The sequence below is a fragment of the Ictidomys tridecemlineatus genome, unplaced genomic scaffold (assembly GCF_052094955.1).
Source record: "Ictidomys tridecemlineatus isolate mIctTri1 unplaced genomic scaffold, mIctTri1.hap1 Scaffold_40, whole genome shotgun sequence".
Classification (NCBI taxonomy): domain Eukaryota; kingdom Metazoa; phylum Chordata; class Mammalia; order Rodentia; family Sciuridae; genus Ictidomys; species Ictidomys tridecemlineatus.
This window is the reverse complement of record NW_027522604.1, coordinates 161763-233851: the sequence shown is the minus strand read 5'-3', so window position 1 is coordinate 233851 and position 72089 is coordinate 161763. Positions and strand designations below refer to the sequence as shown.

Here is a 72089-nt window from a genome sequence, read left to right as displayed (position 1 = left end):
AGAACTTATTCATTAACCTGTTCCCATGAGGCCACTGCAATTCCCCCTCCCTTACCAAATTTTCTTTATCCATGATGTCTGCTTTATCCCCCATGACTCTGCAATCCATTCCAACCTAGAATCACTACCACCTCCACTATACCTCCAGACACTTTTTAAACAAGGTCACCAATAATCTTTATGTCAGGAAATATAATGAGCCTGTTATGGTTTAGATGTTGTGTCCCCCAAAAGCTCACATGTTACACAATGCAAGAGGATTTGGAGGAGAAATGATTGGATAATAGCTTTAGTCTAATCAGTGAATTAAGCCCTGATGGGATTGCCTGAGTGGTAAGTGGAGGCAGGTGGGGTGTGCCTGGAAGAATTGGTTCATTGGGGGCGTGGCTATGGCGCATATATTTTGTATCTGGAGAGTGGACTCTCTGTCTACTTCCTGATCATGACTTGAGCTGGTTCCTTCTGCCACATACTTCCTCTGAGATGTTCTGCCTCACCTCAAGCCCTGAGGAATAGAGCCGGACCTCTATGGATGAAGACCTCTGAAAATGTGAGCCCCTAAATAAACTTCTAGAGTTGTTCTGGTTGGCTTCTTTCATCACAGCAGTGAAAAAGCTGACTAAAACAGAACAGCTTTGTTTCTTTACTTGCTAGATATTCTACCTACTTCAAAAAAGTTTAAAACAGCTTTTTTTTTTAAGACTTTAGAGACCATTTTCACATTGTGTGGCCCCCATGCTCTCCTGCTGTTCCCATCTCCTAATTTTAACCTTCTTCTCAGTCTCCTTTCCAGGCTCAATTTCTTCTATTGTCTTTAAATCTTAAATTTCTTCATGGCACCATTTAAGATCTGTATCTCTTCTTTCTGGATAGCCAGAATGATGTTTTCAACACTAAGTGCATCGATTTCTCTAATAAGAAGCCATATATTAGTGGTTGTCACTGGTAAAATATCAAAAAAAAATATATTCCAAAAGCACACCATGTGTAAATACTATATAAATATTATATAAACTCTGTATAATACTATAAAAATGCCAGAGACCAGACACATGCAAGAGGCCAAATGTCCTGATTTCCTAGAGAGAATTAGAATCTACCATTTGTTTAGGAAACAAAAGTGTAGAAATACTAAATATGTGAGCCTAAGACATAGAACATATATCTGATACCTAAAACACAGCCTGTAACCTGTAAGTATTCAAGAAATGCTTTCTGGGTGACCAAATTAATACATTTAACCTTTAATTATATATATATATTTTTTTTCTTTATTTGGTGAAAAAAATATACATTAAGAATGGGCAGGCTGGGGTTGTGGCTCAGTGGTAGAGTGCTTGCCTAGCACATGTGAGGCACAGGGTTGAATTCTAAGTACCACCTAAAAATTAACACATAAAATAAAGGCATTCTGTCCATTTATTAGAAAGAAAAAAAAAGAATTGGCTAGCTGGAGCAGTTTGTATGATCAAATAATTATTTGGTAACATCCAAAGCATTCATAATCAGGAGGCAGTTGAATATATGCCTTCTCTCAAACAGACTTGATCAGGGATTGACCTTGACCATATCAGTTTCACAGAGCTTCTTCCCAGCACGGTTGATCTGGTCTTTTCCAGTCTTCACAAGGAACATCAGTTTGCCACTGTTTTCTGTATTTCTCATGACAGGGTCAGTAGTCAGGGAACACTTGATAAAGGTACGGTGGTCAAGTCTGTTTCTCCTAATGGTATTTCTCATTTTCATTGTGGCCTCTGGAGACACAATGTCTTAGACTACCAGAAAGTGGGTGAAATATATGGACTTACTCTCCCCCTGCTTCCGGGGCTGTATATGCTTTTTAGCACAGCTGCCTTCTTGGTCTTCAAAACATTTGCTTTCGTTTTTGCTTTGGGAGAGGCAAAAGTTTCCTTCTTCCCTTTCAGCACCATCTTGCTTCTGGTGATGACTTTGAAAAGTTCAGTATTAATCATTTTGTTCATGATGACAGAGGGTATTCCTCAATGAAATGTTTGGGTATGTTTACTGGATGAATTAATGTTCACTGTGAAAAAATTAACGAACGAGTAAATTTAAAAACTAGCTGTTGTATTCTGAATATTAAATTACATTATGGTGGGGCAAAAATATTACTAGACAGAGGAAATATATATACTTCAAATTGTTCAAGATTTCTAGTTAAAAAGGAGGATAGTGAAAATAAGTTCATGTTTGCATCTCAAAACCTCACATATGTTATAATAAGATTACACAAATTAATATTGGTATATCTGTTAAGAGGTTGGGAAACAAATAATATGTAAGAGTCCCAGAGAGATAGTGTATCCTCTTAAGAAGGTCCATTGTATTATGTAGTGGTGAAACTTGAGACTCATGTGACATTTTCAAGATACCAGTTTGGTTCTTCTACTGTTAAAATTTTGCCAATAAAACCTTTACCAATCTCTTGAACAATAGAAAAGATAGCACATTTAGGAACTGAAGAGTTAATGACATTATCCAAGTATCCTAAGTGATCAGTTCAAATCATCCCTAGAAGTACATTTCTTGCGTCATCAAATGGACTTCATATTCTAAAGAAGAGTTTTAGAAATATGACTCCTGATCATCAAGGCTGATTAGTGTAAGAAAGTTAACATAAACTTATATTACAGGAGACTCATATGTTAAACATACTAATTAGTAGTCTTACATTGGAGATTAATCACTTTCCGAACTATAAACTTTTCCTTTACTACACAGACCTTCTCATTGTTACAGAATGGGAAAACTTGAAACTGCAACTATAGAGTAATTTGTTATGGCTGAAATCAGAACAAGGGAAGTAGAAGGTTTAGGAATATTCTTTTTATATCTTGTATGAATTAACCAGTAGCATAACAAAGAATATGTCTCCAGAAATAGAAAATGTTTTAAAATCAGATGTGTTGGAAAAGTTAGAAGTATATTTAATAAATGATGCTCTGTGTGTGCATGTGGCATGTGTTTGTGTGTGTGTGTGTATATATATCTATATATCTATATCTATATATCTATCTATCTATATCTATATCTATATATATATATATATATATATATATATATTTCAGTTTCACAGATGTTCAAAATAGGAATGAGCTTAAATTATATGCACTGGTTATAGCCTTGTAATTGACTTAAGAATTCATATTTTAATTGGGTTAAAGTTTATTCCTAGAAAATTTTAAATTATCAAACTAAGCAGAGAGTTCATGGAGGTATCTGATACCTTGAGGGGAAAAAAAACTCTCAGGGAGCAGTAGATACTTTCATTCTAATCATTTTAAGGCAAAGCTTCAAACTTATATAGTTTTTTGTTTTCTGATGGTTACATCAGTTCCACTTATAACACCAATTGTCCTTCCTTGTTTATATAAACAACTTGCCCGAAAACCTTATTCCTGATTCATTCATTGAGCTGATCCATAGGTATCATACACTGGTTATCCAACTTTTGCATATATCAAAATTATCCAGAATATGTAGTAAAATTTCACATTACTGGGATAAGCCCTGCTTTTTCTCATCCTCATGATCTGACAGATATTGGCCAGGCACAGAAGCTCACAACTCAGGAGGTTGAAGGAGGAGGATCACAAGTTTGAGGACAGCCTCAGCAACAACTTGGAAAGACCCTCAACAACCTAGAGGGGCCTGTCTGAAAAAACAGTGAGACCCGGGAGCAGAGGAATGTAGCTCAGTATGGATCAGACACCAGGCTTTGTGAAAGACTCTCATACACTGATTTCATGACATCAGCCAATGTCCATCAGTCGCATTACCCTTTTATGTTGGCTGGGCTGGTGTCTGTTCTCATCCAAATGTCAAAATGAGTTATCCTAGAACTCCTAATCTGGTCTAGATGTCAAATGGTATAATCGGTGGTGTGTGTGTATCCAGCACATGTTCAAATGGAAAGACATCTATTCTCATCAGTGGTTGCTGAAGTACTGTTTAGCATTCAAAAATTATTCCTGCTACAGCAGTTCTTGATCCATCTATTTCCTAAAGAAGAATCCTTTCTTCAGTTTTTTTTTCTTTCTCTGGAGAAATATATCTGCTCAAATTTCTCAAAGAAACAAGGCATACTTTTTGCAAGTCAATAAAGCCTTGAAAGACTTGAAGTCTTTACTGGAAGACTTGGAAATAGAGAAAGACTCAGCCTTTCCTTGTTTTCTTTGTATGTAGGATTGACCTAGTCACACATCTGTAGTCAGGATTTCACATTTTAAATCACCCAGTTCCTTCTAAAAGTGTCATAAGTATTCTTAGGCCCAATATTTAAATATTGAAACTTTCTCTACAATTAATAAGGTTTGCATACAGAAAAGAAAAAAACAATCACTGAATTTAGAATTTTAAAAGAAAATTTCTATCAAGGGATTGTTAAAAAACCAAGATATAGGATCAGAAGATGCAGAATTTTTTTTTTGCATTACAGATTTTAAATAAGTAGTTTAACATTCTACATTCAGTCATTTTAAATAAAACGTTTAACATTCTATATTCAATACATGCTAAGTATACTTTCTAGCATGGTAAGATGGTAAGAATGATGGTTGGTGATGGTGATGAGCAATGAAGAATATAGGGACCATGGAGATCCAATCCATCTCAATGAGTGAGTTCTTTCCTCCTGTTCACATGTGCCAATGATGGATGTTCCTTGCATATGATACAATGCCTCCAGCTGGAACTTGCATCATGATTTTAATGAGGGAGGTGCATATCTTGGCTACTCGTCTGTTTAACATTAACTTTGAACAAAAGCATGTTAAGCACAAGTGCTTAATTGTTTTCATAGATATGCTTTCTCTCTGTGTTTGGAAAAGTACATTTGAACCACAAATTATATGTATTTAACTGATTTCAACAATCTAGAGTGCTTTATTTTATAATATCTACTATTTAACACATACTCCTTCTCTCTTCTTTCCTTACCCTTTACACTTTTGCCTTTAATTCAAATTATTACTATAACCTCTTCCATCTGCTAACTTGAAGTAATTAATTTTATGATATACTTGGAAGTAGTTGCATATCCAAACACTAATGAATCTTGTGTTTATCTCTTTATATTTTGTTGTTAAAAATTCTATCTAATTAACAAGGGGCACACTGTTGCAACATGTACCAAGCCTTCATTTATTTGTGCATTTGTTTCCCGTGGGGGCATATAACATTTTGAAGAGAGAGAGAACTAGGGTGGAGGAGTGGCAAAAGGAAAAAGAACCTACATATTTTTTTGTGTGCTTTAAAAATAAAATGATTAATAGTGAAAAAGAGATAAACATAAAACAACTTTTTTTCTCCCCTAGAAAAGCTGTTTTTGGAATTTGCTTTCTTCTCTCATCTTCTATTATATAGCAATTCCTTGGGGGCACTGTAGTTTGTCTCTGCTCATTGGTTTGAAAGCAAATCTTGAGCTCTTCCATCAGTGTACTGTACTCTGTTTTCCTATATTCATCATCATAATTTTGATGTCTGGGTATCGAAATTGTTTCAGGGCATAACTGGATAGGTCGTACAATCTCCCTGAAGGTGGTGTTATTCTGATGTGGCTGATGGTAAATCTGAACTCACCAACAAGGGTATCCATGCAGAGCAGTAAGCAATGACTTTAATAAAGATTCTAAATGTTCTTCTGATTAAACTGCTTTCCAAAATCCTTTGATTTTATGAAGTCAGTTTGGGTGCTTTTGTTTCTCTTTTGTTGTTTCATTCCCCCAGACTGATTTCTCTTAAAAGCTAAAGCTATACTAAGTCAAAAATTACTGCTATTTGCCTATAAATCACTTTTTGTTTTGCATGTGAAGCACATACTGTAACTGTTGCTTATAGTAGAAAAAAAGAAAATAAATGAGTCCTTGATTTTCCTTGTTACTAACATTTTCTTTTAACCTATAGACAGGGTGCTGAATAAAACGCTAATTATATTGATAAAATTTGAAATTTATCAATTCAAATTGATAAAATTGAATGAATGAATGTTGGCTCATAGCTGAATGAATGAGTGGTGGTTGATTGAAGGCTGTCACCTTAAATAATGGTCTCTCATTTCACAAATGCTGCAGTCCCCTTGTACACTTTTAATTCAAAATTTTGGAATTGTTTTTTAAAAATAGGTTATTTTTATGCTTTCATTTTTTCACTTCCTTGCATTATCTTCCTACTATCTCTTTCTTTACCTTCCCTCTCTCTCATACTTTTCTTCTGATTACTTCCTGGTTGGACTCCTAGAGGTAAAAGCCACAAAAATATAGCTGTTTCTTTTATTCTGGGTCCCATTGGAGTTTTTAATTCTCACACTTGTCCAAATTGAACCTTCAGCAACTCATCAATTACAGTTTAATCTGCCTACCCCAACAGTGGTTCCAACAAAAATTTTTGCTTCTTGGTTTTTATTCCAGCAAGGTGTGTATTTTTGTATTTGCCTGTATTTACTCTGATTGTTGAGGCATTGCATTTACCCTCTGACCTTAGTTCTCATTTGTATCTAGGAAAACTTATCAATTTTTAGTTTGCACAGCCCTTTTCTTATTACAAAGCCAGAAGTGATGACTGTTAAGCTTTTTTCATGCTAGACCAGATATCAGAAGTCTCTTTGAGTACCTTTGAATGTAAAGGAAATTTAGAGCTTTGCAGAGAGTCTGGTACATTATAAGTCTTCTCTCGTTTTTAGTTGTCAATGTTACTATAGTTAATGCATCATATCCTATTATTTTGAAAACTATATTTTTAGATTTCAACAATTCTGAAATTATGATATGGTGTCTTACATTTACTTGTATTTAATTCATTTTGCTTCTGACACTGACTCCACCAAAAGAGAAGCTAAGAGACTATTGATAGAGTGAGATCTAGGTATTTGCCCCCTCCTTATGTTATACCTCCAAGATTCAGTCTATGCAGTGCCATTCCACTGAGGCCTCCCTATAAAGTACAGCCTGTAACAATACTAAACCAAGTTTTACACAAGGCAGGTTCACTGGAAGCCCACCAAGATATGTCTGAGCCCTGTGTTAATCAGCTTTTCCTTATTGTAGCAAATACTTGAGATAATCAAAGATAATCAATGGTTTGAGAAGTTTCTGTATAGGATCAGTTGGCCCTCATGGCTTTGGGCCTATGGTAAAGCAGCATATCATGTGGGGAGAGCATGTGGAATTCATGTTGATCTCCTAGTGAAGAAATAAAGAGAGAGCAGAAGAGGAAAAGACCAGGGTCCCCAAATCCCCTGCAAGCGATGCCCTCAATGATCTAAAAATTCCCACAAGGCCTCACTCTGAAAATTTTCCTCACTTCCTAGTTGCAGCAGGCTGGGGATCAAGCCTTTAACACATGAGCCTTTGAAAAACATTTAATATTATAGTAGACCAAAACTTATTTTTGATATTTCTAAACTGTGATGGCACAACCATCTAAAACTTTCTCTTCTATTTCTCTTTGCATCTCTTTCTCTTTCTCTGAAGTTTAACAGAAGATAGGGAAATCTTCTAGGCCAGAGAATGTTTTTAAGGAGCCTTTCTAATAAATGCAAACATTAAAAATAAATGATAAAAAATTTTCATAGTTTAATGGGCAGCATTATTTCTTGCATATATGTGTGTGTGGGTGTGTGTATATATATATATATATATATATATATATATATACATATATAAAAATATTAGACAATTGGCAGCAAATTATATTTGATCAAATTATCCAGTGGTACACTGAAGACAGCTCTTACTGATCTGTGAAAAAGATCATGTGTGTCTCTTCCCTCCTGTGTGTCCAGTGATGTGAATTCATAACTTGAAGTTAGTCATGGAGGGAGTATTAAGTCTACATTTGCCGCAGTCTGGCTGGGCACAAAATAACTGAGCCACCACACAAATTTGTAGATTCAAACAGCAACTCTTTATTGCCAAACTCTCACTGACACTCTACCCACACTTCCCGTGAACACACTGCCTCCATCCAGCTCTGCGCACCAATTCTCAGAACACCCCACCCCCCACCCCCCAACTCAATGGGAACTCCAAAGGAGTGGGCTACTAAGGTAGCAGAACATGCCCTAATCTCAGCAGGATACACCCTAAACCCAGAGCCACTTTAATTCCTGATCAGGGTCACCTTTCAACCCAAAATGCCATGCGTCATTTCTACTTGGCTATGGCTCTCAGCATACATTAAGATGCAAACATTAGAAATTAGCATGCCAGCCCCAACAGCCAGTTGTAAAACTGTTATCAGAACACTACTGATTTTATCTCTGAGTTACCAACTTCACTCTGGAAAAACTTTATATGCATATGATTGATCTCATAAGATACCAACATGTGAAGTTAAAACATTTTAAAAATGTGCACATATCACCATTTATTTAGATGAGCCAGCTATATTCTGAGAATCTATGCTAATTCTCAGCATAAAGGTTTATACAAAATAAAAAATTATATTCAAGTTCATAATAAAGATATAACTCCAACAATTTTTTCCTCTTCCTTTGAAAAGCATTGAGTTTAAAAGTTTTTAAGCAATGTTTTTTAATAGCAAATCAGAGTTAGATTTGTCCATTGTTATAAAGAAGATTGATAAAGACTTTCTAGAACTTCCAAATTTATAGCAACTGAAGATTCTTAGACTTTTTAAAAAGGTGTTCCAGATTTAGCTGGTAGTTAAAAGATTTTCTTTTTTTCAGAAAGAAACTTTGTAAAGTTGAAATTTTTTTACAAAGAGCAGAAACTCCTTTAGCTAATATTATTCTCTTTGACTAATATTAAACCGTGACCTTAGAAAGACCAGTTTCTTTTCCTTTTGAGATATAGCAATGAAGAAGCAATGCTTTGTTTATGGTATAAAAGAAACAATGTCCTTTAGAGAACAGTAGGTGAGGATCCATAATTGTCTGTAGAAATCCAGTACAAATGAGTTATTAATATGAAGCTTTTATTATGGTTCTTATACCTTTAACTGAAAAGGCAGTAGAAATTAAACAATAAAATAAAGTTAGATACCTAAATCACTTCTAAGTCTACACACCACTTTAAAACTTTTGTGTAGGTCAAATGGATATCCTTGGAAAAGTTATCAACCATTGTTTTTACATCTCTAAGTTCTTATTGTTTATTTATTTTCAGTTATTTTCATATGATATATTCCCTTTGCTTAGGACAATATCCTATTATGATAGGAACTCAGTATATTTACAAATTTTGAAAATATGTGTGTATGTCATATATATAAATATATTGAAAGGGTAAAGTTTCTAAGCTGCAAGGCCTGAGTTAAAAAGTGAAGGACCAGGTATTGTTAAGTTCCTCTGCCACACTCAGAACCTGAAATTCCTGAGGCAGTTAATACAACGCCCTACTGGCCATTTAGCCTAGGGCCCTGTGCAGCTTGTCACTTAGGCATACAGGGCCCGAACCAATCAGTTTGAATGTGTACCCTGCTTAGGAGTGACCAATCACCCCCGCCCGACCTGTTCTCTCCAATGAATGTGCTAATCCTGTATGAGAGTTGTTGTTCAATTTTCCCGTGCCTCATGCTGATTTGTTCAGATGTATACAAAGCCCCCACCCTCCCCAAAAAGTGTACTTAAGCACTGCTTATCCTCTGCTCTGGGCTCTGGGCTGCTCTAGCTTCTTTAGTGAGCCTAGAGCCTCAGCACTCTGAATTGGATCCTCAATAAATCCCCTTCTGCAATTGCATGAGTCAGTCTCTTGGTGGTCTCTTCCTCCGACTTTTCACCGGACCCTTACAATATGTGTGTGCGTGTGTGTGTGTGTGTGTGTGTGTGTGTGTGTGTGTGTATAAATGAATTGCTGACAACATTCAAATGAATCTATGATAAGAAAAAAAAGAAATGAGTTTTTATAAATTATTAAGGACCTTTACTCTGGGCTAAATGAATTCTGTCCTTAATCACGTTCAACTTTGACTTTGCTTTCTTTCACTACAAGTCTTTTCCAATTTGTTTCTTGAATCTTTTTCCTATTCCTTTTGCTGTTTTATTCACTACTTCTTCAATTACCTTTTTTATTCATGTCACATCTTTGTAAGATTTGCTGAATCATACAGGCACATGAAATATTGACCCTGATTCCTTACTTTCTTTCATATTAAAATGTATTTCCTCAGTACAGGTCACAAAAATGATTGGTGACTAGATGCTGTTGTGCAGTTACATTTCTATGCATCAAATGATAAATACAGAGCAGACTGCTGGGAAGCAAGAAAACATTGAAACCATTGAAATGGAAAATCATACTGAACTGTCTGAAATGCTACTCTGACTTTATCAATGATAAACAATAAATTAAACTTTATTTTCTCAAAATGGCTTATGTCAATATTTTATAATGTAAATAGCATCCCATATTGTATACATGGATATTTAGTAATATATACATGGATATTTATTGAATAGCTAACAATTAACTTTTTTTTTCCTCATGCTAGGGATTAAACACAGGGCCTAATACATACTAGACAAGCATTCTTCAACTTAGCTGCCCCCTCAGCAATTTTTTTTTTACTTTCATTGTGACAGGGTCTCACTAAGTTGCCCAACTGGTCTCAAACTTCTGATCCTCCTGCCTCAGCCTCCCAAGTAGCTGGGATGACATGACAGGTGTATGACAATTTGACAAGCTACTTTCTTATTGTTTTAAGAGTGTATTTTCTTAATCTGAAAAGCTAATCTATACTTGTAGAAAGGCTTAATTCAGTTTTACTTATCTGTTGTTGTAAGGTTATTATTTTTTTCACATTTTATTTATTTATTAATTCATTTTTTTGGTATTGAGGATTGACTCTAGGGCCTTCAGCATATTAAGCATGAACTCTCCCACTAATCATAACCTGAGCCCCCATTATTTTATATTTTTAGATAAATAAAGAGTAATTATTACACATGTGGCATAGATAGTCACAAACCATATAATGATGTCATGCATAACCATTTTTGAGTCAACAAAGGATGGCATGTATGAGGATGGACCCATAAGATTATAATACAGCTGTAAAATTCTCATCACAGATACTTTTAGTGTACTGTTCCTATAGTTAGATATTTTCAGATATAAAAATATTTACCACTATGTTACAACTGTCTACAGTATTCTTTATAGTAACATGCTATACAGATTTATGGCCTAGGAGAAGTAGATTGTACCATACAGTCTAGGGGCACAGAAGGCTATATTTTGTGATGGTCATACAATGAAAAATATGCCTAAGAATGCATTTCTGAGAAAGTATCCCTGTCACAATGTGACACAAAATTGCATTAGGAAAAAATACTACAATTTAAATTGGAATATAGTAGGATAATTATCTTTTAATGAGTAAGATGAAATATTTATGTAAAAAATAGAAAGTTCAATATAATTAATAATATCAACCCTAATAAATTATATTAATTTGTTTATAAAATATTAAATATTTAAACACATAACACATATCAAGTGATAACATTTTGTCTGTAGGTTGCAGTATGGAAATGTTTATTAATTCAGAAGACAAATAGAACTAAGATTTAAGTGAAATTAATTGCATACTAATAATGGACATATCAGATTTAAACTTCAAAGTCCATCTTGCCTTCTGGTTTGAGATTATGGAAGCATCAAACATAGAGAAATGGAGGAAAATATCTGCTGTTCATCTGGCTGCATGTCCTAGAGGAATACTCTAAGCTTGTAGATCCTTGTCTAATTAGGAAATTCTGTACTTGAGTGGGCGCTGTAAGGTGATTTTTAATGTAAGAATTGAACTTATGTAATCCTGCTTCTATTTTATTAAACTATCTTAACCTAAGAAACTTCTGATCAGTTTATGATTATTTTAAAAAATATTCATTCTAAATGTGTGGCAATTACCTATGGAAAATATTAATCTTGAAGTTAATCTCCAGAGAGGAGTCATCAGGAGCCTTTGAAGGACACACACACACACATGCATGCAAGTGCACACTCACACACATACACACACACACACACATACACATTTAAATTTCTAACTCTTCATTTAGAAAGTCTTGGAAGACTGGTATTTGAAAAAATGAGAAGACTCTGGCTAGCAGAAACAAACAATAATGATCATAATGTAATACTTACTTATGATCTGGTCAATCAGGTCATTCATGGTGCCAATTTTGAACCTTTATTTCTTTAGGGTTGAGAATAGTGTTACTCACCTCTCAATAAAATGAATAAAAAAAAACAGAAATTAAAGATAGTACAACTTAATGTTTACTGCTTAGTAATGTTTACTGGTTAGTATATTCATTTGCAAAATATTTCTCATATAATTAAATATCACATATTTGATATTCATATACTCTTTAAATGTTTTTAGATTTTAAAATTCTATTAAATTTAATATATATCTTTACCTTTTCATTAGCCAATCTTTTACAAGAAATGTGCAGAAGATCACATGTGCCCCAGAAGGCTGACTTTAGTTTGGTGAAGGTAACAAACAAACAACAAAATGTGTCTTGAAGCTCTTGAGTTATAATTTAGCAGTGAGGATGAAGGGTCCTTTGTTTTCATTTAACCACCTGAAATCAGCAATCATATTATTAAAAGAGGCAGGCAGGTGATTTTTGTTCAGATTAAAAGAAAAAAATATCTTTCAATTCTAAAGATAAAATCAATCAGAGGGATAATATTCTGAACTGAATATATAATTAATATGATTAAAAAATTAACACAAATTTCGCTCAAGATTTGCAGTTTGCCTTCACACAAATGAGAAGAGGAATTTGTTTTTATTAATCTGGACATATCTAACACTATAGACAGTGATCTTTCTGTTTCTCAACAGCCGCTGTGTATCCTGCCACTAAACATGGGTTTCAAGTTTTCAAAATGAATTATTTTTGTGTAACTATGTCAGAAATACGTGGACTCTATAAAGTTTAAATAATTATTAAATGTGGCAAGATATTGAGTTAAATCAAGTTTGATTAATAAGACCTTGAACATAATATATATAACAACCCCAGAACATTCCTTTTGTCTGAGTTAATGATTATTAATATCATTCAACCTGTGATAGAAAATGAAAAATAAATGCATCATAAATATCAGTTACTATAATGAATACCAAACAAAAAATATTAGAACATAGAGTAGATAAAGTATATGAGTCAAAAAAAAATCCCATTTGAAGTCCAAGTCATTTTCCCTACTAGTTGAACTTAGGATTCTTTCTTTTTTCAAAAGAGTACTTTCTTCATCTGTGAAATAGGATAATATTGCCATGTGTTCAGTATGTTGAACCTTACAGAAATGATTTGGCTTTTGAATTACTCAGAAAAACTAGCTTTTATAGTTTTCAAGATATAACATTTCAAAGAATTAAAGTACCATAGCATAGTTACAACTTTTCAAAGGTGTTATTTTCTATTTAATTCCATAAGCTAGTGAAAAACTTATCTTGTTATTGGAGGGATATAAATAAAAGTTAATTTAGACTTTTAAAATGTATCTCTTAGGGGTTGGAGTTTTAGCTCTGTGGTAGAGCACTTGCCTAGCACATGTGAGGTACTGGGCTCCACATAAAAAGAAATGAATAAATAACACCACATAAAAATACATGAATAAATAACAACTAACATTTTTTTAAAAAATGTATCTTAGAATTACAGAATATGTGCATTTGTGCATACACACATAGAAATTCCTATTTGTCTGATATGTTATTTTTATTAAAGTAACTCAAGAAGTAATACCAATTTTGTAATAATTTCATTATGTTCTTTTTTTTAATGTGGTATTGGGGATTAGAACCAAGGGCTCTTGTCTGCAAGGCATGCACTTTACCAACTAAACTATATCCTAGCCCTCATGATGTACTTTTAATAGATTTACAAATTATTCCTAATGAAAAAATGTTTAGTATCTCTAAAGTAGATTTTCAAACCTATGCCATATTCACTTCTGAATCAAATCACAAAATAACTCTTCCGAACATTTTTGGTATTCATTATTTTTTCATACTTTCTTTGATTTATTTGGGAAAAATAACTGTATTTTTCATCATTAATTTAATATCACAATATGATAGATCTTACTGCTCCATCTTCATTTTAAAATACCAAATTTAGAAAAGGATCTATGTCTGTACTCTGTTGTGTTTTCGTACGTTATTTTTCTGTTTAATTTTGTTACAAATCTATTGAATCTGGTTCACAGATGCATTTTATTTGGTTAGAACAACTGGTATTTGTCTCCATGTTCATGTTTTTGCATATAAATGTACAAATAAACAATTAAGGGAATGAATATCTTTTTGTTGGGGTGTGCATTGTCCAGTTCACCATAGGCTCTTCCCCTCTCCAGTGCCTCATCCTGAGCAGTTTCACATTCCATGTGCCAGGAAGATGGATGAGTTGTGACTCCATCTCTAGAGGTCTCCAGATTGACAGAGCCCTGTAATAAATCATGACCATTGCCTGGTTGAGACACAGTCGTTTTAGTGTCCTCCAACACTTTTTCTCTGCTTATTTTTGTTGTTGAACTTATTGCTTAAATATATGACAATTATTTATTTTTAAAACCATGCAAACTAAATTGATAGACCAATAGAGATCGTAGTGTTCTATGTATCAGATGGCTAAATCTATGTAAAATATTCAGTAGGTTTTTATTCTGATGACATTACATTTATCAGATATAAAAAGCAAAACAGCTAACTTTTGCTATGAAAGCACTTTCAGAGGAGAAACTGAGATATTTTCACTTTTTTATGTGTATCTAATGTAAAAATGAAGAACTGAGTTTTGCTAATTTCAAACCACAATTTTACATACATCTGCCCTTGGTGGATACACTATCATTATTGTTTCCATAAAAGGGCAGGTTCAATCAATTCTAATTTTTGCAAAATGACAAGCAGACAGCATTTGTCATTGCCAAGACTAATGTGGGCTTGTACTTGGCCCTTTTCCAAGAACAGCTCTTCTAAGGGTCAGCAGACATTTATAATTTATTTTTGAATTTTGTGCTTCTCTTAGTAATTACAATACATGATGTTTTATCTTTAGAGTTCTAAGTTTCTAAGGAAAGAATATAACATGTATATCTATATATTCACATACATACATATGTAAATATTAAAAATGCATCTATGTGCAATAGTTATACAATTATATTCATGTTTATGTGCATGGACATGTATATTCACATGTTAATGTATATGTATATATACATATCCCTACATCCCTTTTGCATTAGATGGATTTAGGCATTACGTCTAATAACACTGTAAGAGCATAATGATTTGTTTGAAAAGACTGGGCTGATGGATTGCAGGAATCAGCACTGAATCAGAAAAGAGATCAAAGGAATTGAAAAAGATGCTGACAGTGGAATTTGGAACAAATGAAGACAAGACAGTCTAACTTTTGTGAAGTTTGGTCAATACAGAAGGAAATATTAATTATGTCTGTCTGAGATGGAAAAACAGGGATTGTACCTGGCATCAGAATCTATGTGGTTGTCATTTATGTCCTTCTACACAAAAAGATTCAAAAATTTAGTACAAGGTAAATAAGTGTAAAACTTAGGTTTCAGGTAAAACTTTTTTCTTCCAAGAAAATCTCTAGCAAACATGCTGTGTTTTAGTTCTCATCAGAAGTTATGGAAATTGTACAGAAAGCTTGGGGATTTATGGAGTGCTTGATACTGGGTGCTCTGATGGAGTAGGAGGTTAAGCATGCATTTAAAACAGGTTGGGAGAAAACACCCAGAAATGGAAGAGGCAAGCTCCCCGAGATTGGGGAGCAAACAGCCAGGTCCCAAGGACTCTATGCCCAAAACTTGACAAAGAAATTCTCCCTGGACAGCTTAAGGACAGAAAAGGAAAGCCAAGACATCTAAACAAAAAAACATGTATTAGGGCTGTTCCTTCTTTAAAAAAATATTGTTTTTTTTAAAAAAATAGATGACAGTGGAATGTATTACAATTCTTATTACACTTATACAGCATAATTTTTTATATCTCTGGTTGTATATAAAGTATGTTGACACTAATTTGTGTCTTCATAGTGTACTTTGGATAATTATATCTATCACATTTCACTATCCTTGTTAATCCTCTGCCCCCTCCCTTTCCCTCCCACCCCTCTGTCCTATCTAGAGTTCATCTATTCCTCCCATGTTCCCCTACCCTACCCCACTATGAGTCAACCTCCTTATATCAGAGAAAACATTTGGTATTTGTTTTTTGGGGATTGGCTAACTTCACTTAGCATTATCTTCTCCAATGCCATGCATTTCCCTTCTAATGTCATAATTTTATTCTCTTTAAAATTCCATTGTGTGTATATGCCACATTTTTTTTATCCATTTATCTATTGAAGGGCATTTGGGTTGCTTCCACAGCTTAGCTATTGTGAATTGGGCTGCTATAAACATTGATGTGGCTGTATCCCTGTAGTATGCTGCTTTTAAGTCCTTTGGGTATAGACCCAGGAGAGGGATAGCTGGGTCAAATGGTGGTTCGATTCTCAGTTTTCAAAGGAATATTCATGTTGTTTTCCATCTTGGCTGCACCAATTTGCAGTGCCACCAGCAATTTATGAGTGTACCTTTTTGCCCACATCCTTGCCAACACTTATTGTTGTTTGTCTTCATAATAGCTGCCATTCTGACTGGAGTGAGATGATATCTTAGAGTAGTTTTGATTTTCATTCCTTCTTATAATCAAGAATAGTTCAGAATCTTGAGTTCCAACTGGCCTCATGTAGGGTTTTGACTGAAGTACAGGTATTGGAGAGATGGAAATAAAAAACTAATATTTATGGCTAAGAATTAGTATTTAAATAATCAAGTTTAAATGAGCCATAGTTCAGATTAGTAAGTGAATAATTTTAAATGTATAAATATCATTCTTTTATACAATTGCAGTAATAATTCCAATTTATAAAATAGGTATGCTTAAAATGTACATGCATATAATTATTGTTTTAATAAATTGTGTTGGTTTTAGCTGCATAAGGAAATTCGCTTAAAATATATATGTGTATATATGTATCAAAAGATATTATCAGAAACGTGAACTTTGTTCTTCGGTGTATATCTTATATTTTTATAGTGATTTACATTTATAACATGTGTATTTATTTTCTCATCTCATTTGAATCTTATAACTCTGCAAGTTACACAGAAGCAGTATAGTTAGTTATATTTTATGGAAGTGGTAGAGATTAAGAAAAAGAAATATTCCCAACATCACACAGCTTTCAAAAATCAATTCTCAAGTCTGGGGCTGTAGCTCAGGGGTAGAGTGCTTACCTAGCACATGTGGGACACTGCGTTCAATCTGTATCACCACATAAAACTAAATAAACAAAATAAAAGTATGTCCATCTACAACTAAAATATGTTTAAAAATCAATTCTGGACCTTGGTACATCCTTGTATTTTTTTTTCTCTCATTCTTCTTTTTCTGTTTCTGCACAGGATGTTGCCTCTTTGTTTTGAAAAATGCATTCCTTCTTCCTAAGAGTTTCAGCGCAAGGGTGGAGTCTAATTAGTGAGAGAAGGTTGCCTTCTCCTTGGTCACATCAGCAATAGTTTAGCCCATTCCCTCAGCATGCAGCACAGCAGCTCAGAGCTGGAGAATATGGCTTCCCTTCCTTACACCTGGCTCCTCTCTCTGCATCCCTTGTTACTTGTGCTCATTTTTCACTCTGAGCCTCTGATTCTGTGCCCAGGAGACCCCTCCCATTGCTGTGTGATCCTTCTTTATAGAGCTTAAACTGTAAGTCATAGAGCAGCCTATGTAGTAGCCCATGAGTACAAGGCATGCTGGAAATTTCCTCTTCTTATTCCAAGTCTGTTGTTACCACGGAGATTCTGTTTTGCTGCCACTCTGGAAGAACATAACTGACAGGGCACTTGCAATATTGAGGATAGCCTGTTACTACACCTTGGTTTTAGATGGTGCATAGTTCCTCGTTGCTGCAGTGATCTGTTTGTCTTATAAATGATTTCAATGTTCAAGGCATGTATCTCAGTATAACTCTGTGGCTTAAAAGATTTCAGTCACCAGAAAAATGAGACACCTATCAATCTTACATTAATTACTTTCAGGTAAATAATTTTGTGACTGGACAATTAAATTATTATTTTTTTCTTATTGGAATTACACAGTGTTTCACATGTAGAATAGGTTAAATTGTAAATTGTGAACTAATTTGAAGAAACAAGCTGCGATCGTTCATTTGGGAGAAATTCATTTCAGATTCCCAAAGACTCATGCAAACCTAAATTTAAAAATAAAATCAACCTGTTTGCAGTTTCAAGGTTGTTTTGAGATGAAGCACATCTGCTTGACTAAAATTTCTAGTACCTTACTTATAATTTCTTCTCGTACAGCTGAATTCCACATACTATCTGCTCAGTAAATTAACTTAAAACCCTGTGGTGGGTAAAGTGAAGTAGTATCACCTTAAAAGCTTGATTATTTAATCACGCTTTAGTTGAATTCATGAGTTTTTTTTCAGAAAACGATGTTTGACCTTTAAAGTATCAGAATTCACAAAATAACCAAGAATTACAACATATCTTAAAGAAGAGTGTATTTGGAAAACTTTGCCAATTGAATGAGTGTTAAGTTGAATGGGAAAAAAGAAGGGAGTGGTCGATAGATAGATTTGATGAATAAATGAATTATATTGAAATGAAAAAGAAAGATTATAATAAAATAGGTTACTAGTACAAGTCAGAGGGAAATAATGGATAGAAGAATGTTATGGAGACTGAATACTATTTGAAAATTCAGATGGTAGAAGCAAGTAGAGAGAATTTGAGTGACAGTTAAAGGAACACAAATGTGAGAGTCAGCTACAAACAACTAAGCTACAGAAAATAATTCACATGGTTTTCCCTAATAGAGAAGCAAACTGCACAGATGAAATATCTCACATTGATCAAGGAAATTCACTCTTATTATTTCTGTATGATCCTAATTTTTTGAAAGCAGACAATCTGGTGAATTTATATCTTGTCAACTTTATTGTTGAATTTTTCAACAAGCAATGTTGAAACTATGTACGTACTGTTGGTATTTGATTGATGGGGATTCAGGAATATGATCATGGCTGTTTTGAAATGAAGAAAGCCATGTCGTGAGCAGAATAGATTCCTTAAATTTTAACAGGCAATACCAGAGCCTATACTTAGGACAAAAGTACAGATATTGAAGAAGTCAAGTTAACTCAAAAAACACAAAAGTTCTTTTTTACTTATTCATTTTTAATGAGTATGGACACAACACAATGAAATGAGCTTTCCAATGAGGAAACAAGGGGATAATCATGGGTGTATCTGTGGTTTAAAAGATAAAATAGGTGAAGTCTCTGAACTTTCTAAAACTTATTAGAAGAGAAGAAAATGGTACCACTATTACTATTAATAGCCACAGTTTACTGAATGCTTACTGTATTTCTGGCATTATTTAATCTCATTATAAGTTTTTTTTTTTTTTGAGAAGGGTGAGAGTCATCAAAGAGCTGACAACAGTCTAAAGAAAGTGTGTATAGAATCATGCTTTAAAAGATTAGGTAGGCTACTGGTGGTGTGGGTGGATTGTAAATATTGGCTTCTTGAGCTAGATAAAACACAATGGCATGAATATCTGAACCATTTGTTAAAAAGATACTGATAACTTCCTGGGAGTGATGGCACATGCCTATAATCCCAGTGGCTAAGGAAGCTGAGCATGAGGATCACAAGTTCAAAGCCAGCCTTAGCAATTTAAAGAGATCTCAAGCAACTCAGTGAGACTCTGCCTCTAGATAATATATATATATATATATATATATATATATATGTAATATATATGTGTATATATATATGTATATATATATATATAAATACATCCCCATGTTTAATATATATATATACACACACACACACACACATACACACACACACACACATACACACACACACACACACACACACACACATATATATATATATATATATATATACACATCCCTATCTTTAAAAAAAAAATATATATATATATATATACATCCCCATCTTTAAAATATACATAGAGATCTCTTTAAATTTATATATATATATATATATATATATATTTTTTTTTAAGATGGGGATGTGGCTTATTGGTTAAGTGCCCCTGGATTCAATCTCCAGTACCACAAAAAGAAATAAAAAACCTAATAATGTAAAGAAGGTACTTTCATTGTAATTTGAAAATGGTCTAAACAAACTTAAATGTTGATAAAAACCCTAGCTATAGAAATTACAATTTAGAACATCAGATGAGTTATATGAAGAGGGCAGAGAGGTTGTAGGAGAATAATCAAAACATTAGAAATATTAAAAGTAGGGTTTTTAGTATCCAAGCAGAATAAATAAATTTAATTGGCTTCTATCATATTCCCTGAATGTTTCCTTCTAATAAAACACTGTTATTTATTAGTCCATAATCAATTTATAAGATACCAAATCTGACCAGGCACTACTATTTTCTTATTTTTAAAAAAATAATTTTTAGTGTCAGTAGATTTTTATTTTACTTTGTGGTGCTGAGAATCAAACCCAGTGCCTCACACATGCTAGGAAATCACTATACCACTAAGCTATAACCCAGCCAACTACCATTTACTTATTTTATCATTAAAAGTATATTCTACATATATTTTAGTCTACTCATTCTAATTTTAAGGCACAATAAGAACAATTTCAACATGGCATATACTTTAAATAAGTATCATAGAGTGTATTCTGCCAAAAGCTTTTCCCTTCCTTTCCTTTATTTATTTATTTATTTATTTATTTATTTATTTTTATTTTTTTAAGAAACAGAAATTCACTCTGTCTCAAATTGAAACCTGAGATGGGATTGTTCTAAAGAATTGACAAGCAGCATCAAATAACATTTTTGGGAAGGAAATTCAGTAGAGTGCAGTATCATATGAAATAAATTTAAGAAGTGAAGTAGCTGGAAACAGATTCTTTTTCTGCTACTATGTTCCAAAAAGTAGTTTTCCTTTTTGCTCCCATAACTAACTTATTTAACCTCTATTTCATAAAGACTCCAAACAGAAAGAAAATTATGCTAGGAGTAATAATCATGGGTGTATCTGTGGTTTAAACAGAAGTGTAAACAGAAGTGCTCCTGCTAGAAGTATTCAAAAATAATCTTAATAGGAGTAGATTGCTTATGTATTTTTAAAGATCTATTTGACACAGTCATCACTGACACATTTAGTAGTAGTACACTCTGATTTATTTTCATTAGGCAAACAGAAATTTCCACTTTCAATAATGTGTTTCCTTTAGAGATCACCTATACTTAAATTATTCTTCTTGGAGACAAGAAGTTTAGTTTGTAAGTTATTTAAAGATTTTAAAAATATTCTTAGATTCTGGACTTCACCCAAAACCTTGTAAAGACTTAAACAAAAAGTGATGTTCTAAGTATTTTTAATTAGTAAATATATGGAATGTTAGGTTCCAAAAGAGGATATCGGAGTTTCTGTGATGTTTCCTGCTTACTGCCAGCATTTATTCAAGTGGGAAGACCCCCTAATCTAGGGACGAGAACCTGAAATTGTATAGATTAAATTGTTTAACATAAAGAAATCTCAATGAGGCTTTGAGAAGTCATTTTTGAAAAACCTGTTTAAGTCACTAGAAACCATACTTACAGGTATACTTTCTAGAGATTTGTCCATGTCATTTCTAAAAACCAATTAACGAGAGAACAATTTTTCACAATCTATCATTTAAAGTAGTAACTATAGCAACTATATAGTTTTTATCATTTCTATTCTGGCAGAAACACAATTACTCAAGATTTATTGGTCATTTTTATATTTTGGCTTCCACGTTTCTTTGAAGAAATGTTTTAATATTTTATACATTAATCTGATAAAATCTATCTACAAAAAACTGTAATAAGCAATATTTCATAGTGAAAGTTTGACAATATTCCCTTTAATGTTAAGAACTAGAAATATGTGACTGTTCCAATAACTGTTCAAAATTAGATATTCAGTACAGAGGCAAAGAAGTAAATCATACGCACATGAAAGCAAAAATATCAACAACCAAAATTCAGTTATTTTGTATAGATCATGATCATTATGAATGAAGACACATTGATAGAATACATAAATAAATTATTAGAATTAATCACAGAGTTTAGATATGGGCTTAACAAAAATCAAAACCACTAGTGCAAAAATATATGGAATTAAAAATAATGAAAAAAAAACCCCAGTTTGAATGACAGCAAAAATACAAGTTGTCTAGAAAACTTACTATAAAAAAGCTGTAAAAATGTATTTTTTAATATACCTAAAAAAATTTAAAAAGTTAAATAAATGGTGGACATACAGGTTCATTGCTCAAATAGTCAATAATCAAAATAAAAATTCTTCCAAACTTGTTTAATAGTAATATCCAATAGTATGTGAATTTATGTGCATACATGTATATTTACTTAAATTAATTATTTTAACCTAAAGTTAAAGGGAAGTAAAAGGAACTAACAGTATCTAAGCTAATTTTATGTAAGAATACACAGGGAGGAATCTCAGTACAAAATATCAAGATTTATGATGCAGTTATAATTATTAAGAGTACAGGGTTGGTCAAAGATATATAGACAAATGTAGCTGAACAAATACACAAGGAACTCACTCCTACACAATCACATATAAGGGAGTCAATGGGGAAGATATTTCTAAATATGTTGCCTTGGAGTTACTGATTATCATCCATTCTTTTTTTGTAAAGTGAGAATTAAATTTTTTCTATATATTATAAACAAACATTAATTCTATATAGATTTAAAATCTAAATATAAAAGGAAATCGTAGAATTTTAAGAAGGCAAAATAGTTTCACAACTGCAAAAAAGGAATGGATTTCTTTATTGAAAAACAAACAAAAAAAACACAGATGAAAATCATAAAAAGGAATTGCTGGAGGCGGCTACCTTTGAAAGGAATTTCTATATATCAAAATATACAAGAAAAATATAAAACATGCCCCATATATAATAAATACAAAACACTTCCAGGACATGTGAAAACCTCTCATGAGTCTATATACAAAATGATAAAAATCTAAATGTAATATGCCAAGAGTTTTCTACATGCACTGCATAGAGGGGATGGTCTAAAATGAATTATAATTGTGTAAATTATTAATCAGGGAAATGCAGATATAATTATTTTCTGATACATACATTATTTTACACAAAGAGAATGTGAATGGCACACTTTTTGCCTTAATGTAAGCTTGAAATTGTCCCAATTTTTTCTAAGCTTTAATTTTGTAGATAATTAGTCTACAAGTATTTTCTCTTTATATATAACCTATTTTTATGACAATTTTTATCACTCTTACAATTTACACATTTTATAAGACTGTGACTTATTTGCCAGACACTTAACACTTAATATTTTTTATGTTAAAAAGTAATTATACTTAGAAACTTAAATATGTGTGTATGTATGTGTGTACATATATATATATATATATATATATAGTATTCATACATATGTAACAAAGTTTACAAAGAAAATAGACTATAAATAATAAACTTTCAGGAAAAAAATATATTTGTCAGTTTTTACCTCTATAATAACCATAAGGATTCCTATAGAAAAGATTTCCCAAATTAATCCTCCTTTTTTTTCTTTTTTTTTTCACTTTTCTATCTTCCCTATTTTTTATTTTTGGAGTATGGAGAATTTCCTGGTATTCTCTTTTATTTAGTTTAATGATTTTGATTTGCTTTTCTGACTTATTCAATCTATTTTTCACAGTTTTGGGGAGAAAACATCCCCAGCAATCATGATTTATATTTCCAACAACTACCTTAATTAGCTATATTCCATGTGACAATTGCCAGTTCCAGATTTACCCATGCAACATGCTTTCTAATTTTCCAAAAATTAAAATAATTCCTATTTTTCTTGCACCTACAATTATTTACAGAGTATGATTTGCTGAATTCTCATTTTGCATGACATAAAAATGTGATCATTGTATAATCAATGTTTTTGGATTTATAGATTTTTTTCTTTTCTCTTTAATCCATGTAAATGGAAAGGCCTATATAACCAAAATTAATATATGAAGTCCTATGATTTTTAAAAAAAGGAGGGGTGCAAGAGCATAGAATAACAGATGGCTAAATTTAGCAGAGACAAGAAAAGTATAAGAAAAACTCAAATACAAATTATAAAGTCCCATACTTACACAGATATGAAGACTTTCTTCTATAGGCTCAAGAGCAAACTCAATAACTGAAAGCAGAACCAGTGAATGCAAAGATAGACACTGGAAATAGAAATTAGCTTTGAAAAGCTACAAAGAATAAAAAAATGAACAAGGTTAAACAAATTCATAAGTGAAAAATAAAAGAGAATACAATAGCCATATATTAATAGTAAAGTTCTAACACATATAACTGACATCTCCTCAAGAAGAAATAATGAGAAGGGAGGAGATAAATGAGGAAAAAATAAATAATTGAAGAAATAAAGGCCAAATTTCAAAATTTCCCTCCTCTCCTTCCCTCCCCTCCCCTCCCCTCCCTTCCCCTCTCCTCCACCTCCTTCTCCTCCTCCTCCTCCTCCTCCTCCTCCTTCTTCTTCTTCTTCTTCTCTCTCTCTCTCTCTCTCTCTCTCTCTCTCTCTATCTCTCTCTCTCAGTAGTGGATATCCAATGCAGGAGAATAATCTCCTATTGAACTACATTCACAACCCATTTTATTTTGAGACAGGGTGTCACTAAGTTGCATGCACTGGCCTCAAACTTGTGATACTCCTACCACAGGCTCCTGAGAAGCTGGGATTACAGGCAAGAGCCCCTGTGCTTAGCCCATCAAAGTTTCTCTATATTGAAGGACAGGTATCAAATCATATATGCAAGTCATGAAAACACCAAATAAAGCAAGAATGAAAGAAATCATATAAATATTTAAAAACAAAGACCAAGAGAGAATCTTGAGGGAAACCAGAAAAGAAAAGCCAGACAACATACAGAGAAACAAATATAAAAAATACAATAGAAAATCTAGAAATGCCTTTAAATTGTAGTGTTGAACAATAATAACAGCAGAAAGTTAATCTAGAGTTTTAAATAGTAAAATTTCCTTTAAAAATGAAGTAGAGGGCTGGGGATGTGGCTCAAGCGGTAGCGCGCTCGCCTGGGTTTGATCCTCAGCACCACAAATAAAGATGTTGTGTCCGCCAAAAACTAAAAAAATAAATATTAAAAAAAACTAACTCTCTCTCTCTCTCTCTCTCTCTCTCTCTCTCTCTCTCTCCCCCTCCCTCTCCCCCTCCCTCTCTTCTCTCTCTCTAAAAAAAATGAAGTAGAAATTAGAGCATTATCAGAGAAAAACTTGAGGAGCTCACTACTAGAGGATCTCATTTACAAAGTTGTTAAAGGTTTTCATAAAAGGAATGCTACACTGTATTGGAATTTTAATATTCACAATGAAATTATGTATGTTGGAAAATACAATAAATGAGAATTAAAAGTAAACTTTATTGGCCTTCATATTTATAATGTCTCGGAAAAATAACTGAGTGTGTGAAGCAGAATAATGGCCAAGTATACTTTTTTCATAATTTTTTTATGAAACACATAAGAGATTAAAAAGGGAAATTAAGCATATAGTTTTCAAAATTCTTGTATAACACATAAAGTGTTTCATTTATTAGAAATTATTGATGTATTAAATAAAGATATATGTTTGAATCATAGGATAGCCAATAAAATTTGAAAAGGGATAAAAGCAAAAAGTGAATAGAGGAAGTAAGAGGGAAAAATACTAAATCAGTCCAAAGAAAAACAGAAAACAGGGTAGAAGAGTGAGAAAAAGCAAAATGAATAAATAGAGAACTGCTAAAATATATTAAATTTTGATTCTATAATATCAAAATGTCACATTAAATGTGAACCAAATAAATCTACCAATTAGAATGAAGAATATTTCAGACTGAATAGAAAAATATGATACAAGTGTATCATTAGATTAACTTTAATATAAAAAATTATACCTGGATGATTTTCAACACATACTTTAAAGAAATAAATGGTGTCAGTTCAACTATAATATGCTAAAGAATGAAATTGGATCCCTAACTCACATCACACACAAAAAGTTACTAAAAATGGATTATAGATCTAAATGCAAGATTAAAACCAAAAAAAGAAAAAGAAAAAAAAATACAAGAAAATTTTCACAATATTGGGTTAGTAACAATGTATTGAGTAAGATGCCAATAAGCAAAAGCAACAAAACCAAAAACATACAAGTGAATTGGACTTCATCTAAATGAAAATCTTTGTGATGTAAAAGATAACTCAAAGGATGCAGAGTCTATTTGCAAAAAAGAAAATATGATAAGAGACTTGCGTCTGGAATACTTCAAAAACATTTAGAGCTCAAATACTAAAAAAAATAATAATGATATAGGGAAAAATTGAAATAGATATTTTTTAATGAAGATATAGACAAATGTTCAATATATACAATAACCTTATTACAGATATTCAACATTACTGGAGATGCAAGTAAAAAACACAAAAGAAATACCACTTTTCACCCACCAGGAAGGTAAAACAAGATAAAAAAAAATTAATAAATAACCAGTGTTGGTGAGGATATAAAAAAACCAGAAACTTATTCACTGCTGGTAGGATTGTAAAATAGTACAGCTGCCTTGAAAAACAGTTTGGAAATTTCTCACAATATTATGCATAGAGCTACTGCATAATTCAGTAATTCTTCATGTAGGTCCTTGTCCAAGAAAAAAAATACATAGCCATACATATAAGAAAACATGAAATTTTTATGAAAATTTTATTCATACTAGACAGAAAATGGATACATCCCCAATATTCATATTCCCATTCAAATATACATTATTTTACACACAGTGAATAAATAAATAAAATGGGATATATCCACCAACTGGAATTTTATTCAGCCAAAAAAAAGGAGACAAAATACATATGCATGGTATAACATGAACTTTGAAAATATTATACTAAATGAAAGAAGCCAATCACAAAGATCACATATTATATGACATTATTTATGTCAAATATCCATAACAGGCAAGTTCATAGAGCCAACAAATAGGTTAGTGTTTGGTTGGGGTTGAGTTATGGGGATAGGAATAGGGAGATATTTCTATTCGATACAGATTTTCTTTTAGGAAAAACAAAAATATTATAAAGTTGATTGTAGTGAATATTCTAAATATTCACACAGTTTTATGGTATACTCAAACCACTAGACTCTCGATGTTCTACAAGTAAATTACGTGGATGACAGTCATATCTCAATAAACTTGTTTCAAAAAGTTCAAATAAAAAGATATACTACTTAAATAGTAATGAAAAGAACTAGATTAATATCAGAGAAATAGATTTCAGTACAATATCACAGGGTTAAGGTAGAAATTTGAATGATGAAAAGATCAATTAAGAGGCTATAACAGGTATAATTGTATAAGCACTTACCAACAGAGCTTCAAAATAAATAAAGCAAAAACTGATAAGACAGAAATATGACAGAGATATATCCACAATTATAGCTGAAGACTGCAAAACTGCTTTTTCATTAATTGACTTAACAAAGAGAGACAAAAGCAGTAGGAAATAACTGATCTAAATGCAAGAATTAAAACCAAATTCAATAGATATAAAACCATTCAAAATGATTGATAAAAGTTTTTCAGTAAATGAAAAACTTTATCAATTTGAATTAATTGACATAAAAATCTCCATGCAGCAGGAGCAAAATACTTACACTTTAAAAATGAGCATGTACCAAAGGAGACCATATTCTGGATCTTAAATCAAAATTTAACAAATTAAATTAATAGAAATTACACAAAATATATTCTTATAATACAAGGGCATTAAACTAGAAATTGGTGATAGAGAAATATTCATATATCTTCAACCGAAAATTAAATATCACACTTCTAAATAACTGAAGAGACAAATAAGTAGTCTCAAATGAAATTAAAATATATTTGTACTTTTTTGAAAAAAAATTAAATAGCACATAAGACTAGAGGCAAGAAGATGAATAGAGGTATGGTGAAATTAATAGCTTTTAATGAAGAATAAGGCTCGAATTAGTAACCTAAGTATCTATTTTAACAAAGTAATGAAAGAAGAACAAAAAATAAATGAATAAATAATTTAAATTAAAACTTAAATACCCAATGAAGAAAGAAAGAAGGAAAACAAGAATAGAAATAAGAAAAGTTAAGTAGAAAAACAGCACAGATTATAAATAAAACCAAACTCTGATTCTTTGAACCAGGCAGTGAAATTAATAAATCTCTAGCTGAGATAAGAAAGAAGAGAGAATATTAAATTTATCAATCACATGAGTAAAAGAGTGGGTATCATTTCAGCCCATATAGATACTACATGAATAACAAGTCAATACTACAAACAACTCTATGCCCATAGATCCAATATTTAGGAGAGAAGGATAAGTCTTTGAAAGGCAAACAAAAACAAAAACAAATGCCAAAACTAACCCAAGAAACAAATAATATGAATGGCTTTATATTTATTGAATAAATTTAAATCACAGTAACAACAAAATGTTTTTTTTTAAAAAGAAAACAAATGGGTTCACTGGAGAATTTTATTATACATTTAAAAGGGAAATTCTAATAGAAAAAGCTTGTTCTCAAATCCATGTGTCATGATGTGATTATCACACTACCAAAATTGGATGAAGATATTACATGAAAAGAGAGTACAGATTGACATCCTCATGGATATAGATAATAAAACCATCAATGAAACATTCATATATTATAGTTGACAATATATCACATATAAGTAGTTTTTATCTCAACAACTAAAATCTGTTTTATTGTTCAAAAATTAACAAACATGGACTGGGGATGTAACTCAGTGGTGGAGGCCTTATTTAGCATGAGCAAGGTTCTGGATTTGATTTCTACTACCATGAATTTCTAAAAATATAAATTATTATAATTTATACAAAAAGTTCATAAAAGAAAAAAAATGACCATCTTTATAGACTTAGAATATGGTTGAATAATTTAACATCTATTCAGCATATTAAAAATGTCTATTGTAGGAACACACTGATGGTAGGATGCATCACTTTTACACCTGGACTGAGTCAGTTCTCTGGGGATGCCTGGATATCTGACTTTGAGTCTTAGCTAAGATAAAGTTCACAGGCCCACTAACCAATTACCTACTGATCTATGAAGTGCTGTTTAAAGTTCAAAAGTACCCTGGAGACACAGGCAGCCAGCATGTTTGTTCATGGCTTTTAACTTGTGTAATCCTTTAGCCAGGTGGACTTGGTTACATGACCAGTAGGCTATTAGAGACCCTGCTGGGAACTTCCATCATGAGTTCTCCTGAGGCCAGGATTCCTTGCACAAATTTTGGATGTGTAATTTGGAGACAAAATGCATGTTGTGTGACTAAAATGAACCCTGAGGAACCGCTCCTTGATGTCTCTCAAACCCTTGGTGCTTGTCTGTACTTTCTTCTCCTGTATCATATGCTTTGTTTTATGGAAAGCTTTTGCCTGAGTACATTCTGTGATAATCTTTGAGTCACTTCAAATATCAAACATGAATAATCTTTATAGAAGAGGATTTATTTAACACAGTAATAGGTGTCCACACATATCAAAGCTAACATCATACTCAATAGTGACAAGGTGAATTCATTAAGACTGGAAATAATTCTATTCAACATTCTACTAAACCTAACAAATAGTTCTAACTATTGAATAGGCAAAGAAAAAATGAAGGCATACAGAGCAGAAAGTTAAAAAAAAATGTCTCTATTGGCATACAACATGATTGGCTATGTGGAAAATATCAAAGTATATAAAAAAACAACAACAACAAAGATTAATGAGTTAAGCAATGGCATAGCCATAAGATACTAAATTGATATGTGAGAGTCAATTTTGGAGAATAACATTTGGGCTGGATCCTTATAGATGACAACAAAAAGAACTATAGCCCACAAACACTGTACTCCATAATTACTAAGATTATTTTAACTATTCTAATATTACTTTGTTTGTTAAATTTGAAGACTTAGGTAAGTATATTGTTGATAACCGAGAACTAAGTTTCTCACTCTCAGGAGAAGAAAATACAAATAAAGACATCTTGAAGACTAGAATAAAACCTGTGGTTTTCGTTGGAGACTCAGCTCATTTTTAAAATGCAAATACATAGAGATACAGAATACATATGGACACAGAAATAAATATAAATGTGCACATGAATAGAGTAGGTGTGCAGATATATTTTCTGGTTCTGTATATTGAGAAAGCTAAGTAGCAGCTGCACCCCAGAAATATTGGCCAGAACTTTTGTTCTAAAATAATTTTCTAATCAGAAGAACAGAACTCCCTTAGATGGTTTCTAAGGCTGGAGAAGGAAAAACCCAACAGTAATGTAAGGCACCTTATATCCAAATAGTCAGGGAGTGTAACTGAAAGATAAAGGACAAGTTGAAAGGGACACAATCCAGTCCAAAAGACATTTCTAATGGCCAAGGCTCTTGTAATTTGAGCACCAAAGTACTTAGTATTCTTTCATGATAATATACAAAAATATATCTATGATCAATTATAATATAAATAAATAAATGATCATTTAAGAGAGAAAAGGGACAGGTCCCTCTTAGGGAAATTTCTAATTCATATATCTAAAAGGAATTAAAGAATTAGAAAACCACCCCTAGAGTCTCATGGCAATATCTGGGCCTCCAGCTATGTACTGGAAGCTATGTGAAGGTTATATTCGATGTTTATACTAGATTTCAGCTTTAATTAGAGCTTAAAATTATTTCAAAATAAAAAGGTAGAAAAAAATTTTTCAAGTAAATTTGCAAATAAAAATGAAAAGATTATTTTATAAATAAAAGCTTAAATTTAAACACTCCATTCCACCATCCTTCTCACCCCACACACCCCTTCCCTTAATTATAAAAAAAAAATAAAAAAATATATAAAAAATAAATAAATAAACACTCCCAAAATTTTTGGGTTTAAATGTGGTATATAATTTATCTCTGTTTTTACATTTTTTGCTGCAAAGCCTAGCTAGTGTCTGTATTTTTCTGTTTCTTGGTTCTTCTCTGCTTATTTATAATTGGAGCACAGCTTTGGACTGAAGCAAACAGAAAGGTATTTATTATAAGTGTTCTGAGAGAGTTGCACACCACTGAAATTCTCTCCTTTTCTCTCTCATCATGATTCTCTTTGAAAAAATGACTTAATCTTAACACATCAGTCTGTTACCACATCTCTGCAAAGACTGCTTCTGAGAGAACTTAACTCACTGGTTTAGAGCCACCTTGTTGGGAGACAGAGTTCCTCAAAAGAAACACAATCTCAGAGAGTAGCATCCAGGAAGACAAAAAAAAATAAGTGTCTCCAAACCTAAACCAAGTAAAGTATATTTCATATTTTCTTAGAATAGTCAAGAAAAAGAAAAAAAATGGGGCAATGAAATAGCACAAAACAAATTGAAATAGGATTTTTGTGACAGTTTAATAATGTCCTTTCATATTTAATAACACAATTATAAATGTTAATGCATATATTCAAGGAAAATCTGAAAGGAACTCTTTTGAAAAAAATAAGTAACATTGAAATAGTCATAGAATAATTTAAAATTGTTCTAATATTGATTTAAATAATTACCTATACAAAAACAGATCCTTTGCTCCACTGTTAAAATGAAAGCAACAGCAAACATATTCGCTTGCTAAGTTAAAATCCAAACATGATATTTTTCCTTATTTTAAAGTAATAATTATGTCATTAATTATTTTCACCTCTAAATTGTTATATGTGCTTTTCATTTTGGCCCCTTGCTATTTGAATAAGGTATATTGTTAATCTGATAAAAGGAATTATTGTTAATAACTCTTCCTATTTTTTTGCCTTTCAAAAATGTTGGCTTTCTCCTTTAAACTTGTTTTCTAAAAGCTTGCCCATAACTGAATGTTCTTCTGATGTGACTAAAACAGAGCAAACACCTGCAACAAAGAAAAAAAAGAAAAAGGGAAAAACTCTGAATTTAATTTGTGCCTCTGCCTATAACAAGTAGTGTGACCCTGAATGCATTGATACTTGACCCTCAATTTTCTCATATTTTAATTGGTAATAAGAAGGCTTGCTGTATTATTTTGCTGCTTCTTTTTGCCTAGTTGGGCACTATAATATAAAAAGGGCAAACAGGGAACAAAGACAAAACATAGATTAATACCCTGACCAAGTCAGGCTGCAAAATTCTTTTAGCCTCCCAAGCTGCTGTTGGAGGAGTTTGGTGGTGAAAGATAAGAACTATCCCCAGAGAAAAGGATTTCTGAATAGTACAAGAGACTCTTCCATGTGAAATTCTTCCTGGAAAAGCCCCTCCACCCCCACATTGCTCCAAAAGAGAGTGGTTATATATTTCACCTGGTACAATCCATCAGGAGAGCTGCAGAAAGTAATTTACAGAAATGTTGTAGCAGTCATTTATTTATTGATTTTTTTTCAGAGTGTTGGCGGAAACCATTCAAATATTTAGGTAACTCAAACATCAGCTGTACTCCAGCCTTCCTGGGCCAGCTGTGTTTCAACCTCATGCTAACTGATGTACTGAACAGTTCTTTTCTGTCTTTTAGTTTTCCATGTATTCTAGAATTTTGTGGCTATTTTGTATGTGAGTTATAACTCAACAAAAATTTAAATAAAGTATAGCATCACTTTAAAATAAATATGAATGAGACACACACCTTTTCTTTTTCAAAGTTCCCTTTAGACCACAGGGACAAACAATCATGCCCTTCTGGCAAGCCAATCTTCCTATTATTTAATTACACTCTTGTTTTCTGGCAAGCTTTTAAAAAACAAGTTTAAAAAAAGAAAGCCAACATTTTTGAAAGTCAAAAAAATAGGGAGCATTATTAACAATAATTCTTTTTATAAGATTAACAGTATACCTTATTCAAATAGTGAGGGGGCAAAATGAAAAGAAAATGTAACAATTTAGAGGTAAAAATAATTAAAAATTTAAAAATATTAAATTTTTCTTCCCTTTTCCTTAGGAAAATAAGGACCTTCTCTAAGCCCAGGTTCTTGACTCTTGTATTTATTTGGCAGAGGTATCATTTTCAAAAAACAATGTCACTACTGTTAAAGAAAATTAATTTGCCAGGTGTCAAGGACATAATTTTTTTCTCTAAATTATCACATACTAATTATTGAACATCTTGGTTTCCATCTGTCCTACATCTTCCTTAGCTTTTCTTGGAGGTTTATAAAGAGCAGCCTGTCATTTGTGCTCTGTCTTCCTTTCTGAACAGCTAACCACATCTACTAAAGCATGGTGTCCTTAGTGCTTCTCCTAGCTACACAGGGGTACATCTCTGTTGTGCATGGATAATTGCATGCTTTTAGAACTTTAGTCATAGTTTAAAAAACAACTTTTTGAATACTTCACTTAGAGTGCACACTGTGAGAGCAATGTTTACTTATGATTCTCTCTGTTGGTTCTCTGGATCTTTTACTTGAGTGGAGTAAGTAATACATAAAAATAGTAGAATGTTGATATATATGTATATATCACTGCTAGTTTAGCCTCATATTTATCTCTAGGTAGGACCATCTGTGTTTTCATTTGAGGAAGATTTCTCCAAACATAATCTTGCTTGATATTGCTATTTTGGTCTTCCTTTTCTTATCTCTATGAAAGCTGTCTTATCCTACCACCCTTAATTTCACCTTGATAGAATATATTATTGGATGTTACTTTTTAAAAACTAAAATACAGAAAAATTTGCTTTTTGATATTAATTTCTATTTGATCTCATACATGCATACATTCTTGGAACCATTAGTACTGAGAGAATACAGTATACTTCCATTATCCCAAAGAATTTCCACAGGTTGCTCCTTTATATTGAGACCCTAAAACACTCCAAGCCCTTGCAATCATTGATCTTTGTTCTCTTCTATGGTATGCCTTTTCCAGAATAAATGGACTTATGTATTTTATAATCTTTTGAAGCTAGATTCTTTCCCTTGTTGTAATGTTTTTGAAGTTCATTTATGTGTGTATTGAGTGAATTAATAGGTTTTTTCCTTATTGTTGCTAACATACCATTGTGTGGATGTACCATAGCACATGCATTTATCCACTGAAAGATAGTTGAATTGTCTTCAATTTTTGTCCATTACGAGTAAAGCTTCTTGCTACACAAGTCTTTTTGTGAACAATGTTTTCATTTCTCTTAGATAAATACCTATGAAGTAGGATTACTGGGTTATATAGAATATCTATCCTTAATTTTATTTTTTTTAAATCACCAAACTTTTTCTAAGTGGTTGTACAGCTGCCCTTGCCTTCAAATTTTTTGCTTGATTTAGTACTTATATAATTTTCTTTTCTCTTATAAGAAAGGAAAATTGCAGCTATTTTCTAAATGTGTTTTTAGACAATTAATATATACGATGGGAAGACTTCCTCTTTATTTTAACATAGTAGAAGTTGTTTTATCTTGCATAATTAAAAAATACATTTGGTATATTTTTCTTCTGCTGACTCACTGTATAATCTCTTATTTGCTTTTTGATAACATTGTGAAGAAAAAACAATCATGTATTATATCCTATCATCCACCTTGTAGGTATGATAGATTGATTTGCTTCTTGTATTGTAGAATAAGATCTTGATACTGTCACTTCTACATTCAGAACATCTGGACATATAACATGAGTTATAAATTAGAAACCTATCAGTAATAAACCAATTTATGAATTAGAAGAAAATATAATATGAGAGTATATATGTATTATTTGCCTTTCTTAAAAACTTTCCTGAATTTTAGGGATTGTTACAGTTGGTATCTTCTCTGGTGCTCTCTAATCCAATAAGGTCCTCCAAGTAGAACAGGTATCAATGAATCTGAAGTCCTGATCTTACAAGAGGGGATGTTTTTAAACTGTCACATCAATGATCTACAATAGAAATGAAGGTATGCCCCCAAAAGAGCTGAAAATTTAGAATCTGTGTTCGTTTGAATATTGCTATGCTTGCATTTTGTACCTTAATTCAACTATTTCGAAACTTTAGGTAAGTTTTGCAAATTTTTTAAAAATTTTTTCTCCTGAACTCCTACATTTTGGATTGCACATAGCTGTGGCAGACTCCTAATTACTGATACTATTCTTTTTATTCAGGTATTAATAAAGTAGGCAAGGAGAATTTTTCTAACATCTTTCTTCTATGAGTAGCTCCAATGTAATTCTGGCACAGGCAGTCTTCTAATCGGTACCTGGTTTATCTATCCTACACATCAAGATGCCAACTTCCCTCAGGTCAGGGATTTGCCTGAAAAATGCCCAATAGAATGTTCATCCAGGGCTATGTAAAGAGAAAGATTATAGGGTGGCTGACGGAATTCACAAAACATGATGAAAAGTGTATACCAATTACAAAAAATTCTCTAATTGTAATTACACATGAGGAGCTGTGTATTATCCTCATTACAAACACAGTGAATAGTTTCCAGGTATGTCTAAAGGAAAGTTTTATTTTTGGTCCAAAATCTATGCTGATTTGAATTTGGTATCTGCTTTATTGCTTTAGTTCTATGCCCTATGTTTTTCTTGTCCCTGATAGAACACTCTGGAAAAGCATTTTTCTAATTTTGGGATCCTTAGTCCTAACTACCCTCATTTTCGATCTATAATTGCCCACAATTTTACTATCAAGAATTTTCCCTGTTCATCATTGCAGTTTTGCTTAATTAATATATTCTGTAAAATGTGACCTCCTGATTACTTAACTCTTCATGGTTTGCTGTATTATTCAGCTATCAGAGGCATAGGGTAAGCCAGCAGCACCATTCTGAATCCTTCTTGTCCAATCTTGTCTCTAGAGGAAGCATGTACAGCTTTGTATTTTTTTTTTTTTTTTGCTGCTGTTACCTCAATATCAGGTAACATGCTTCCACACGATTTTTCATTTATTTGCTTTATATATGATATATTTCTTTTTTTAAAGGCAAAGATTTAGCTAGTTTACACTTATTTTCATGTTTATTTCTTTTTTTAAAGGCAAAGATTTAGCTAGTTTACACTTATTTTCATCTTTACGCTTCCGTCCAACAAAACAAACCCATATGATGTTCAATTCAGTTTTCCTATTAACCAAAACATCATCTTCAGAAATATGTCTCTATAGATGTAAAGCATCATCAATAAATTATTTTTAAATATGATGTCTCAAATGTTACATGAGCCATCATATAGTCATCTCTAGGGGAAAGTATGGTTCTATAATTCTATTAATATAATTCTATTAATAATTTCTCTCTGTGTATTTTAGTTACAAATGATGAAATGAAAGATCTAAATGTAGAGCAGCTTAAAGCACATTACAACAGCAAACATCCTCTGACTTGGGCAAGATTTATAGAATCCAGTGCTTCTGAATGGAAATACTAGTTCTGTTTCATAGGGTTGGATATGGAATTGAATATTTTCACATATAAAAAAAAATTATAAATGTGTGTAGTGGAGAGAATCCATAAAGTGTACATTGCCATAAAAATAGTTACTTTTATATTATTCTTTGCTTTCTGTACACCGTGTCTGAGAGTTTCATATGGGTTATCACCTACCTCATTGGATACTTACAACATCTCTGTAAGAAGATACGATTATCTGCATCTTACACATGGAGATGTGAAATAAAGAAAAGTTATTTATTCAAGTTGGCATTGCCAATGATTGAAGGAGGAAAATTTAAACATGGGCAGTAAAATTTCAGAGCAAATTTTCAGTCACCAGACACCAAACCAAACTATTGGGTAATAAAGTATGAAAGTCAGTTAGGATAATGAAAAAAGTTTACAATAGTTTGGGATTGGAACCTAAGTAGGATTCAAGTTGATATAGAAAGGAGAAATACAGGGACTGGCAAGTAGAGGTCAGTAGCACAAACCTTGGGTTGATATTTATGATATTAGTGCAATGAGTTCATCTCTTTCAAGATTTAGTTTGAGAGTTTTTCCAAAACTAGAATAGTGTTAATACCTAGTCAAGATAATGTTAATGATAGTAACACTTCAAAGTGAATTGAAGATAAATATTAAATGCTAAGTACAATTACTTTTAGAGATTTTTTGAAGAAATTGTGCAGAAAAATGAAAATATTGAAAAGAAACTTGTGAAATCAGAAAAATCATAAAATGTTGCTTACTGCATCTAATAGACATTTTTTTCATGTGCAGCAATAACTGCACAATAACATCTATGTTCTTATTCTATGACTATTTTATTTTTGTTTAAGTTGTTATGTCTTCTTTTAAAATTAATTAATTAGTTAATTTTAATTAGGTATATATGACAGCAGATTGCATTTTGATTCATTGTACATAATTGCAGCACAATTTTTCACTTTTCTGGTTGAACACAACATAGCATCTCACCATATATGTAGTCATATATGTGCCTAGGGTAATGATATCAATCTCATTCCACCATCTTTCCTACCCCCATATCCCTTATTTGCCTCTCTGTTTTGAATCGGTTATTTAAGTGTTTAAGTTTAAATTCCATGAGCTGTCCATTTCCTTGGTAGAGTTAAATGCAAATTCATCACCAATCTCTTGTTTGATTTAGGAGAACAGATTTCATTCTGCATTGTAAATAAGGATACTTTGAATATGTAATAGGAATGCTAGTTCTCTATACCCAATCCTCATTCTAGACTTTAAGTTATTCATAGCCACTATTCCCATAACACTTAGAGTGATTATATCTATTGCCAACTTCTATAAATCATTAAGATCAAATCTAGCAATTCCCTGGCACCAAATCCCAACTTTCTACATAAAGCACAACTGGGGGAGGCTTAAATAGATTAAGGAAATGAAACTGGTAACACGGTCACTAGAAATTTAGTCTTTATTTACAATTGCTTTTCATTTCTTTCCTTACTAGTTCTTATTCACAAGACTTGGTTGTCAACAAAAAATTCTGTGTAAATTCCAAGAGTCCAAGTGTGATTTTACTGAGGAAAACTTATTCCACCCAACCTTTTCCCCACAGTTTTACATAATGAGGTAGCAGAGTCACTTCTCACTTAACAACACTGTGCAGTTATTACAGTTGATTCAGCAAGGCCTTACAGACTGGATTCATAAAACAAGAACTTATTGAATTCAAAAAGAGGAATGATGAAGATAAATTGAGAAATGTCTAAATGAAATTAAAAATTATTACTTTCTCAGAATTCAGAGAGTGGCTGGCAGTGGTACGCAATATCCAGTTAACAATGTTAGGAATAAAAGGTATGTATGTAACTGATAAAGATGGATGTCTTACTTTTGTGCATATAACTTGAGAAGTTTATAATAAATATTGTAATAATTGATCTTTCTTTATGATGTGCAAGTGTTAAATGACACTTGATTTATGATATCAACTTCCTGCCTTTGGCACTGATGGATGGTTCTCATGTTTCTTCTAATAAAAGAATGGTCAAGCCTTCAATTACAAATACCAAGGTGGTACACATAAACTAAATGGAGCTGGGAGCAGTCTCTACCACCACCTTCTAATATTAGCCCAGACTAAAACCATTTCTCCCATGCATGTTGACAACAGGAAGATATCACTGCTGATTAATGAGACTTGGATTACTCTGTCATAGCAAAAGAATGGGGCAGGGGAATTTAAACTCTTTTTTTTATAACAGCTACTTGGTTACCTAAATAAGTATAAAGAAGTTTCTGAAAGATTATTAATAGCTATATTGACCTTCTGATTGAAAGTAATTTTTTAGGAGGCATGGGTATAATTTAGTAGAGATTCTTTTGGCTTTCAACCACAATTTCTAAGAAATATTTCAATTATTAATGTCATGATCTATATGCAATCATGGTATCTGTGTGAATTTTTTTCCTCAGCTCAGATCTGAGTTTTTTCAAAGATAAGAATTTGACAATTTGGAGCTGCATCATTATGGCTCTTTAGGCTAAAATAGTTAAACATAACCTAAATTGCTTAAGTAGATCAGGGTATGTTGGGGAATATTCTCTCATTTGTACCCAGAGCTATGATAAGGCAACATTTGATTTTATAGACCACATTTGAGACATATGTTCTTGTAGTTAGTGAATTTTGTCTTTTGTTTTCTTTAAAATTCTAAAAGTATATTATTTTTTTAGTTTTGACCCTCATTTAAAAAATATATCTTTGTTCCGCCTCTGAAAGACTGATTTGTAGATTTCAAACCTCATGAAAAGATATTTCAATAGAAAAATAATTCAGAGTTTTGAAAACAGTAATTCAAACTAAGTTTCTGTGGGAAACACAATCCCTAAATTTTGTTGTTTTCCTGAACCCAATGCTATCTGTGGCAATTAATTTAAACAGCTACATATCCATAAAAATATTTTATCCTCTGTCTTCTACCTTATTAAGAAGTGTCCCCAATGTGAGAAGGTGTTACATAAATTTAAATTCAGTAATAAAGAGATATTTATTTATATTACCCTTGGAGTGCAGAGACTTAGGTTAGATAGAGCAGGGCTGTCACAAAGGAAACTTGCTTTTCTGCACTGTACGTATGTGTTTCACCATGTGTGGACATTTGTATTCTTTAAATAAAAACTCTTAAACATGGTATCAAATTTCACAAAATAAACAAAACCAGGTAAACATGATTCAGAAACTGAACATCACCTAAGCTTCAGTATATGTTCTCCCTTTGGCCATTACCTCTTTAATGACTCCTCTGAATTAATATGGTAGATATGAACTTTATCTTTTTATCTCTTTTCTTTTTAAAAGAAATATGTAAGAGATAAGAACTAGTCAATATAGTTCTCTTCTAAATAACCATACAGTATGTGCTTTATTGTGTCTGGCTACTTGTACGCAGTTAACATATTTAGTTTGTTTTTTTTTTTTTTTTGCTATTTGATATTCCGTTGTAGGAATTTATTTATTTAATGGTTGATGGGGTTTGGGAGAAATTTCAAGTTGTTGTTGGCTTTTTGTAAACATCGACACACATTACTGATGGGTGTATGTTAGGAGTGAATTCTGGAGACTGGGTGACATACACATGTTCAGGTTTTTTTAAATATATGTATATGTATTTTTAGTTGTCTATGAACTTTTATTTTATTTATTCATTTGTGGTGCTTAGAGTTGAACCCAGTGCTTGCAAAATACTAGGCAATCACTCTACCACTGAGCTACAACCCCAGTCCCCATATGTTCAGTTTTAATAAATACTTTCAGGCAGCTCTCCAAAGTGGTTGCACTTGCATAGACTAATAGCACAAGTGTATGAGATTTCTAATCTTAAATTCTCACAAATGACTAGCATTTTTATGTGTGTGTTTCGATTTTAGCCATTCTTGTGTTTTGTGTGTGTAATTGTATTTTTTTATTGTTTCAATTTGTATTTCTCTGCAATTTAATACTTTTTCATAGGCTTATTATCCATTAGTTGTTCTATTTAGTGGTCTCTTTTGAATGTTTATTTTTTTCCTGTGTTGTCATTTTTAATTAATTTATTGTTTTTCATATATCCTGTATATAAAGTTTTTGTGAGATATATGCATTTCAAATATTTTTCTCCAGTCATTGCAGTGAGTAACCACGCTCTTAAATATTTTTAAGGCAAACAAATTATTAAATTTATTGTAATCCAAATGAGTAGAACATAATTGACAACATGTCTGCATCTCTCTCTCTCTCTCTCTCTCTCTCTCTCTCTCTCTCTCTCTACTGAAAACTACCTGTCAGAAGAATGGTTGAAATCAAAACTTTCTTGTAAACAAATTAGTGACCATATATCATAGCCTTCAAGCTTGTGGCATTCACTAGCAGGATGATAAACTCCTAGCCACAAAATGATTTTGAAGTAGAATATACCTGGTATTATGGTTTAGATGTGAGGTGTTCCCAAAAATTTCGTGTGTGAGACAATGCAAAAATCTTAGAGGTGAAATGATTGGGTTATGGAAGTCTTAACCCAATTAATCAGAATCGTCTCTTGATAGGGATTAGCTGGGTGGTTACTGTAGGCAAGTTGAGTGTGGCTGAAGGATGTGAGTCATTGGGGGTGTGCTTTGGTGTATACATTTTGTCCATGGTGAGGAGACTCTAAAACCAAGGCAACAACTTTTATGTGAGTAATGTTACCACACATATTGAAGAGGAATAGGATATTTTATGAACTTCCTAAGACTTTTCCAAGAAAGTACATTATTTTAAAAATACTAATTTTCCTTGCAAGAACATTTACAAAGCTTCTATGTACCCTATATATTTTAAAAAAATATATGTATATGCATATTTAAATATATTCATATCAGGTCTTACCGTAAATCATTACAAAGAGACAGAGCTATATCATTTTTTGCTTTATTTCATTTTAAAAATTAATAAAGAGGAGAGAAGATTTGAAAATCCTATTTGTTCTTCATAAAACATTATATACTCAGTCTCATATAATCTGACACATGACCTAAAATTTTAAATTTTTTAAAATAACTTTGCACAAATGTTATTTTAATAGGGGATATTTTGAAAAAAACTACTTTGCACATGTGTTATTTATGAGTATTATTTAAGCCTCACTTGTCTCAATTACCAAACTCATAATTGTGAATCATAAATCTATAATTCTATGAAGCCTTTTCTACCATTAATATGCAAAAATATTGCTAATATATTTTGCTGGTAATTGGATAAGATACAAAGCTGGGATGTAGAGAAAATTGAGAAATGAATGTTTGCCTTGACATATTTTATATTATTCCCACTTTACTATCAATTGGCTAAGTGGAGTTTTCCAGGAGAAATAATAGACCATTATCAATGGCTTTGACTTTGATAGATTCCTAAACTGGGGAGTCTTTTTAATATTTTAAAGCCAAGCATATTTTTTTATGTAAAAAGCACACAGATATCAAATTTAACATTTTGTTATATAATTAAATAAAAATACCACTTTTAAGTCTAGATGGAGTCCTCTATTTAATATGGAGGTTAAACACAAGAATATCTAAAGTCATTGTCAGTTTCTCAAAAAACAGTTTGATTTATATTTATTTTCCAAACACATACTTTGATGTAGGCCTAGACTTCTGATCCAGAAGCATGCAAGACATTATCTTATCCTGGGAGTTATTTTGGGTGGGAGCCAGTCTGCCTCTGTCATAAAGAAACCTATATATGATTCCTAAAGGATACTTTCATGCAAAACTGCAATCAATGAGTCTACCACGGAGAGTTAACTGCAAAACATATCCTTTGACAATTCAATCTTTGAGTAGAATTGCTTACTACTAACAACCTGGATGCAGTAGATTGTGCACCCAAGAAATTTTTAGTTTCATATGAGCTGTTTGCTTAAGATAAACAGAAAAATTAGTTTATCCTTTAGAACTAAAATATTTATTTTGGTACTTCTTTTTTTGCTTGCCATTGTAATGTTGAAAATAATATATCTTTATATTTATTCTAAATTCAATTTCCTTCTTGCTTCTTTCCTACCACCACCTGAATTTGATAGGTGCAGAGTTTTAATTCATTGTAAATTATGTTTATAATTTTGGAGGTTATGCTTTAATTTGTATTTCTCAATTCATCATCTTGATGCTGACTTACAGATCATGAGTAAATGAACAGAGGTCTGTAGTTTGTCCCAACTCCTTCCCTTCATTCTTCCTTCCTTTTTTCCACTTCTGACAGTTCTTCCCTGGCTTTTATGGGGTCATAGTATTAGTCATATGCATTCTACTCTCTAAATCAGGTGTTCCATGGTTTTTAAACAAGATGAATTTAAGAAGTAAAAAAAAAAAAAAGAAAATATCCTCTAAAATTTATGGTTATATTATTAAAATTCACTGCAGATTTTTCATTCTACCACTAGAATATATCCTTGCTATCAATATTTTTTAATTTATACTTACTGACAAAGTAAATCTCTTATCTTTTTAGACCAACAGGAGTAAAACAAATTCCTTAATGTTTGAGGATCCAATGCTAGCTAAAACAGAGTTTCATCCATAATTTTCATACATAAAATTTACTTTGGTGATTAAGTTCTAAATATAACAAATAAAGGCTTAGCAATATGTCTTTCAAAGAATGTATTAGTAGCTGGAAATGAATCACCCATTAAGATTTCCATTTACTCTTTATGGGAGTAAAAGACACTTTCACAGTAATCATTGTTTTCAGAAATACTAACTTAAAAGGAGCAAAAAAAGGGTCTAGTATTTGTGAATAGATGTGTGTATGTATATTTCAATCTTTTCAGACTGCTATAAGAAAAATACCACAGACCATGTGACTTTGACAGCAAAACCTATTTCTCATAATTCTGGAGGCTTGAATCGAGGCATTGGGTGAAGGCTCACTTCCTGGTTCATACTGATATATATATATATGCATTCATATACATACACTCATATATATTTTATATATATATATATATATATATATATACATACAAACATATAGGCACCTAATATAGGCACCTACCTGTCACACACACACACACACACACACACACACACACACACACACACATGCATATATATGACTCACACAGCTTACATATTTACATTTGGTCTCTTGTTTTCTAGATATGTGACCTTGGACGATTAACATCTCTGAACCACAAAGATCCTATCTCAAAAATGGGGTTAGTAATCATTCTGACTATTTAAACGGTGGGAAAAAATTGAAAAAAACACTAAGGGGAGGTTTTTGTTTTTTTTTTTGGATACCAGAGTTTGAAATCAGGGATGCTTGATTTTGAGCCACATTCTGGGTCCTAATTTGCATTTTATTTAGAGACAAGGTGTCATTGAATTGCTTAGCACCTCACTTCTGCTGAAGCTGGCTTTGAACTCATAATCCTCCTGCCTCAGTCTCCTGAGCCACTGGGATTACAGGTGTGTGCCACTGCCCTGGCTATAGGGAGTGTTTAAAATACACAATATTGTTATTATCATCTGTTTTAATGGACATTCAACTACTACTAAAACTAACTTTATACTAACAGAAAGATTCAACCATGTTATAATGGTTACTGTATTAGCAATTCATCTTTCCCTTAACAATTGTAATCTAGAAATATAGGTCAATTTAATTAACATTAAATTTGATGTTAATAAACATTAATTGGTGTACTTTATTTTTTTACTATTACTATACACAAACGCAGTTATACTTTTAACAAGCTTCCCTCTCCTTTTTTCTTCTTCTTTTTTTTTAAGTTTAACTTCTTCTCCTGGCAGAGTATTTGTTTCAAAAATCATGCAAACACAAAAGATTATTTTTTAAAGTAATGTTGATATTGATTTAGATTTGTGGTCTGCTTACCAACTTGGTAACAATGTTATTAAACTTGTGACTCAAATTTCTCATATACCAATTTTGATGATATGCATCTACCTTATAGAATCGGTAGGAGTCAATGAAATAATGCATGCAATAAACTTTCACTTTACACATATTATACACATAATAAATGGTAGTTTTTAAACTCATGGTTTTAAATTAACAACTATAGTTCCTAAATTACTATAAAATGCTTGTTTAAATTAGAAAAACAAATATATATATATATATATATATATATATATATACACACATACACACACACACATACTGTTTGGAGTGTTATAAGAGTTTTAGTCTAGCAAGGCAAGTATGGCTCTTGCCTGAAGAGAAAGATATTAAACATTAATAATATGCAACACTCTCAATTGAATCATGTTACGTTCTCCATGTCAACATGTTCTATCTTTAATTAACTGCATAAAGGTTACATTAAATGAATCAGAAGGAAGATTATACAGAGCACACTTCAGACTTTGCAGAGTTTTATCCAACCATAATCTTTGCAATAGTGATATTCTGAAGTGTCAGATGAATTGAAGGAGGTGTAAAAGCATAGACATTTAATGAGTGCTTTATCAGTGCTCTATCAATTTATATCTAAACTTCAATAAAATAAATCATTTCAGTGTGGTTTACCTCTCAGCACATTGACGTGTGCCATGATGGTTTATTATTTATGTATGTGTGTGTGTGTGGTGGTGGGGGGTGTCTACTATATTATAAAAGAATAATATCATTGGATCAAATTTTAAAAGTAGGATTGCTAATTGTATCAAAAATTTATTCAAATTTATAAAATATTACAATGATACCGTACATTTGATATAAACAGAGACAAATAATCAAGATAAGGATATGATCTTACCCTCTTTATACTTACATATGCTATGGTCTGAATGTTGGATTCCCTGAATCGCTAATATGATAGCATTAGGTCATGAGGACTCTAACCTCGTGAATGGGATGACTATCCTTACCAGAGAGACCCCAGAGAGCTAGCTCTTTCCCCATGTGAGTATGCAGTGGGAAGGCATGTCAATGAGGAAGCAAGTCTTCATCAGGCAAGCCTGGTGCCTTAGCCTGGACTTCTGTATTTCTAGAACTGTGAGAAACAAATTTCTGTTGTTTATAAGTCACACAGTCTAATGCACTCTGTTATGGTAGCCCAAACAAACTAATATGCCCATAATTACTTTTATAATAGTAATGAAATACTTATCTAAATTACAGTTTATTATATTAAAGAAAATAAATCTCATTAACAAATTCAATATACCCAAAATGTGTGAACAGATAATGAGAATCAGATTTATTTACTTGCCTATTTTCTTATTTATGCACAAATTCTTCCAGAAGGAATTACGTTGTTAAAGGTTATCATTTAATTGATATATAAATAAGAAATAAAATTTCACATACACATCACAAAACTTTTGATAGAATGATTTTTAAAAAAATCTTTATTTTTTAGTGTAGTTGGACATAATACCTTTATTTATTTATTTCTATGTGGTGTTGAGGATCAAATCCAGGGCCTCACATGTGCTAGGTGAGCACTGCTGAGCCATACCCCCAGCTGTTGATGGAATATTAATTGAAAATTTTCTCATGTGTTATACAGTAATACTTGAAATAAAAATTTTAGGACTCATCATTGGACTTAAAGTTATTAAGAAGTAAAACCCAGGCAGTTACAATTCTAAGTGAATTACATTGGAAATGCTGTGGTATCTAGTTGTAAATACCCTGAATACAAAGTAGAAAGCTTTGTTCCCAGAACAATGTGGACCTCATTGGACTAGCAGTATTTTGAAAGTCAGCACCTGTGACATCAGACAATGGTTGCTACTTTTCCAAGGATGTAGATAAAAAGCAGTATTAAAATTATCCAACTCTTATCTACCTCTTAGAACACTTTAATTGGCTACTCCACACCATCCTCCATTAAAGATGATGCACCATTATTGGAGGTTCACTCTAGAATCATCCTGTAAGTAGTGGAGTACCCACTAGGATCCTATCCCTCACTTTTTCTCTTTCCACTCAATTCCTATGTTTTAGGTGTTGTCATTTAAATCCCATGGTTCTAGATATCATTTTACATGGTAGTAAATCTCAAATCAACATCTTTGGTAACTCTTTTCCAACTAAGTACAAACCATTATCATCTGTCAGCTGAGACTCTTTAAGTTTCCTCTACAAACTACTCTCCTCAAATCAACTAGACTGACTTTGTCAAAAGGTATAAGTAACTACTGATTTCTTGCTTAAAAGACCTGTCAGTCAATCCTGCTGCAAGAACAATACAATCCATCTCAGATCAAAAATAATTTAAAAAGATATTTCCTATCCATCCACCTGGACACACACACACTCATACATAAGAGTTATTAAGCATGTTTAAATGTTTTCTAAATTGTACATAACTTTTTTTGTGTTAATCGTGGTGGTAGTACTAATGATGATGAAGATTCTGATGAAACAATGCCCTGACAAGACCTTTTGTCCTGGGAATACCAGTAGGTAATTCCAACTAACAATGTGACACATAGTTTCTATCCAGAACTAAGATCATATATTTGCCCTACATTGGGCTCAATTCTCTCAGTGATAATGTGGTTAAAAACTACTGATTTTATTAAACACTGTGTAAAAGATTTATAAATGCTACTACATATGGATTTCTTAGCAATGTATAGAGTGCACCAGATGATTTTAGAAACTTTGCTTAAATAGGCAGAACTGATATTCATTTCCTCTTTTCTACTCTTTTTATTTATTTATTTATTTATTTTTCTTTTTTTAATTAGTTGCTCATGACAATACAATGATCTTGACATATCATACATTTGAATCAAATGTTACAGGATCTGATTCAGGTTACTTACAGAGGTATTCTATCTCTAACTTAGTTAACTTTTCTGTTTTCATGTATTTTAGTTAATTTCACAATTTTGTGGGTTAACTTTTCTGTTTTCATGTATTTTAGTTAATTTCACAATTTTGTGTACTCTTAGACATTCTTAGAAAGTAAACACATATGTGCTTATATAATACATATGTATGTACACACAAACATGCAGATACATGTAGATACTAATAATTTTCTCATTGAAATTTTTGTAAAAACATTTTAAAAGACTTAAAGAGATACAGCATACATATAAAATATTGAGTTTTAGTAGTGTAGGTTTTGTAAGTGCTGAAATTAATAAAGCTGAGCTTAGCTGAGATCAAGTTTGAAGGTTCAAATTCCATTATTCTCAATCTTGTTTTATTTGTCTTCCTGAAGATCTCAATAGCTTTAGTCATAAGCAGATTTTTTCCTCTCATAAAGGTCAGCTTCTACTACTGAAATTCTGATTCAGCACAATAATTAGACTCCTGTTACTAGGCAGATGAAATTTTCAGAAGATCCTTCCCATATACATAGTCCACTTAATATCAACATTTTCTTCATTAGAATATTACCAACTTTTCTCACTTCCACTGAATTGAGCTCAATATGTGTAATATTGCATAATTTGATGGCAATTTTGTTCAAAAATTGTAGTCTTAAAATATTTAAAAGAATAAGTGTGGTTCAATCACTTAAGAAATAAAATATTTCAATTCCATTGAAATATTCTCTAAATAGTAATCATTTTGCTTAATTCAGTATTCTTACAGTTTGGTAAGAACTTACATTATGCTTTATTTCTAAAATATACTTTATATCTATTTTATTAAAATCCATTCAAATGTTTTATTGTCTATATTGTTTTCCAAATTGCTAATTTTTCTTCAATGTCATTTTGAGAATAATACACCTTGACTATCTTACTAATGATCATCCATCTCACACATATTGAATAAATTCTACATATATGTGTGTATATACATATAAATATACACACACTTATGTATGAACCTTTTTACTTTATGAAAATATAAAGGTAAATATAAATTACCTTTAAATATAAAAATTTAAAGGTTGCTGCTAAATTTTCTTTATTATAAGTGATTCTATGAGCATATGGCCTTGTACAGCTGCCTCTTTAGAGAAAAACTGTTGGGTTTTGAAAAAAATATATATATATATATATACACACACATACATATTAAGTTTATCTAGATATCATAAAGTTACTCTTCAAATTGGTTGTATTCATTTAAATTCCCAATAACAGGACACAGAAATATTTTTGCTCCATATCCTTGTCAAAACATGTTATTGTCAGACTTAAACGTTCCCAATCTCTTAGTGTGAAATGGTTTCTTATAGTAGTTTTAACTTGCAATCCTCATATTACTGTTGAGATTAAATATTTTTACACACAAATCACGTTTCCTCTTCCTTCAATTTTCTGTAGCTGTATTTTGTTCATATTATTGGATTACTTTCATTTCTCTCCCTCTCTGCTTCCTTCTCCACTTTCATCATTCTTTCTTCCTTCCTCCCCTCCCTCCCTCCCTCCCCCTCTCTCTTCCTTCCTTCCTTCCTTTGTAAATCAACTACATAACTAAGCATGCCAATTTAGTTGAAATGACATTCGAAGCCAACCTCTCTCAGGGAAGTAAGCAGTGTGTTGATTTACATTCTAGTATAAACTTCTAATCCAACTGCTGATCCACAACAATCAGCTAATTGGCTATTTCAAGAAACATTTTCTATTACATAGTATTAACAGAATTAATTTGGTAACAGCTTTCCCTTACTTTTCTTAAAAGGCTTATTTAGTTTGTACTTATCAATTTCTTGAATGTTTTGACAATTAAAATTAAATCACCATTTTTTTCCTAATAGTTTTTTTTTTTTGGTGTGTATTTTTGGGGGATAGATTTGAAAGTTCTGATGAAACATTTTCTACTTGTTATATGATATTTTTTTTCTTCAGTTACTATTAGAAGAAATTTTCCAAGTCATACAAATTTTACATTCATCCATATAGGGAAAGTCATTGTATTTTCATATCACTTGAAATCTCTTCTATATCCTTAATATGAATGACAAATTTCATGTCTACAGATTGGGTAGGGGATGCCGGTATAGCTAGTGAAACTTTATGTCAGTGTGCATATGGGAGGATGTTTTTCCTATATTTTTACATTTATTTTTGCCCAGAATCACACATTTCTCTTATTTTTTGCATTGAAATTAATGTATTATTGCCTTGAAGATCTTTCTTCCTTATAACTCATTTTTATCCTTTAGTATTTGTTTTCCTTTTGAAAGACATGCTTGAGATTTTTCTCAGATTTGAATGTTACCTCTCTGCGAATGTTTATATGCTGCTTTTTTCTATAATAATACTTTGACCATGTACAAAATTATAGGTTTTCAATTATTGTTTTTCTCATAGGTTGAAAGGTATTATTTATTCTTTCTTGAAAATAACTTTTCAAAACTCTGGTGTTAGTCCTGGTCATCTTTTATTTCTTTCTGTCACTGTTTAAAATCTCCCTGGCATCTTTTGTGTTTTATAGTTTTAATTCTATGTGTCAAGGGATGAGTTTTTCTCTTTGTCATGTGACATCGTTTGGAAGATTTGTGAATCTCCCCAAATAGAGTTATTTTAATTATTAGTGATCTACTTACACATTTAAACTGTGACTATTCCATATCATTTATCTTACTTTGGTGTTTTTAATGAGAATATTTTCAGGTCATATAATGTGTTTTATTGCTAGATACTAAAGTTTCATGAATTAAATTAAAAACTGGAAATTATTTTGTTTATAAAACATGTGTGAAATGGTGATATAACAGAAATATTTAAGGAAATATATTATTTGAAAACTAAAACAAGAGAAATGTTTAAGAGTTTCACCACAGGTAGATGAGAAATCAAACACATATAACTTTTCCAAGAAGATACTATCTTTAGTCATGCATTTAAAAGCTCAGAAAGAAAATCTGGCAAAGGAAACTCATCTTCATTTTGTGAGCAACAAATAGAAACACATTTGCCTCTATCTACTGAAAAGAAGGAAAAATATTAACCACTGAATGTAATATGGACAAAGCCTTATCTTTAATTATTCAAAATTAAATGTTCACCTTTCATGTGAAAGAAAAGAAGGGTATATCTCTACAGATTGTTGAAGAAACTTTATTTGGTGTTTTAATCAGCTATTGGTTGCAATGTAGAGAAGGAAAGGTTTATTTTGACTCAGGGTTTCAGAGGTCTCAATCCATGGTTTTCTGAGTTCATAACTCTGGGTTGAAGGTAAGGTAGAAAATCATGGCAGAAGGGTAAGAAGGGGATATGGCAATCAGGAAGCAGAGAGAGAAGTCTACTCACTAGGGACAAAATATAATTCACAAAGGCAGGCTCCAGTGACCTACCTCCTCCAGCCACACTTTTCCTTCTAGAGTTACCACCCACTTAATCCATATTGGTGGATTAATTCACTGATTAAGCCACATCTCTTATAATCTAATACTTTAGCCTCTGAATGTTCTTGTGTTGTTTCATACATGAGTATTTTGGAGGACACTGCATATCTAAACCATAACATCTGGGAAGCAAACAAGGTAATTGGAATAAGGAAAAAAACAAAAACACTTTCATTGTGCAAATTCTGTAATTAATACTTAATTCTGTAGAGATGACCTTAAGCATTTTGTCTATTGTTAATTACTATAAAAATAAAAACATTTAAACATATTTTAATTATTTTTTTTCCTAACAAAAAGTGCCTGTTTCTTTCTTAACTTGAAAATTACCTTTTTGGTGGTATTTAAGGAACATTATGACATTATAGATTTCCTGTGCTGAGGCATCATGCTGATTCATACAAGTAGAGAGAAAGTATCACACTATGATGTGCCAGCCTCTGAGACTGAGGAGACATATTTTCTTAACAAGCCACACCGAGGAATTTTCTTCAGTGTAAAATCTCTTTTATTTTTTTTTCCAATATGATTCTTCTAAAATACATATATTTCAAACACCTCACTGAAAAAAATTTTTACTGGGTGTTAAAGGAAATGATCTGGATTAAAATACACATATCTGATCAGTACATTCTGGAAAACTGATGTCATCACATGTGAATAATTTTAAAAATACCTAAAAACTTTAATTTTAAAACTGATACATTTTCAGAAAATTATTAAATATTATGTTGAATTGTTGCAATTGAGTTAATCAGGATTTTGTAAGTATTTTGTATTAAAATTTAATATTATTTGTTTAAGGATAAAAAAATTAAGTGTACCATTTGAATTTGAATAGTAGAATTAAGAAACTAAGAATAATTAAGGAGAAAGGCAAGGGAATGGAACAGTATGAGAAACACAATCTATCTCTCATCACTAATCATTACTGAAAAACTGTCAACAGAAAATGTCTAAATGTCTTCATTATCCAAGAAACATAAATCATGAAGTAGTAGTATAAGCCTGATATTGGGGACATGAGGGAAACACAAAAAGATTTGAGAAATGAACAAGTAAATGTGGTTGCCACTAAGAAAAACTGTGATTGAAGCAGCTACCAGATGGATCCTTCTCATTAAATCTTCTATATGCCTAGGTTTTTCTTTCCTTTATTTGAAAACCATGTTTATGCATCACTATGGAAAATCATCAATAGAGTTTTATCAAGTTGAATATATCTATCATAGGGTCCTACTCAGTATACAAGATAGTTCTGTGAACTGAGGTTTTTTAAAAAGAAAATGCTGTAGGAATTTGTACACCAAACTAATACCTTTGTTAGTTTTCAGTATCAACCTGAAGAAAGATATGTTCATGTTTCTCGTCTTGGGTCAGGGGGTTATTATTTCTGTACTAACATACATGCTATATAAAGAGCTATGAATCTTTTCAGGAACATTCTTGATCTGGTTATTTATGTCTATCCTGTCTATTAGAAGCAGGCATGAAATTTTTTTCATTCAATGTAGCAGTCTACATGGAACAACAAAATGAATGTATTCTTTAACTCATAACTTCTATATCCAAATATAATAATCATAACACAAGCACATATGTATTTTGTATTCACACGTTTTTCTATTCATTTTCATATTTAATTACATAGCAGAATATAGAATTCAAGCAGAATATAGAATTTCTCTAAAGTCACACAATTAGCATATTGAACAGACTACCGTTGTCTTATTTATTTATCTATTGTGATTTTCTTCTAGATCTCCAATGACATTTTTAATCTCATGTATTTGAGAAGCCTTAATTGTCACTTCTAGATAATATTGCAAAATGTTTTTTCTCTTTTTGGGGGTGTTATTTAATTAATAAATTAATTACTATGTTAATAAATTAGGCAAGTATGTTGATATTTCCAGTTATTGATTATTATGTAACAAACTATTCCAAAGTTAAGTAGCTTAAAACAACCACCATTTTATTATGACCCATCAAGAATTAGGGGGAGAGTTCAGCTGGGTAATTGTTCGGCTTCTAATGTCATTACTCTATAACACTCAATTAGCTAAGAGTTGTCTGCAGCATCCAATATGACTTCACCCACACAATGTGTATAGCTGTAAGGCTAGACTCAGCTCACACTGTTGACCTACCTGCAGCTTCTTCACTATATGATCTCAGGGTTTCAGAGTTTCTTAAGTAGCTGCTGGCTTCATATAGTTGTTGGCATTATAAGAGGTTTTGGTGAAAGCTAAGAGCCCTTTCTTCTTTGAAAATCCTAGACCAATTCACCCTATTCCACTTCCCAAGCTAATTAATTAATCCAGCTTGTTTGAAGGGGAATTGAATTTTTCCTGCACTCTCAATGAAAGGACTAGCAAAAGATTTGCCAATATCTTTAATCTATTATGATAATTTGGCAAAATGATGCTTCATATCAGTATTCTCTATTGCTCCTAAATTTTTGAATTTTAATATACAAAACTCAGAGTATGTGCTCCTTCATCATTCCACACCTTTGTTTTCAGATTTTCAAATTATAGCCCTGTCAAAATCATGTGCTTATTAAATTTGAAAATGTATGGCTGTGAATGTGTATTTCACACTTTTATTTTTATTCTGACATACTAAACATTTTCCTACAGAAAGTTTAAGAATTGATCTTGAACAAAATTTATAAATTGGTATAAACAAAATAAAAATCTGTGAAAGATGCTGAGAGACTGAACATTTTCTATTGGAGTGTATGAAAACTTTAGCCCCCAAGCACTCCCCTCTGGTCCATCTGAAAATCCCAAATGGGCCAATAAACAGTAGCTAAGCTGAGACTCCAGGCTTGCTTTCCCTGCATTCCATCCCCTACAAACATCTGTTTCCTCCTCTTTTCTAACATTTTTAATAGTGAACAGCACTGAGCTAGGTACTTGTCTATGCATGTATGATGTAATATTTACAATTCTTATTTACTAATTTAATATCAAATCTAGGCATTAATTTAGTAATCCAATGAAGTAAGTGAGATACAATTTAAACAAAGAAATAATAATAAAGAATCTTATATTTACATTCTTCCCAAATTCTCAGATTTTGTAACAAAGGACTAGAGAATAGAAATATTGAAAAATGGCAGATTATAACCATTTTGTGAAATAGGACATTATTTTGACTCTAACGTAAAATATTATTTATATTAGCTATCAATGGCTGTATGCCATTATTCAAAATTTAATTGCTAAAAATATTACACACATATTATTTCATAGATTTTGTGGATCCAAAATATGGATGTGACTTAGGTGGATCCTTCTTTTACAGGCTGCAATGCAAGAGTTGAGCTGAAGCATCATCTCAGGCTTGAATATGGGTTGGCTCCCCTTCCAACTCTCTCAGTGACTGTTGATCAGGTTCATGTCTCACAGGCTGAGTAAGGTAATTCGTTCCTTGGTGGCTATTGATGCTGCTAGCCATGTGGACTCCTCATAGGACAGGCCAAAACACAGCAGCTGGCTTCATCAGAATGAGCAAAAGAAGCTCCAAGACATTAGGACACTTTTTAAAAAATGATTATCTATTATTACAGGTAGTACCACACCATTTTTAAAAATTTTGTTTGTTTGATTCTTTGTTTGGTATGCAGGAGCACTTAACCACTGAGCCGCATCCCCAGCCCTTTTTATTTTTTATTTTGAGACAGGGTTTCAATAAGTTGCTTGGAACCTTGATAAATTGCTGAGTATGGCTTTAAACTCATCATCTCCTGCCTTAGCCTCCCAAGTTGCTGGGACTACATCACTTTTGCAGTATTTAATTCCTGAGAAGCAAATCATTAGGTCCACTCCATACTCAAGAGATTACCAAAGAGTACTAATACCCTATGCAGGGATAACTGGAAGTCATTTAAGAAGCTGTCAAGGATAATTATGAGCATATTTAAAACTTTTAATTAATTTACACTTCTCTAAGATAAATATATTGTCAGTTTTTGTAAGTGTAAGCTTATTTCTTGTCAACTGACATATTTGAATTATGATGTGTCTTTATTTCAGTGGATAAGTGTAAGAGTATAAATCTTTGGTTTGAGTTCTTTTATTTATTTATTTTATCTTTGCTTTTTCTTAGCCTCAAAATACCAAAGCTCAATGAATCATCCCATCTTCATTGTGTTCAGCTCATAAATATTACAAAATATTTATACCTAGAAAAATCACAAAGTATTTATACTTAGAAAATGTTTTTTTTATATATTCTTTCAAAATCATGTACAATGGAAGTATAACCCTTGTATACATCTAGCCAAATGCAAAGCACATATTTTAGTTTCATTAAGTGTTATTTAGGGCCGGAGCACAAAATCTATAAACATGGTTCCAGAGTAAGATACACACGGCATATGGTGTCTTAAGTAAGTTGAAGCACATAAAAGGAAAATCTTATAATTGTTACACTTAGTAAAATTAGCACAAGCAAAGTTAAATAAAAAGTTTGAAATTTTTTAGTAGTAATATGAAATAAATATTATTTATCTATAATAAATGATATTTCTATTATTATAATGATACTTCTGTTATTGTTATTTCATTGATTCCGTAAAATTTATAAAAAAATAGAATATTATGTAACATTGGAATAGAAATTCTCTTGTTATATAGTTGATGATTATTACCAAAACAGGATTGACATAGGTGACAATGTTAGTTGAATATTAAATGACATTATGTTTTCTACCTTTCTCCTTTAACTTTAAAAAAATTTGATATTCATCTTTAATGACCACATAGAAGATATTAGGATATATAGATCCTGAAAAAAATTTAATTTGAATGTTTTGGTTGTACTTATGTATAATTAATTCTTTTATTTATATAGAATTCAAGTACTTTATAGAAAGCTAAACATTTTTATAAAAAGCATTTGTATTTTTTTCACTTTTCCTTCTTTGAGATAATTTTATTCATTCTTGGCTTTCAGGGTATTTCCACCTTTTCTGGGCAGTAATCTGTCTTTACTTTCATTATATTATGGGGGAGAAAAGATGCTCTTCAAAGGATAGGATCACCAATAAAACTGTTTATGACAATTTGGAATGGAAAGATTATGTGAAGAAAAATAAAAATGTCAAAGGTCTGCATGTCAATGAATTAACTGGTGGGCACATGGTCATAAGATTTCTAACAATGATGGATGATGTTATACTGAAAAGATAAACATGGAAAATTAGTCTGTTTTTACAATAAGCAGGTCTTTACTTCCTTAGTAATTCTGGTCCTTTATTATCATTTTATAAGGGTGAATGTTAAAATATTTTGTTAATGTACTACTCTTAGAATCTATTTCCAGATAAACAACAACAACAAAAGCCTAATGCAAATGAAAACATTGGATTACTATAAAACCCATTATGTATTTTATCTACAGTTAAATAGACTTATTTGTATAAATACCTGTTTAATTTCATCAACTTATAATTAATAACTTTGACGTCTGTTTAATTTTTGTAAATATGTAGATAGTATAGGTAATACTATTTTCCTGCCATGCTAATACAGTGTTATAACTCTGATTTCTATGACTTTTGTTGCTCCCACAGTTCCAACTAGTAGGAAATCCCAAACCTCCATCTTCACACAACTTCCCCCCATCCATTAATTTAGTTCCTTCTGTGGGTTGAATGTTTGTGTTTTCCCACATTCATGTAATGAAGTTCTAAATTTGACTATTTGACAAATCTGCTATTTGACAATGTTTGGAGGGGCTTTACTTTTTTTTTAATTTCAAGTACAGGATGTTTTATTATGAACATTTCCAAAATACAAGTTTTAAAAAATTCCATTATTAGTATGTACATGCTTGCTCCAGTAACCAATATTTTTAAAAATATTTAATACTCCTGCTTTGCCAGAGAGTGAAGCATTGTTCACCCTTTCTATGATTCTGTAAACTAAGATGCTTCTTCCTCCTGTCCCCAGGACTGTCAGAGTTGGAGAGGAAAGGCTACAGTTTCATTCACTTCCCACAGCAGGTTACCACAAATGTTTGCAAATTCTTTTAGAGGAAGATAATAAAAGATGGCATATCAGAAGGTCTTACCCCTTTTCAAAGACATCTGCAATATCTCTCACCCCACATGCACTTCCACAATGTGATTTTGTCACCTACTTTCTGCTGCTTTCCCAAGAAATGAAGTCTTTTTAATCTCCTTGAATCCTGGTGATCTACAACTACACAGACCTCTAGAATATGGCAGAAAAGAAGTTGTGTCCATTCTGGGTTCAGCCATCAACTGGCCTAGCAGCTTCTGTATCCTTCCATTTGGATCACTTAGTCTTGACTTGTTCCATCTGAGAAACCAAACAACGTGCTATGAGATTTACAAGCCAAGAGGAGAGACCACATGCAGGCATACTGATTGACCAACAACCACTACTGCCAGCCACAAGAGGCTGCCATCTTGGATGACCAGGACAGTCTAGTCTTCAGATGACTGCAACCCCAGCCACCATCTAACTGCAATGACATGAGCTATTCCCCAGAGTGTCATTTGTTTTTAATCAATACAATTTAAAAAAAATCCTCGTTGGGTGATGTGGCTCAAGCTGTACCATGCTTGCCTGGCATGCGCTGGGTTCCATCCTCAGCACCACACAAAAATAAAGATGTTGTGTTCACCAAAAACTAAACAAATAAATATTAAAAAATTCCTTTTCTCTCTCTCTCTTTAAAAAAAATCTGACTTAGTCCTATTATGATGTTTCACAGATGGTAAAATGGATGCGCAAAGAAGAGTGGGAATTTTGAATTGTTCCTTCATGGACACAGTCACCCATGTGGTGGCCAGGTCTGATATTATTATATATACATGACAAATTGGAATAGGGGTATCTAGTTATCTATTACTGTAAAAAATTTTCTCTAATTTCAGTGGATTAAAACAACTATTTATCATCTTTTACCATATTTCTGTGGGTTGAGTGGATTTATTTAACCTTTAATTAAGTTTTAGTGAGGTCAAAAGGTGAGTTCTGATCCAGTGGGATCAGTGTATTTATAATAAGAGCCTCCAAAATTCCCTCTCTTTGTCTGTCTCTCTATCTCCTCTCTCTCCTCTCTCCCTCCTGCCTGCTTCTACTATGTGATGATAGAGGCAAAAAATGGTTATCCAAAGTCAGGAAGAAAACCACCATGAAAAGCTGAGTTGGCTGGCAAAGTGATCTTGGAATTCTCAGTGAGAAAATGAATTTCTGTTGTTTAAGTCCCACAGTCTGTGGTATGCTGTTATGGCAGCCTGAGCTGACTACAGCAGCCACCATTTCACTCAGTCCACAAGGTGCCCTCAACTTTCTAACAGGAAAACCAAGAACTACACCTGGAAATAAATTCCTTTTATATTTCCTTCTTTGTTCCTTGATGAAGGATGGGCTGCTTTTCCAATGCTGTCAGAAGGAACTGTTTTAGTTGTTTTTTTTTTCATTCTTGAGACCAAAAGACCTGACAAGAACAATTAAAGGAGAAAAGTTTATTTTGGGGGCTCACAGTTTCAGATGTCTCTTACCATGGATGGTGAACTCCATTCCTCAGGACTCCAGGGGATGCACGACATCACAGCAGAAGGATATGATAGAAGAATTCAGGTCAAGACATGGCTACTGAGAAGCACACACAGAGATTCCACTTGCTATGGACAGAATGTATACCCCACAAGCACACCTCCAAGTACCCACCTGCTCCTGCCACACCCAACTTGCCTACAGTCACAACTCAGTTACTCCCTATCAGGGGAGATTACTCACTGATTAGGTTAAGGCTTTCATAACCCAGTCAGTTCACTGCTAAACTTTCCTGCATTGTCTCACATGTGAGCTTTTTGAGACATCTAATAGTGAAACCATAGTAGGACCTGACAGGCAATGTCTCAAAGACTAGAGTGCTGCTGGCCCATACTAAGCCCCTAGGATGACTAGCTCTTGTATCTTAGAATTTCATGTTAAGCCATTTTTTTTATACTGTGTATCTGCTGGCTTAGGGTATCAGAGAATGGAGGATTCCTAGAGAAAGGAATGAACGCTTCTCAAAGAACCATTAGGCTCTGGACCCACATTCTGAGTCTCAAGACTTCCTTCATCATTCTTGTTTTCTACCTAATGACACATATGTCACAAAGACCTGTATAAAGCATGCCTTTTGTTATTTTATTAAACTATGAAACTTACAACTCTATTTTAAATTGCATTATCTTAAAAATGCTCATATAGGAGCTGGGGTTGTGACTCAGTGGCAGAGTGCTTGCCTAGCACGCATGAGGAAATGGGTTTGATTCTCAGCATGCCATATAAATAAATAAAATAAAAGTCAATTGACAACTACCATGTTTTTTTTTTTTTAAAAAGTTGAGGTAACTTTTGAAAATATGTGAGTGAATGTATATGTGTTCAACATATATATTAGAATATATAATTATACATTTTAGTACACTTACTAATATAACAGCTGGATTGTTTTGATATAATGGAAAACATGAGTAATTTAATTTTTGATATAATGGAAAACATGAGTAATTTAATGTGTTTACTTCATAGTTAAAATTTTTTATTGCATAGAACAATTTTCAAGGTATAGGTTTATAAAATTACTCAGGGGATATACTTCAGGGAACTATCCATGAGAAAGTAAAATTATCAGGGAGTTGAAGTTTACTAATAAAGTTCACAATGATTATTTATTGAATATGATTGAATTTGACCTACACTTTTCTGGAGATATCACATCACTACCACATTAAATAATGCTTATAGTGTGTCTGAAGAACTAGAATTTCTTATATTATACCTCTGTTCTATCTGGCCCAAAATATAAGTGTCAATCAGAAGATGAAAAGAGAGAAGTTGTGGAAACTCAGAGGTCATTTGATATCAGTGAACACAGAACTGCCACTGTAAAGAATTTGAGTAAACTGAGCTAGACCTTCAAAGATTGAGTGAGCTTAGAAATCATATTCATATCTCACTAAATTTTTGTGAGAGTGAATGAGTTTGTACATGAAATATCTGGGGAGCAGCTCTGCCTATATTCTTTGGAGTTTTATAGATCTTTATAAAAATTTCTAATTGTGTAATTTAGGCAAAAATTATTAATATCTCTCTCCATCAATTTAATCAGCTTTAAATTATTTTAAATGACTGCCTCAGAATTACTTTGAAAATTATATAATGTGTGTAAGATCTTCATGCCTTAATAGATTCCCGGAAAATGATAAGAATCATTACTTGAGAGTTGGGAACACTAACTTATTGCTTCTCATATTTATTTCAGCAAGGAAAGGTGCACATTAATGAGAACATCACATGCCGATGTGGTCTGAGCCTTTATTTTGTACATTTGTTCTGTCAGTCACATGGGTTAGACTGCAACTTGAACTTACACCTCCTCTATCCAGTTTATGAGCTTGGGTGAATAAACACTTAAAATATTATACAACCAGAGATATGAAAAATTGTGCTCTATATGTGTAATAAGAATTGTAATTCATTCTGCTGTCATATATAAATACAAAATACTATGTAGATGTAGAAAAGAAAGGAAAAGCATGTTTTATAATTTATTTTTAATTGGTAAATGAAGGAAATATACATACGCAATATAAAAATGAGAGAGGAAAAATCAAAAATAAATTTAAAAATTAGATTAGCTACCTAATTACAAATAAAAAAAATTCAAGACTAACAGTCAACTTGAATTCTGGTTCCTTTATAGCAAGAATTATCTTTATTCATCTTCATATTTATAATGGTCCTTCACTCAGCACTTTACTCAATAAACAGTAGTTGATTGACTGTCATTTGAACATATGCTGACAGCTTATTTCAATTGTTCATATCTTAAAATAACCCAACACATTAAATATCTCTAAGCAATGTCTTTTAATGATTGACAAGCTTTATTAATTAATATAGCTTGTAATGGACTTATTAAGATCAAGCATAATTGGGTTCCATTTTGACACATTTGAGTAATACATTTTTTATCCATTGTACTGCTTTTTAAGCCTTGGCAATCTTAATGGCATGTCTGAGTCACCTTTTCTGTGGCTTAATGCAATATCGGATAGAGGACATAATGAGTGGAAATGTATTTAAAGGTACAAATATGCTCCTAAATTATCATTCCATTCTGTGACATTTGGTAGTTAAAATCTATTCCAATTAAACTCTTTTGAGATAGTAATTTATGATGAGAAGCAAGAATATTCAAAATACTTAAATGCTCAGAAGCTTTATTCTATTAAAAGCATATATGTCCAAGAAAGATTTCAGAGCATATCTGCAAGAAGCAGAATCTGCCTATGGTAAGGATTATTAGTGACATTAAGTTTACATAAAGTATTTATATTTCTAAAATATTGCTAATGTATATGGTAAACAATATAATTCCTCATTGTGGGGTATATTTAGATGACATTTTCAAACAAATAAACATGGATATGTTTAAGCCATTTAGCTAAGGTTCAAATATTTCTTATCAAAATTTAATTAAAGTTTATTTTTATATATATCAACCTTTTTTTGGTTCAAATATTTTGCATATGGATTAAGTATCACTAGTCAGGATGAGTAGTTTTGTTTAGTGGAAATATGACTAAACAAGATAAAATTGAAATTGTTTTATTTATTTTAGAAAATGGCTTGAAGATGCAGTTCTCAAAACGAATTCCATGAAGTGTTTGAGTTTAGGTGAAATCCTAATATATTGAATCAATATATATTCTCAGCAACACTGTGTGTCTGGCAGGAAATGAAACAGACAAGGTAGTTGCCCTTGTGGAACTGATGTTGAGGGACTTCCATCTCAAAGAAATGAACATACACTTAATAGGTTAGATTATGATAAGTGTAGAGAGCAGGATAAAGCAGTTTAGGAGGTTGGAGTGCAATGACATGAGTGGATAAAATTTTACACAGTGTATTACTGGAAGGTCTCTCGAATAAGTAGTTGTTAGAGCAGATGTAATGCCGTGTGAGTGAGCCATGGACTACCTAGTGGCCGAGTCAAGAAAAGAACAAACATAAGGGCCAGTAGTGTTAATGACCTTGGAACTGTAGGATGGTTGAGGAGTCCAGTGGGCTTGGGGAGGAGAAGAGAAAGTTAGAAGATGAAGCTAAAGATGTTCAGAGCAGTGAGAATGGTGGACATTGCAAAGACTTTGGAATTTATTCTGAGTGGGGAAAGTGGTTTGGGGAGGGTTATGAATAGAGATGAAAATGGCAATGAATAATTGGTAGCAACTATGTATCACTTCAAAATGTTAACCATATTAAAATGCATTATATCAGTATGATGTTATATATACATTATTGGATGTATTAAATTCTTATTTCAAACATGTATCATATTTTGAGAAAATATAATAATTATTTTTCCTAATTTAAAAAATCTTGATGCATATTACTTTTGATGAATATGCTAAGAATACATTAAACATTTTAAACTGTTTTAAGGTGAAGTTTATTTGTAAAACTCTGATCTAGACACATAAGTTTGAAACATGTAATTATGCTACTTAATTGCCCAATCCTGAGTCAATCAACTGAATTTCTTTGTAACTTGCTTTTGTTTTTGTTTTTCTGCTATAAAACAAGTGTATTGGTTTGGATGACTTCCAAGGACACTTATAGCTTTCATGTCCTGTAAAATTTCTATTTTCCCAACTATCAGAGAAACTTCTAAGGAAGTAATATTCTCCAAAATCATATTTTAAATCTTAATAAATTTCAGAATTTGGAGAATCATTGATTTCTTGATGTAAACCACCATAATACTAGAAATATTCAATACTTTGATATTGTATACTTTGCTATTATAAGTAATTTATAAAACTATACTTTGTGTATACTTTGCTATTATATATACTTTGCTATTATACTTTGCTTTATAAGTAATTTATAAAACTAAATATACTTTGCTATTATAAGGTTTGGTGCAAGAAACCTATGAGCAATCTTATGCAAACATTGCAAGCTCCAAAAAGTGTTACTTTTTTTTTCTCTTACACACTAGAAAGCAGATATTTAAACAAAGGAAAATAGCTCTATAAGGCAACATACCAATGTGCATTAAACTCCTTATGACTTGACTTAATTACATGTATTCTTTTGTAATTTGTCCATACATTCTTTTTAATTTTCTTTAATTTTCCCTGATCAGACATTTTAAAAATTTTCTCTAAGACCTGAGGTAGTAGGACTCATTTACAATGTTCCTTTGCTTCTCTGGCAGCTTTATGTAACAACTGATGCTGAGCAATCTTTACTTAAAGTTCCTCATCCCAGGCTCCCAGTTGTCCAATTAAAAACAGAATCACTGCATGACATTTGAATTATTTTTATACACCCAATGAAACTATGTCCAGTTTCCATTTCTGCAACTACCAAGAGAGAATCCCTTGTAAACACATTTTTTTAAATGAAATAAATTCAGGAATACATTCAAATTAGGAGCCAGATATATCTTTAAAATGAGTGTTGTTTGAATAAACTGAGATTAAGAAGCACAAGGGGCTGGGGTTGTGGCTCAGAGGTGGAGCGCTTGCCTGGCACGCTTGAGGCACTGGGTTTGATCCTCCTAGGTTTGATCCTCAGCACTACATAAAAATAAAAAAATAAAAGGTACTGTGTCAACCTACAACTAAAAAATAAAATTTTTAAAAAAGAAGCACAAATATTCATTTGTGTATGTGCGTGTGTGTCTGTGTTTGTTGACATTTAAGGATGAGGGGACGTTTCTTTACTATGCACTTATGTTTCTAGTTTTCACAGATACTTTACAAATAGAGAAGCATGAGGTTATGTTTGAGATATGAGGTATCCCCCCAAAGCTATTATGTAAGACAATGCAAAGAAATGTGGAGGTGAAATGATTGGATTATGAGAGCTTTTTTTTAAAAAAATAATAAATTTATTTTTAGGTGGTGCTGAGGATCAAACCCAGTGTCTCACACATGGTAGGGAGAACTCTACTGCTGAATAACAACTCCAGCCCATAGATTATGAAAGCTTTAACCTGACAACTGATATGGATTAATCTGGCTATCACCATAATCAGATGGAGAGTGGCTGAAGGAAATAGATCACCGGTTCATGCCCTTGGGGTGCTGCAGTCTGACTGGGCACAAATAACTGGTAGGTCACTAGACACTTGTAGGTTCAAACAAGTCTCTTTGAGGTCTGGTGCTAAGTCCTGAGCTTCTTTCCTCTACCATGCCCTTCTGCTTCAACTTTAGGCCCAGAACAATGAACAGAGCCATTTATGGATGAAGTCCTCTCAAACATTGAAGGCTAAATAAATTCTTTCTCCTTTAAAATTTGTTTTGTCAGGTCTTTCTGTCAAAGCAGTAAAAATGATGACTAAAACACCTGACAAAGTGGTGTACATAAATGGGAAGAAAAAATATGTGAAAGACCTAGGGTTTAGAATAATCACAATTCTGAGGGGTGAGGGTATTGTGTTCCACTCCTTAGTTTTATAAGTAGAGTTTTTTTTTTCTTTTTCCCTATTTAAGTAAATGTAAATGATTGCTTGTCATGGGTCCCAGAAGCAACATATCAATCTTAATAAGGATTTCTGTTAGTGATAACAGTAGGATGAGATTGGAAAGTGAGAATGCAGTGCTCGTTCATTGTGTGGTCCTAGTGCTAAGTAAATGGCAGAGGACATTTGATATGAGAAAGGAGCTATGATGTTTGTTTGGCAAGTAGAAAGAAACATTAGGGAAACGTGAATGACCAGCTAAAACTTGTAGACCAGCCTTTAAATTTTTATTTTGTGTTTTAACTGCTTATAAATCCAACTGCCTTACTCTCAAATGTTTACTCATAGGTTATGAAATCTCAAGTTTATGACATCTAATTCATATCATATTGTGGATAATGTCATTCCATAATTTCTGGAACAGATAACTTTGAATAGGAAATTGTGGTTATTTCCAAATGGCTTAAGCTAAATTGATCATAATTGACCACAGGTTGTCCATCATTCCTTGTATGAAAACTAATAAAATAGTTATTTGACTTAAAGACTCATTGGTCTTCAGATTTAGCATTTTCACCCATGAAGTGAAAAAGAATCTCTTATACAGCTAGATAAAGCATTCATGTAGTTGTTTTTCAATTTTCTTCTTGAATCACATTCTTAAGACCTATAATATAAAAAAAGTAAAAGGACTGTATTTTAGTCAGCTTTCTGTCACTATAAAAAAGTATTGGAGACTATCAACTTATAAAGAAAAAAAGGCTTATTTTTGGCTCATAGAGGATCCAGTCTATGATCAGTCGGCCCCAAGACTCTGGGCCAATGGCAAGTCAGCTCACCATGGTGGGAGTGCATGGTGGAGCAAAACTACTTAGCTCCTGATGAGCTGGAGAGCAGGAAGGTGATTGGGGTCCTAGTATATCTTTTAAGGGAACACCCCCAATGACCTCCTACTAGGCCCCTCACCTCTTAAAGATTCCATTACCCCTCAAAAGGCACTTTATCACATGGGAATTTGGGAGAATTTGATATCTAAACCATAACAGGCAGTTAGTGTAATACAATGTAAAATAAACACATAATTTTTTAGAATGGTAGTAGTATACAATCTATGTGATCTTTGAGGGAAAATCAAATTCTTAAGACATTGAAAGCATGATTCTAATTTCCTTAGCACTTCTAATAATTTCTTAATCTTTTTCCAGCAGTTGGTGACCATTCCAACTTGACCTATCTTTACAGACTTTGGTGGACAATACCTGGGATTGGTTCATAGTCTGAATGCTGAAAACTACATCTCTCAGACTCCTTTGCAGTTGGTGCTCTGCATGTGCTCAGGAATTTTCTACCACACACATTCTCATGGAAAATACAAAGGGAAGATCCTTCCACAAACTGCTTCTTGACTTTGACCAGAGGAGATTTTTAAACTCTGCGGTTAGGAAGAAAACATAAAGGTTATTTGAACGTGACACAGCAGAATGAGAACCATATACAGTATCTTACTCGTTCATCTCAAAGGAGTAACTAGGGCAACAAGAGAATGAGGAACATAAGAAAAATAGGTCTTACTTGCTGTCCATTTGCAACCTGGTGGGTACCAGAGTAGAGGCTTTCAAATAAAGTAAGTCCCACTGTGAGACACACAATAGCTAGTTTCCTGTTCTCAGGTTCAATAGTTAGAAAATGCCAAAGCTGGGATCTGAGCCAACTCTGCTCAGACTAGTGCACTACAATACCTCCACTTCAGGAGACGTCTGTATGATATACAATCACATCTTTGTACTAATATTTTTGTATCTTTTCTGGTTGGGCTAGGATTTGTGTCTTTGTTTAACTGACTCTGGTCTAGGGTTATGTTCAGTGTGTCTTAAACCATTCTTGTCTGGTGCTGTCTAATATGGGGCTGCTCTGTTCTCTATATCAGGGTCTTTATAATTAATTGCAAAAAATCATCAGTCTATTTATTGGTCTACAGTAACTAGAAATCCAGGTTATAAATATGCTGCTGACAGTCTTGTTAAAAGGATGCAGCCCTCCTGAACTTTCTTCCTGTAACCTAAAGGCCTCCAGGTATTTAGCACTCTGGGAGTAATGTAACTGAGGGCTTTCGGGTCCTGAATTTGTGTTTCTGAGCTCTTTGCTTGCTGCCTTCATGGTCAACATTCTCTTGCTTGAGGGGCTGGGGAGATTTTTTTTTGAAGAAACAGGCACTCCTGAACACTGGGTCAGAGCTGAAAACAAATAGTTGTCATACTTCTTAGGAAGTATCACGGGAATTATGCACTTAAATCCCTTGTCTGGGTAATAACAGTTCTGGTTTCTATGCTTGAATCATTTTATGTCCAAGAATCATGTCAATATTGGTTTTAAAATATGCATGCCATCCAAACTGGTTGTCTACAATTTTTCCATTGAAAGTGTTTTTCTTAACTAAATATTTCAGCATTTCCCCTCACATAGACAACAAAAAATGAGAAACTGAAGCTTATTATGAAAATAAACATTTAGACATCATCTGAAAAATCAAGATTAAATTCAAACTGATACAGTAAATTATACTTTGCTTTTTTGACAGATCTCCAAAAATGCATTTTTGACACATTCTGTCTGTATATTCCAATTTACTAATTATAACTCAATTTAAAAATTTTTTAAAGACTGCCTGCTATCTGCTTTGTCCATGAGAGTATTCCCTAACCCTCTAACCCTAACACCCAACCCTAACCCTAACCCTAAATCATAACCCTAACCCCTAACCCTAAACCCTAAAACCTAACCCCAACCCTAACCCTAACCCTAAATTCTAAACCCTAACCCCTAAACTCTAACCCCTAAACCCTAAACCCTAACCCCGACCTCTGACCCCTGACCCTAACCCCTAAACCTAAACCTAACAATAACCCTAACCCTAAAACCCTAACCCTAACCCTAAAATCCTAACCCCAAAACCCTAACCCTAACCCAAAAACCCTAACTCTAACCCAAAAACCCTAACCCTAAAACCCTAACCCTAACCCTAAAACCCTAACCCAAAAACCCTAACCCTAAAACCCTCACCCTCACCCTCACCCCTAACCCCTACACCCTCAATCTAAACCCTAAAGCTAAACCTAACCCTAACCCCAAACCCTCACCCTCACCCTCACCCTAAACCCTAACCCCAACCCCATCCCCAACCAACCCTAAGCCTTAGCCCTAGCCACAGCCCCTAACCCCTAGCCCTAGCCCCAACCTCAACCCTAACCCCTAACCTTAACCCTAGCCCCAGCCCCTAACCCATAACCCCTAACCCTAACCCCTAACCCTCTAACACTAACACCCTAACCCTAACCACCCCAACCCTAACCCCAACCCTACCCCTACCCCTAACAACCCTAACCCTAAACCTTAAACCCTAACCCTAACAACCCTAACCCTAACCTGAACCCCTAACCTCTAACCCCAAACCCTAACCCTAAACCCAAACCCTAACCCATAACCCCTAACCCAACCCCAAAACCCTAAAACCTAATCCAACCCCTCACCCTAAACTTAACCCTAACCAACCCTAACCCTAACCCTAACCGTAAACCCTAAACCTAACCCTAACCACCAAAACCACCCTAACCCAAACCCCTAACCCCCTAACCCCAACCCTAACCCCGAACCCTAACACTAACCCTAAACCCAACCCCTGACCCTAATCCCTAACACTAACACTAACAATAACCATAACCCTAACCCTAAAACCCTCACCCTCATCCCTCAACCCAAAACCCTAACACCTACACCTTCACCCTAAACCCTAAACCTAACCCTAACCCAAAACCCTCACCCCTCACTCCTCACCCTAAACCCAACCCCAACCCTAAGCCATAGCCCTAGCCCCAGCCCCTAACCCCTAGCCCCAACCCCAACCCTAACCCTAGCCCCAACCCCTAAACCTAACCCTAACTCTAACCCTAACCCTCTAACCCTAACACCTTAACCCTAACCTTAACCCTAACCCTAACCCCAACCCTACCCCTACCCCTAAACCCTAACAACCCTAACCCTAACAACCCTAACCCTAACAACCCTAAACCCTAACCCCACCCCTCACCCTAACCCTAACCAATCCTAACCCTAACCCCCTAACCCTAACCCCTAATCCTAACCCCTAATCCTAACCCCAACCCCTAACCCTAACCCCCAACCCTAACCCTAACCACCATAACCCTAACCTTAACCCTAAACCCTCACCATCACCCCCACCCTCACGCCTAACCCTAACCCTCTAACCCTAACCAACCCTAAACCCTAACCCTAACCCCCTAACCCTTAACCCTTAACCCCTAACCCTAACAATTTTCTCCATTAAATTTCCTCCTGATCAATAAAGATAATTAGAAATGCAATATCGCATAGGCTTAAGACAAAAATAAAACCAATACAATTTTATGAAAAGTCTACTTACCTCTACATAACTCTTCACAAAAGGGTCCCAAACTCCAGGAGTTTTAATCAATCCACAAATATTTACAGATGTCTTTCAGCTGTCACTGAGCATACTTTGGGTTGCTGAACTGTATGCATAATCATTTTCATCTGCTCGAAGATAAAAAAAATTTTTAAAGTCATTTGGTGAAGGCCCAGAGTTCAATACCCAGCATCACAAAAAAACAAAAAAGAGAGAAAAGTCGTTTAGTATTGAGAACTTCTGTTAAGACAATAGTAAACTGAGCTATTGTTAAAAGAATAATACATCATGCTCAAGTGGGATCTACTCTAGGAATGCAAGGTTGGCTTAACAACTGAAAATCTATTAATGTAAATAAAGATCTACTGATCTAAACCAAATCAGTAGACCAAAGAACAAAAACTACATGATCATCTTGTGACCATGGACAATCTAGGAACTTTCCACAATCTGATTAAACAGTATCTATGAAAAACCCACAGTAAACATGAAATTTAATAGTGATAGATTGGATGCTTTTTTTCCCTAAAATCAAGAACAAGATAAGAATGTCCCCTCTCACTATTTCTATTCATTATACTGGAGGTTTTAGCTAGGGCTTTCAGCAAATTATAGAAAAGACATCTAGACTGAAAAGGAAAACTATATTTTCTGTCTAGAAAATTCTAAAATTCCATTAAAATTTATTAGAATTAATAAATGAATTCATCAATGTTGCCAGGTACAAGATAAATACAAAAAATGAATTTACAATGAAGAAGCAAACAATGAAATTAGGAAAACAATGCCATTTGTAAAAGCATCAAAAACTAAAAATAAAAGGTGTAAGTTTTACGAAAGAGATGAAAAGTTCAATCTGAAAAGTAATATTGTTGAAACAAATTTCAAAAGACCCAAATAAATATAAAGACACCTCAGATACACAGGTTGGAAGACCACTATTGTTAAACTAGTCTACAGAGTCCTATCATTCCTATCAAAACCACAGGGAATCTTTTTGTATAAATGGACAAGCTAACTAACTGCATTGTAGGTTTTTTAAAATTATATATATATTTTAGTTGTAGATGGACACAATACCTTTATTAATTTATTTATTTTTATGTGATGCTAAGGATTGAACCCAGTGCCTCACACATGCTAAGCAAGCACTCTACCCATTTAACAACTCCAACCTGCAACTGGCAGTTCTTTTAAAGTAAAGAATAAATTTGCCAAGGCCTGTAATCTGTTCAGCTCAGTAGGCTAAAGCCAGGTGGATCACAGTTCAGAGCTAACCTCAGCAACTTAGCAGGGCCCTACGCAACTCAGTAAGACCCTGTCTCTAAATAAAATACAAAATAAGGCTGGGGGAAGTGGCTCAGTGGTTAAGTGCCCCTGGGTTCAACACCTGGTACCCCCCCACATACCCAAAAAGCATTTAATTATGTCAGAAGCAGCCAAAATAAATAATCCATTACTCAACTATTACTATGTTCCAAGCACATAAAGATATTTCCCCTTAATTTTAAAAAATTCAAGCCTAGAGAAAGAAACAATAAAATGCAAATAACAAATACAATACAAATAGTAGTAGCTAATATTTATTGGATCTTTACTACATACCTGGTCTATTATTTAATTTGGGGCTAGGGATGTAACTCAGTGGTACAGTGCCTGACTAGTGTGTATGAGGCCCTGGGTTCTATCCCTCCCACACAGAATCACACACACTCACACTACATACTAATTGTTTTCTTCCACATTATGTTGAAAAAACTAAGGGAGTGAAATTATGAAACTTGTCCAAGGTCACATACACACACACAAAATGAGGACAAGGAAATTCAGAGAACATAAAACTACTAGGCATGACTAGAACTAGGACAAGAGATAGGTAGGAGGCAATGATATTGCAGGTGGCAAACGAAACTAGAAATACAAATGCAAAAGCGAGTTTGGAATTAATCCTCAAGAGGCTCAGTGTCTCTCTCCCTCATTTCCCACATCGACCCAAGCATTAAAGCTTCTGATCCTACCACCTAGAATTTCTACAATATTTCCTCTTCTCTGGAATTCTACAACACCCTGAAATTGTGTTAATCACTGCATTAGCTTTCTAACTAGTTACCCTGCCTAAAATACTGCTTTTCCACATTACTACCAGAATTAAATCCTTTAAAGTCAATTTCCGGGGTTAAACACCTAAGTTTGAAATAATATGTGACTCTGAATGCGACCCAGCATGTACTTTGAGGAGTTATAACACAAATTCTCTTTTCAAATCCTCAAAAACCAGAATCAGTAACACATGGTTGCCACAGTAACCAAAGCTTCTCCAGCTGGCTCTCATTTCCCAGAACCCAAGGTTTTAGAGCATAAGGGGAAAAAACTCGGAAGGAAAATCCTCAAAAACCAGAATCAGTAACACATGGTTGCCACAGTAACCAAAGCTTCTCCAGCTGGCTCTCATTTCCCAGAACCCAAGGTTTTAGAGCATAAGGGGAAAAAACTCGGAAGGAAAACACGGGTAAATCCAAGCACACCCTTTTTGTCTTCTAAACAAGTAAGCTCGCAATTATACTCGCGGCACTCACCCACCTACCGCCGGAGCTCCGCAGGAAACCGCCTCCACTCCTGAAGAAAGCTCTCACCGGAAATTGTGAGCGTGGGCTTGCTCTGAGCATGCCCCAAAACCTGCCTTGGGAGCATGCGCAAAACCTAGCCCCGCCCCAACTCCTCCTTTGAAGGTTGGAACGAAGTTGCCCGCCCTTGAGCCGGTACCGGCTAACGGAAGTGAACCAAGGACTGACTATAGGATGCTGCCTTCCCATTTGTTTGGCCAGAGATTTGCATCATTCTGTCCCATCCAGAAGGTGTAAGATTTCCATTGCAAATAGAGATTGTGGAGAGGGGACGGCGGCTGGACTAGGGGAGTAAGATGTCACTTTACCTGGTGGTCCTTTGGATTTTGCTTCGCTTTCCGACGGGAGTGGTGGTGCACACCTGTAATTCCAGTGGCTCAGGAGGCTGAGGTAGGAGGATTTTGTCAGTTCTACCTTTGGTTAAACAATCCCTGCGAAAGGAAACCACATAAGCACTAATAAACACCTAGAGCAAAGGACTCATCAGGTTATGTAAAGCCAAATCATAGAATAAGGAAAAAATAACAAAGAATTTTTATTTTAAACCATTAAGTTTATTACACAGTTAACTAAAACACACAGTGCATCTGTTTCTACCTGATGGATCATCTCCTTTTATCCTG

General features: G+C 33.0%; 4 long non-coding RNA genes across 5 annotated transcripts; 2 read left to right on the top strand and 2 right to left on the bottom strand.

Annotated features, from left to right (window-relative positions):
- The first annotated feature begins 43715 nt into the window (after positions 1 to 43715).
- LOC144373451 (uncharacterized) lies at positions 43716 to 57837 on the top strand. Its single transcript, XR_013433139.1, has 3 exons — positions 43716 to 43803; positions 54199 to 54312; positions 56850 to 57837. It is a non-coding gene; the product is annotated as an uncharacterized LOC144373451 (long non-coding RNA).
- On the bottom strand, positions 56626 to 58421 carry LOC144373452 (uncharacterized). The gene is made up of 2 exons (XR_013433140.1): positions 58247 to 58421; positions 56626 to 57221 (listed from the first exon to the last, which is right to left on the bottom strand). It is a non-coding gene; the product is annotated as an uncharacterized LOC144373452 (long non-coding RNA).
- Positions 58422 to 63617: 5196 nt separating this feature from the next.
- Positions 63618 to 66300, top strand: LOC144373453 (uncharacterized). The gene is made up of 2 exons (XR_013433141.1): positions 63618 to 64052; positions 65607 to 66300. It is a non-coding gene; the product is annotated as an uncharacterized LOC144373453 (long non-coding RNA).
- On the bottom strand, positions 64667 to 71488 carry LOC120886189 (uncharacterized). 2 transcript variants are annotated; one of them, XR_013433137.1, is made up of 4 exons: positions 71423 to 71488; positions 68840 to 68970; positions 65661 to 65833; positions 64667 to 65068 (listed from the first exon to the last, which is right to left on the bottom strand). It is a non-coding gene; the product is annotated as an uncharacterized LOC120886189 (long non-coding RNA). The 2 variants fall into 2 exon arrangements; XR_013433138.1 differs by having other exon boundaries at positions 71419 to 71475.
- Positions 71489 to 72089: the final 601 nt, after the last annotated feature.